The 72,089-nt window shown below is 38.3% G+C and overlaps 1 pseudogene; it reads left to right on the top strand.

Moving 5' to 3' along the window:
- The first annotated feature begins 23,089 nt into the window (after positions 1-23,089).
- On the top strand, positions 23,090-47,230 carry LOC141522650 (peroxiredoxin-6 pseudogene; annotated as a pseudogene).
- The last annotated feature ends 24,859 nt before the right edge of the window (positions 47,231-72,089 follow it).

Below are 72,089 nucleotides of genomic sequence, written 5' to 3'. Positions count from 1 at the left end.
GATTCCTGTGTCCAGATAGCTAGAGGAAGCTGAGTCAAATCATTATCAGCAGGAGGAACTGAAGATTTGGTTCATCTCCTCATTAGAAAATCTACCTACTCATTAATAGTTAATCAATTAGGGTTGATTTTCACCTGTCAAGGGCAGGTCCTTTTCCAAAAGTATTCAAGTAAGTATTCAGGGATTTACCAAGAGAAACCATTGATTGATTATCAATTTATTGGTGATTTATTAGTCTAGTTAATAAATTGATCGTTAATTACCAAGAAACTGTCTCTCAGACTGTTTATTTATCTCATCAGAGATACTGAAATGGATGGTCATTTTCTTCTCTAGCTCATTTTACGGAGGAGAAAACTGAGGCAAAGAGGGTTAAGTCACTTGTTCAGGTTCCTGCAGGTAGTAAGTATCTGAGGTCAGATTGGAACTCAGGAAGAGTTTATCTGATTCCAGGCCCGGTACTCTATCCACTGAGTCATCTAGCTGCTTCAAGTGTACAGAACACTAAATATATTATCTCATTTAATGTTTACAACAACCTTGTGAAGAGGGTATTATTCTTATTATGAATATTTTATAAATAGGCTGAAACTGAGAAGGGTTAATTGATTTTCCAGAGGTCACACAAATGTCTGAAGAAGGATTTGAACTCAGGTTCTCCTTACCTCAAGTTCAACAATCTACCTATTGTTCCACTATAAAGCCAATACAAGGATGTAGAAAAGAGGATTAAAAAATAATCAGAGAGTTGGCAATGGAACCAAGAGAGGAGAGAACATTCGGGAGGACAGGTCAGAGAAAAGGTTTTAAGACCTTTGAAAAAATAAATTAAGAGATTGTTGACAACCTTGAAGACCAAGCGGTTCCAATTGAATCCTGAGCTCAGAAACCAGATAGCAAGGAATGAGAAGTGAGTGGGAGGAGAGAAAGTAGGGGCAAGGAATGTAGATAGATTTTTCTAGGACTTCCCCTGTGAAAGGGAGCAGAGATAGAGAATGATAGCTTGAAGGGAGGTAAGGTCAAGTGAACGTTTTCTTTTTTTTTTTTTTAAGGATGGAGGAGATGTGGATACATTTGTAGGCAGCAGAGAAGGAGCCAGTAGATAGAGAGAGATAGAAGATTAAAAAGAGAGAAATGAGGTAAGCTCTGGGAGGAGGCCAAAGGGGATAAGATCAAGGACAGGAGGAAAGGGGCAGGCCTCAGAGAGGAGAAAGTCTGCCTCTTTGTCAAAGATAAGAGCAAAAAATAAAAGAATGGGGAATGATGGAGAGAGGGGTTTTGAGGTATTGAAATAAGGATAAGAGGGAACTCACCATGGATGATGGCTTCTATTTTTTCCTCTATTCTTGATTTTAAAAAGAGGGGGGAGGGGTGAAGTTCTTTGCTAAGAGGAAGGGGGAAGGGCTAAAAACGCAGAGGATTTATGGGAAATGATTTAAAGGATTGGCCTGTCACAGGGAACAGACCATGCATTTGAATGGTACACAGGCAGCACAATTCTGTGACTTCTTCCAAATGACTTGATGGTTGGGAAAAACAGAAGTGGGACTAGGCAAGGCCCAAGCAGCCGCATTCAAGGGGAAGAGGGATCTCAGAGGAGCAGACAGTGCAGAGATGAATTGGTTAACAAAAAGTTTGAAATTATAAAAGGAAGGAAGTGAACTTAGAGTAGGAACTGGGGATTGCTCTAGACCACCCAGGTGGCATGTGGAGGAGCTAGCCACAGGTGGCCAATGTCAACTCAGCCCCTTTCACTCTGAAGTCAATGCCCCCCCCCCCAACACTATGCAGCCTGTAATCTCTGGTTTCAAGGATTTGGAAAAGTTGTCTTGTGTCCGACTTTCTGTGATTTCATTTGAGGTTTTCTTGGCAAAGATACTAGGTGGTTTGCCATTTCCTTTTCCAGTTCATTCTGCAGATGAGGAAACCGAGGTAAATAGGGTTAGGTGACTTATCTGAGATCACACAGCTAGTGTCTGAGACCACATTTGAATTCAGGTCTTCTTGACTTCAAGTCTGGCACTCTAATAAAAGTTGCTCCTTTAGGGGAGGCTGAGTAGTGGATAGAGCACCGGGCCCTGGAGTCAGGAGTACCTGAGTTCAAATCCAGCCTCAGACACTTAATAATGACCTAGCTGTGTGGCCTTGGGCAAGCCACTTAACACTACTGCCTTGCAAAAAAAAACATACCTAAAAAAAGTTGCCCCTTTAAAAAATTAACAAAGAGATAAAATAAATATATGGACTACTCTCAGATAAGATGGAGAAAGGGTGAAGGGTGTAGCTAGCCAAATAAATAAAAGTGAGAAATTTTGAGAAGGGAGAGATCCCTAAAATCTGTAGAGATCAGGGTGGGCTTCATAGAGCAGCTGGCAATCCATTTGGGCCTGGAAGGCAAGCTCAAATTTGACAGAGATAAACATGAAGTATATCACCCAGATTGAAATAATCAATGTCACAAATACAGGATGAGGGAGGGGTGCTAAGATAACAAGGTTTTTCTTTCCTGAAAAACTATCTGGATGTTTAGTGGAACTCAAGCTTAATATTAGCAATACTGCTATATGGCAGCCCCAAATGCTCCTTCTGCCTCATGCTAGGTGAAGAGAGGGATTGCTACCAGGAATGAGGAGGTGAGAGTTGATCCCTTCATACTAGGGAAAGCAAAAAAGGGCCAGAGAAAGAGAGTCTTCTGATCTTCCTCCCAGATATTAGAACCATGGTGCCTTTATCCCTTGAAAGCTCTTACATATTTGGGAGTCTGGAAAACCCTCCATTTGCCAAAGAGAAACCCTTTTCTTCACATCCAGGAGGCATTGATAAAAGTTGAAACTGAAACTTTTTAGAAGGTGGGATAACCACTGGACCACCCTGCCCCTCTCTTGATCCATCTCCATAGAGGTTCTGAACACATTTCTGTCTACTCTCCCTTGGAGACTTGGCTCCTCTATCTTGGACCTTATATGTTCATAGATTTAGAACTTATCGATTCCAACACTCCCATTTTACAGATGGAGATACTGAAGCTCAAGCAATGCTTAAAGTCACATGGGCAGAAAGTGGCCGATATAGGATTTGAACTCAAATCCTATGAATCTGAATTCCATGCCTTTATCTTCTCCTGCTCTATATCCTCTTTCCTCATCTCTAAGATCCCCTCAGTTTCTCATTGGAATCCCTTGATTGCCAGCTGTTTTGCCCCACAGGTACACCTATTGCCCTCCAAGACCTCAGTCTCCTACCCCAACTGAGGGTCTCACCTACTCTACCATGCTACCTGGAAACAGTAGCTTGGAGATGGACTTCTGGCTGAACCCATATCATCTCAGCTCACATTCCAGACCCCAGCCTTCTTCTGAAGAACAAACACTGGTCCTGGGTCTGCCAGGAAGCCAGATTAGATGAAGGGGATCAGCTCAGACTTAGAGAAATAAAGGGAAACCATCTGCTTGCCAGACCATGGGCTTTATTTATTTATTAATTTATTTATTTTGCTTGAAGTCAATCCAGGAAATGTTTGCACTCTAACAGTGCACTACCATCTTTCACTACTATCTCAACCTTCCTGATGGTTGAACCTGCCCTCCCTAAAGGCACTAAGTGTCCTGGACCTTCTGGCCTCTTGAATTCAGAGATCTAAGAGATTCAGCTGCCATTTATCTTCTGTCTTCTTTCTTCAAGGCTATCCTGGTTGAGAATTTGTATCTTCTGCCTCTGCTACCTCCCCCCCCACCCCCGCCTGCACCCAACCTCCACATCATAGAAATGCCTTATTTACAAGGAAAAAGAGAATGTACAAATTGAGAAACAACATTCCTGAGATAGGAAATTAGAGGTACATATAAAAGGAATCTGCCCTGCCTCAGACTAGGCAACCCTAACTATGGTCATAGTTCTCAAAGCCTAGTCTGGATCATTCTTATCTTTTCCATCCTAGAGTGACTGAACTCTTATGGGCTCCAGATGATGGTTGTCTTCTCTCCCAGAATGCATCAGTGCCAATTTTGGAAATCACCTCCCTGGGTCTGTTGAACTGACTTCATTTACTTGTTCTATTATTTTCAGCTCATGACCTGAGAAAAGTGCCCTGTACATCTGAAAGGCCCAGATTAGTCTGAGTTATTATTAGTACTTTCAGTTGTAAACCTTTTCTTCAGAACAACCCTGGGGGTCAGGTAGTATAAGATGAGTATCTTTTTAAAGATAAGTAAATCAAAGTTGAGAAAAGCAAAGAGACTTGTGGACAACAGCTACTAAATGAGAAAGCACGGATTCCAATCTAGATTCTCCAAATCCCAATCCATTGTTCTTTCCTCTATGTGATGTTTTCATTTTTCTGCCTCTCTTTCAAGCTGTCCTCTTTTCTGTAGAGGGCAAAATCATCTTCTCTATTTCTCTGAAACCCATATGTTCTGTTAACTGAATTCTAATTCTTTAGGAGTCTGTAAAAGGTCAGTCTCATTGTCTATGGGGAGGGGCTATCTTATTTGCAATTCTGTACCAATTCAATACTTTGCTACTTGGTTTAAGAGAGAGACCTGGTTTGTGAGTAATCATGTTCTGGAATGAGGCCTTCAGCTGTATTTGCCTAATCATGATCACCCTCCAAACACTGAACTAGAAAACTATCTTTATTTTTTTAAGTAAGGCAATGGGGTTAAGTGACTTACCTAAGGTCACACCGTCAGGCAATCATTAAGTGTCTGAGGCTGAATTTGAACTCAGGACCTCCTGACTCCAGCATCAGTGTGCTTATTCACTGCACCATGAAGCTGCCCCCCAAACACTGAACTTGAAGTGTAAATAGATGACTGAAATGTTGGACTCTGGGGAAAATGGAACTTGGTTTACTATTCACTTTTTAATTAAAAAAAAATCTGATGTTGCTTGTATTCCTTTGGGGTTTTGTACTCTATTGAGATCCCCAGGTCTTTTCCTTGACTCGAATCACATGGTGAATGATTCCTAACTTTTCTATTCTGTTTTTGGATTTTTTTTCCCCTAAAGGATAGAAATATGAAAGATGGTTCCTTGCAAAGGCAGGAAGCTGGACATCTCCCCCCCCCCTTTTAAAGATTTTATTTATTTTGAGTTTTACAATTTTTCCCCTAATCTTACTTCCCTCCCCCACCCCCACAGAAGGCAATTTGCCAGTCTTTACATTGTTTCCCATGGTATACATTGATCCAAACTGAATGTGATGAGAAAGAAATCACATCCTTAAGGAAGAAAAATAAAGTATAAGGATAGCAAGATTACATAAGATACCAGGTTTTTTTTTTCTAAATTAAAGGTAATAGTCCTTGGTCTTTGTTCAAACTCCACAATTCTTTCTCTGGATACAGATGGTATTCTCCATCACAGATAGCCCCAAATTATCTCTGGTTGTTGTACTGATGGAATGAGCAAGTCCATCAAGGTTGATCATCACCCCCATGTTGTTGTTAGGGTGTACAATGTTTTTCTAATTCTGCTCATCTCAGTTCATGCAAATCCCTCCAGGAGGAAACTGGACATCTTAACCAGAAGATGGGTGAGCTATCAATATCACAGCTATAATAGTGGTAATAATGTTAGCTACTGTTTATATAATGCTTACTATGTGTAAAGGCAGCTAGGTATGGTACTGACCATAGAGTCAGGAGGACCTGAGTTCAAAACCATTCTCAGACACTTGATATTTCCTAGCTGTGTGACCTTGAACAAGTCACTTAACCCTCATTGCCTCCCCTCCAAGGTCATCTCCAGTCATCCTGATCTATATCTGGTCTCTGAACCCAGATGACTCTGGAGAAGAAAGTGAGACTGGTGGCTTAGCAGAGCAGCCCCCTCACTCAAATCAATTTATTTATTTGTTTATTTATTTTTTTAAATTTATTTATATTAAAGATATTATTTGAGTTTTATATTTTTCCCCCAATCTTGCCCCCCCCCCACAGAAAGCACTCTGTCAGTCTTTACTTTGTTTCCATGTTGTACCTTGATCCAAATTGGGTGTGATGAGAGAGAAATCATATCCTTAAAGAGAAGTCTAAGAGGTAACCAGATCAGACAATAAGATATCTGTTTTTTTTTTCCAAATTAAAGGGAATAGTCCTTGAACTTTGTTCAAACTCCACAGCTCCTTATCTGGATACAGATGGTACTCTCCTTGGCAGACAGCCCAAAATTGTTCCTGATTGTTGCACTGATGGAATGAGCAACTCCATCAAGGTTGAACATCACTCCCATGTTGCTGTTAGGGTGTACAGTGTTTTTCTGGTTCTGCTTATCTCACTCAGCATCAGTTCATGCAAATCCCTCCAGGTTTCCCTGAAATCCCGTCCCTCCTGGTTTCTAATAGAACAATAGTGTTCCATGACATACATATACCACAGTTTGCTAAGCCATTCCCCAATTGAAGGACATTTACTGGATTTCCAATTCTTTGCCACCACAAACAGGGCTGCTATAAATATTTTTGTACATGTTTTTACCCTTTTTCCTCATCTCTTCAGGGTATAGACCCAGTAGTGGTATTGCTGGGTCAAAGGGTATGCACATTTTTGTTGCCCTTTGGGCATAGTTCCAAATAGCTCTCCAGAAGGGTTGGATGAGTTCACAGCTTCACCAACAGTGTAATAGTGTCCCAGGACACATCCCTTCCAACAATGATCATTATCCTTCCTGGTCATACTGGCCAATCTGAGAGGTGTGAGGTGGTACCTCAGAGAAGCTTTAATTTGCATTTCTCTAATAATTAATGATTTAGAGCATCAAATCAATTTATGTGCTTGTGATGGCATCACCTCCCTGATGTCATGGTTTTCAAGAATGAAGAAAAAACATCATCATCATCACCATGTACAAGATATTGTGCTAAGGGCTTTATAAATATTATCTACCTGGGATAGTATCCTGGGAATTAAGTATTATTCTTAACCCCATTTTACAGTTTAGGAAATTGAGACGAACAGAGGTTAAATGATTTGCTCAGGATCACATAGCTAATAAGAATTGGAAATCATATTTGAATTCAGGCATTTAGGTGGTACAATAGATATGACCCTGGACCTACAGTCAGGAAAACTCCCCTTTCTGAGAATGAATATGACTTTAGACACTTTCTATGTGATCCCCAGCAAGTCACTTAGCCCCATTTGTTCAGTTACCCATCTATAAAATGAGCTGGAGAAGAAATGGAAAAACCACTCCAGTACCTTTGCCAAAAAACAAAAACAAAAACAAACACCAACCTCATCCTAGGAGGGGTCATGAAGAGTATGATATTCCTGAAAAACAACTCAATAACAAATTTCTTGATTCAAGGCCCAGTGCTAGCATTTATCTGTTCAATATAATTTTAATAAAACTCCTTATGGGCTCAGCTCTGTGTAAGACTACACTGTGAGGAAGAGAAGAGGAGAAGACATGGACCTTGCCCTTATGGAGCTCCTTTATCACTTCTTCTAACTGAAGGTACCTTCCACTGGGTCCCATCTCTTGGGTCCCTTACTTGATGACATCATCAGCAACCATAGCATCAATGGTTACTGGACTCTGGTCCTGAATCACCAGTAGCCCTTGGACATCTCAAACTCAAAACGTTTAAAACAGAATTCATTATCCTCCCCAAACTTATCTCTCTTCTGAACCCTTGCACATCTCAAAATCAACATGCCTAAAACAGAATCCATTATCCTCCCCAAACCTACCTGTCTTCTGAACTTCACCATTTCTGTCAAGGGCAACTCATTTTAGTCACGCTTGACTCCTCATTTTCACTTAGTCCACATCGTCAATAAATGACTAAGGTAGGATCTTGAGTGACTCCTAGTTCTGTTGCAGTTGATCTGGTTCTCTACCCATTTAGTCCTTAATGGTGAGTTACATCACCTGATAGCTTAAACTGTAAAAGTTTTGGCCTGGGTAGGGGAAGCATTGTGAGAGGTATATAATCAGAAATTTTCCCTCAGTTCCTCCAACCAGAGGACCACTTCCTTGAATTCTTTATTTGGTGCCTGATGAAAGAGTGTTATATTGGAATATTCTTTTACATACTTTGAGTTTGTGTTGGGGGAGCAGAACCAAGATGGTGGGAACTTGGCTGAACTCTCCCAAATTTACTTCCAAACAATTATAAAATAATATCTCAATATGAATTCTGGAGCAGTAGAACCTTCAGAAGAATTGGGTGAAACAATTTTCCAGCCCAAGACAACTTAGATCAATAAAACCTAATGGTCAAAATCCATTATTCTAGCAGCAGGCCTCAGGGGCAACTGAATCTGTGACCTTTTAGAAATCTCATCCTACAGATGGTAAGGGGTCAAACAACTGGCCAGAAAGAGATTTTGGTGATCCTTTGCTGGCCTTAGATGCAGATGTATTGCCCATAAGTGGTTCTGTGTCACAGCCCCAGAGTAAGGAGGAGGGCTAAACAGAAACAGTGACCTTGGTAACAGTTCCAGGGTGGAAAAGAATTCTTGTGGTCACTCGCAGACCAGAGCACAGGCCAGGAAAGTACTGACCACAGCTCTCCTTAGATCATACCATTTTGGAAGAACTGAAACTTATAGACCTCCAGAACCAGCTTTGAACTTAACAGTGCACAAAACTTGACAGTGCTCCCTCCACCCCAGGAACAGAGTACAACTTTAACATAAAGTTAAAAGGAAAAGAAGAGAGAGACAGAGACAAACAGAGAGAGAGAGAGAGAGAGAGAGAGAGAGAGAGAGAGAGAGCAGTGATGCAGACAGAAAAATGGGGAAAGGAAATGAACATGATGCAAGAAAGAGTTAATAACTTCATAAAGGATATATATGTATATATATATAAAACAATGAAAAATAACATCTTAAAAAAAGCCAGAATAGACTAAATGCTAAAAGAGGCACAAAAATCCACTGAAGAGAAAACTTTTTAAAAAGATTTTATTTATTTTGAATTTTACAATTTCCCCCTAACCTTACTTCCTTCCCCTACCCCCCACAGAAGGCAATTTGCCAGTCTTTATATTGTTTCCATGGTATACATTGATCCAAATTGAATGTGATGAGAGAGAAATCATATCCTTAAGGAAGAAACATAAAGTATAAAAGATAGCAAGATCATACAATAAAATATCAGATTTTTTTTCTAAGTTAAAGGTAATAGTCCTTGGTCTTTGTTCAAACTCCACAATTCTTTCTTTGGATACAGATGGTATTCTCCATTGCAGACAGCCCCAAATTGTCCCTGATTCTTACATGGATGGAATGAATGAGTGAGTCCATCAAGGTTGATCGTCACCCCGCCCCCCATGTTGCTGTTAGGGTGTACAATGTTTTTCCTGATTCTGCTCATCTCAGCTTCAGTAAGAGAAAACTTAAAAATTCAGAATTGAGAGACTTCCTGGGTAGAGTCAAGATGGTGGAGAGAAATTAGGAAGCTCTTGAAGCTTTTCCCAGAATCCCACTGAAACAATTTTAAATGAAGCCTCTAGACAGATTCTAAAGCAACAGAACCCATAAAAAGACAGAGTGAAACAACTCTTCAACTAAAAATATCTTGAAGAAACTTTAGGAAAAGTCTGTCTCAATTGGGCAAAAGCAAACAGGGAATCCAGTGGGAGACTCATAGCTATAACACAGATCATTGCTCAGCAGTGGTAGTACAGTAAACCAGCAGTGAAGATCCCAGAGCCAGAGGGCATACTGTGATCAATGAAATGCTGATACAACAGGGTGAGGTTATATTAATATAGAGAAGAAGTCTAGAACCTGAGATCCCAGTATAGAAAACCAGTGTCCAAACTCCTGACCCCAGCACAAAAGAAGCTTGAAACTGTGATCCCTATCCTTCAGAGCTCAACTTTCAAAATGAACAAAAAACCAAAAAGAGTCCTAACCATTGAAAATTACTATGGTGATAGGAAAGATCAAAATGCCATATCAGAAGAAGAAGGCTGTGATAAGATGCCTATATGTGATGGTCAAATGGTTTTTTGTTTGTTTGTTTGTTGTTGTTTTTTTAGGTTTTTGCAAGGCGAATGGGGTTAAGTGGCTTGCCCAAGGCCACACAGCTAGGTGATTATTAAGTGTCTGAGACCAGATTTGAACCCAGGTACTCCTGACTCCAAGGCTGGTGCTTTATCCACTAAGCCACCTAGCCGCCCCTATGTGATGGTCAAATGGAAAAGGAAACACAAAAACTAACTGAAGAAAATTAATCCTCAAAAACTGCAATTGGGCAAGTGAAAACTGAGGACTCTATAAAACATCAAAAATCCATCAAACAAAACCAAAAGCAGGACTTTTAAGAAAATATATAGCATCTCATTGGGAAAACAACCAACCTGGAAAATAGATCCAGGGGAGATAATTTAAGAATAATTGGACTAACTTGAAAGCAATGATAAAAAAAAAAAAAGGCTAGACAATTTCTTTCAGGAGATTATCAAGGAAAACTGCCCTGGTGTCCTAGAACAAGAAGGTAAAATAATCCTTGAAAAAATCCACCAGTCACTTCCTGAGATTCCAAAATAAAAAGTTCAAGGAATATTATAGCCAAATTTCAGAATTATCAGCTAAATTAGAAAATACTGCAAGCAGTCAAAAAAAAAACAATTCAAATACCAAGGAGTTGAGAGGCAGCCCTGGGTGCAGTGGGCCAAGCTGGGGAGTGGTCCACCATGGGAGACGTGGAGAAGGGCAAGAATATATTCGTGCAGAAGTGTGCCCAGTGCTACATGGTGGAGAAAGGTGGCAAGCACAAGACCGGCCCCAACATGCACAGGCTCTTCAGCCCCAAGACCAGCCAGGCTGCCCTACACTGATGCCAACAAGAACAAAGGGATCACCTGGGAGAGGACACCTTGATGGAGTACCTGGAGAACCCCAAGAAGTACATCCCTGGGGACGAAGATGATCTTCTCGGGCATCAAGAAGAAGGAGGAGAGGGCTGACTTGATGGCCTACCTGAAGAAGAGTAATGCTTGCCCACCCTCTTATTTATTTTAAAAAGGAGGCAATGAGACTTCTTTTCCTTTTTTTACATGTACCATAATGACCCTATTTAAATTGGTTTCATGACCTGAGCATTTTGATCACGAATGGCTGTTCTAATAGAGAAATGCGTGTAGATTAGGTAGGCTTGGGGTTTAGATAAGAAATGATCCCTTCCCTCTGTTTTGGTCATAAGTCCAGTCACAACCAAGCTGTCACACTTGAATGTTTATTTTAAAAGATTTAGGCAACTTTTTTTTTTTAAACCAAGGGTTATGTGCCCCTGTCTTAGAAAAAGTTTTAATTAAATCTGGCTTCTTTCACTAAACTATGGGGAAAGCCTACTTAATAATTTCATATGACTTTTACCTATTATGGGTTTTTGGAGTGGGGGAATTGTTCTGGGGGGGAAGTTATGCCCCAACCTGTCCAAAGGCCAGTCCTATTGAATCCATCTTAAGTTCCCTAACTTTGTGCATAAATAACTTAATTACAATGATTTAATTAAATACTGCCTTTAACTTGTTGAAAGGCATTTCAGTATATTGTCTAAGGACTGAGTAAAGATCATCCCATCACTGGGAGATAGGATCTCCTGACTTGCTAAGTACCTCTTTTGAAGACCTGTTGAATTGAAAGATTACAGACATGTTCTTAGTATGTGAATAGCAGTGGTATATTCACTTGGAGAGTTCAGTTCTGGAGATGTACCATTAGTACTATATCTGTAGACATATTTAAAACTTAATGCACTTGAAGTATTCAGCTGTGTGGAGATGTGCCATTAGTGCATCCATGGTCACCCCCAAAACTTGATTCAGCAATTAAACATTTGTGAATATTAAAAAAAACAAGCAAACAAACAAAAAACAAATACCAAGGAGTCACAGTCATGATTATGTCGGACTTAACAGCTTCAACATTAAATCTGATCTTTACATACAAAGCTCAAGAGATAGGTAAAAAAGTAAATGGAATTAGAAAAAAACTGTTAGTCAATAAGACTAAATTGTTTATTTCCCTACACAGGAAGATAATACTAGTAACTCTTGAGAATTGTATTTCTACTAGGACAGTAGAAAGGAGTATACTTAGACAAAGAATGAGTATTAATTGATTATGGTGCAATGGTACTAGTAACTCTTGAGAACTGTATATTTATGAAGACAGTTGAAGGGAGAATATTTAGAGTGTTGGCATAAGCTGATTTATGATGTGATAACATTTAAAAAAGACATAAAACACAATTGTAAAGGGAGAAGTGGAGACAAAAGTGAGTAAATCACATCACATGAGGAAGCAAAAAGGACATTTTATAGTACAGGGAAAGAAGGGAGTGTTTGAGATCCTTGAGGACTACAGCTGTGAGATAACAAGGACAAAGGTCTCCAAGACCCTCTTGCCCCTCTGTCGTTTCACAACATCTTCATTCTCCTACTTTTGTGTTTGCCCAGGAAGTGGCTCATCCTGAGGTAACAGGATTATACCAAAACTGTAAAGATAAGGAAGTATGACAAGAATTTGGGCAAGCAACTTTATGATCTTTTTGTATGGTTGACTCCCATTGATTATCTCATGAGATATGTTTGTGCTGTCCAAGGGCATTGGGAAGATATATAGAGGTTAAGGATACTCAATAAAGTGGTCTTTTGGTCTTTTGTTCCTAGGAAAAGAGTCTCCTGTCTTTTGTCCTTTCACTGTAGCAGAGAACAAGTTCTTTGCTGGTCAAAGTACTCAAGGTTGGTGCCCCGTTTTATTTCAAGGGAGGATATGAGCATTGATTGAATTTTGCTCTCAATTGATTGAGCTCAAAGAGGGAATAACATCCACTCCCAAATGCATTTAGAAATTTATCTTATCTTACAGGAAAAAAGGAGGGGAGAAGAAATGGGAAGGAGGTACTGATGAAAGGGAGAGCAGATATAGAAGGGAAAAGGGGGAAGTAATAAGGGGAAAATGTTAAAAGGGAGGGTGGATTGAGGAGGAGGCAGTAAAAAATACTGATGAGGAGGGACAGCTTAAAAGAAGAGAAAAAACTATAAGTGGGGAAAATAAGGGAAATACAGAATTATACAGAATTAGTAATCATAATGATAAATGTGAATTGGATGAACTCTCCCATAAAAGGAAAGCAGGTAGTGTGAATTAAAATCAGAATCTTACACTTGAAGCAGAGAGATACACAGAGAGCTAAAAGTAAGACTGGAACAGAATATGTTATGCTTCAGCCAAAGTAAAAAAAAAGTTGGTTTAACAAAAAACAAAAATAGACCTAATTAGAAGAGAAAAGGAAGAAAACTGCATCTTGCTAAAATGCACCATAGATAATGAAATAATATCAATATTAAATATATTTGCACCAAGTAGTATAGTATCCAAATACTTGGAAGTTACAAGAGTTATAGAAATAGATAGTAAAACCATAGTAGTAGGGACCTCAAGCTCCCTCTCTCAGAATTAGATAACTAACTACACAATAAACAAGACAGAAGTTTAAGGAGGTAAACAGAATCTTAGAAAAGTTAGGTAGGAATAGAGATAGAAGGGAATATACTTTTTTCTCAGAAGTACATGACATGCACAAATTGATCATGCAAAAGGGCATAAAAACTTTATAATCAAATTCAGAAAAGCAAAAATATTAAATGCATCTTTCTCAGACTACCAAGCAATAAAAATTACATATAACAAAGGTCATAGAAAGATAGAATAAGAATTAATTGGACACTAAATGACTGAGGACAAGTTATTTAGTGCAATGGACAGAGCACCGGCTCTGGAGTCAGAAAGACCTGAATTCAAATTCAGCCTCAGAAACTTGATACCTACTAGCTGTGTGATGTTGGGCAAGTCACCCACCCCCATTGTCTTACAAAAAAACCAAAAAGGGAAAAAAAATAATCTAATCCTAAAGAATGAGTGGGTCAAACAACAAATCATAGAAATAATCATTTCATCCAGGAGAATGATAATAATGACACAACAAACCAAGATACAGCTAAAAAAATTTTTTTTTAGGTTTGCTAGGCAATGGGGCTAAGTGGCTTGCCCAAGGCCACACCGCTAGGTAATTATTAAGTGTCTGAGACCGGATTTGACCTCAGGTACTCCTGACTCCAGGGCCATTGCTCTATCCAGTGTGCCACCTAGCCACCCTAAGATACAGCTAAAGCTATTTTTAGGGAAATTTTATATCTCTAAATGCATACATGCATAAATTAAAGAGAGAGAAGATCAATGAATTGGCCATACAACTAAAAAAGCTAGAAAAAGAACAAATTGAAAACTCCTAATTAAAGACAAAATTGGAAGTCCTGAGAATTATATGAGAGATTTACAAAATTGAAAGACCACTATTGAACTAATAAATAAAACTAATTGACTTTATGAAACCAACAAAATAGATAAACTGTTGGTTAATCTCATTAAAAAAGAAGAAAACCAAATTAACAGTATCAAAAATGAAATGGTTGAACTTATTACCAATGAAGAAGAGATTAAAGCAATAATTGAAAACAATTTTGCCTAATTATATGTCAATAAATTTGATAATCTAAGATTAATGCATGAATATTTACAAAAACACATTGCCCAGGAGCAGCTAGGTGGCTTAGTAGATAGAGAACTGGCCTTGGAGTCAGGAGTACCTGGGTTCAAATCTGACCTCAGACACTTAATAATTACCTAGCTGTGTGGCCTTGGGCAAGCCACTTAACCCCATTTGCCTTGCAAAAAAACCTAAAAAAACAAACAAAAAAAAACATTGCTCAGATTAGCATGAGGAAATAAAAAAACTTGAAAATTCCATTTCTGATACAGAAATTAAGTAAACTATTGTTGAACTCCTTAAAAAAAATCTCAGGGGCCATGTGAATTCACAAGTGAATTTTCCTAAATATTTAAAGAACAATTAAATCCAATATTATTTAAATTATTTGGAAAAATAAGTAGAGTCCTACCAAATTTTTTTATGGCACAAATATGGTGCTGATACTTAAACCAGGAAGAGCTAAAACAGACAAAAAAATTATAGACCAATTTTCCTAATGAATATTAATGCAAAAATTTTAAATAAAATGTTATCAATGAAATTATAGCAAATTATCACTAGGTTAATAAACTATGACCACATGGAAATTTTACCAGGAATGAAATGCTGGTTAAATATTAGGAAAATTATCAAAATAAATGACAATCAATATTATCAATAACAAAAGTATCACAAATCATATGATTATCTTCATAGATGCTGAAAAAACTTTCAACAGGGAGCGGCTAGGTGGCACAGTGGATAAAGCACTGGCCCTGGAGTAAGGAGTACCTGAGTTCAAAACTGGTCTCAGACATTTACTAATTACCTAGCTGTGTGGCCTTGGGCAAGCCACTTAACCCCTTTTGCCTTGCCAAAAAAACCTAAAAAAAAACTTTCAACAAAATTCAGCACTCATTTCTGCTAAAAAAAAACACTAGAAAACATAGGAATAAATGGATTTTTCCTTAAAATTATAAGCAATACTTATCTAAAACCACCACCAAGTATCATACACAATAAGATCAGGAGTGAAACAAGGATGGCCATTATCACCACTATTATTCAATATTTCCTACTTTAGCAATAAGAAAAGAAAAAGAAATTAAAGGAATTTATGTAGTTCACATCCAGCAAAACAACTATGGAATCTGAATGCAGATCAAAGCATACTATCTTTTTTTTTTGCTCTTCCCTTTTCATACTTTTCCTTTTTTTTCTGATTATTCTTTCTCAGTGTGTTCTATATAGAAATATGTGTAACATGATTGTTCATGTATACCCAAATTAGATTACTTGCTATCCTTGGGTAGGGGGAGGGAAGGGTGGGAGGTTGAAAACTTAATAAAAATGAATGTTTAAAATTATCTCTACATATAATTGGAAAAATAAATAATAAAAAAACAGAATCAATCAAATGAAAAAAAGAAAAATTCACTGAAGAAAATAATGCCCTAAAAATTAGTTTGTGTGTTTTTAATATTTAATTATATGGATAGTTTTAAATTAGATTCTATGATTTACAAGTACCTTTTAAAAAACTTGAACTCGCTTACTAAGCCAAATTTAGGCTTAGTCTTTTTTTACTTCCATATTTCTCACATTAATTTCCTTCTCTCTACTCACACAACCTAATTTAGGCCAATGGTATACCTGTAAATACTGATTCTCCAAAATATGTGCATATGATACACTTTTAACTTTAATCTGTGTTATTAACCTTTTCTCTATCACTTAAGTCTAGGCAATTAGATAATGCAATACATCAAGCCCTGATTTGTGGTATTTCCTGATTCCTAAGGTATAAATGTTCTTATTGAAAATTTAACAATCAGTTCTCTCAAATCAAGTCTAGCTCATCACTGGTTCAGGCCCTCATCACCTCTTGAATGACCTGTTAATTTAATGGCATCCTAATTGTTCTTCTTTCTTCAAGTATCTCTCCTTTCCAATCTCCCCTTCCCATAGTAGCTCACCAATTTTTAAAACATATGGCCATTATTATGTCAATCTCTCATTTTGTACCCAACAAATCCAGTGAATTTCTATAATCAGAAAATTTCTCTATTTGAGTCAAGTCTCTTCACAATTTGACTTCTTCCTACCTTTCTAAATTTATTATTCTTCTTTGCATATTTCAAGACTCAGAAAAATTTCCCCTACAAATTGCCTTAGAGGCAATTGGGTGAGGCTGGACACAGTCCGGAAGACCTGGGTTCAAATCAGACCTCAGACACTTACTAGCTATATAAAATTGGGCAGGTCACTTAATTTTTCTGGGTCTCAATTTTCTTATATCTTTAAAAATAAGATATTACTAGTATCTGTCTTCCAGTATTGTTGTGAAGATCAAATGAGAAAATGAATAAAATACTTTACAAACTTTAAAAGACTAAATAATATATGCTATTTCCTCTATTGGAATGTAAGCTTCTTGAAGGCCAGGACTTTTGTTTTTGCTGGGTCCATAGAAGATAATTAATAAACATTTGAAATTAATTGATTAGGGAAACAAGATACACACAGGAGAGAGAATTCATCTGATCAGATTCAAAGATTAATTGAAAGTTAGTAAAGGGAGAGTTGTTATGGGCTTGAATAGCAGGCAAACCTTCACAGAATTGATTTCTTTGAATTGGATGCTGGAAGGTAGATTGAATTTGAATGGGAAAATCAAGAAGGATTGTCTCAGTCAGGGGACCAGCCTCAGCAAACGACAGAAATAGGAATGAGGATCCTGGCCTTTCTGGAGGGTCCAGTCAGTGTTTCAGAAAGAAGATATCTAAGTGTGTAGAGATCTTGGGTGCTGCAAATAGAATCCCTGGCCCAAAGTCTATTGGTATGGGACTCTGTTTATTGGTGGAGTTGAAGACCCTATCCTTCATGATAGGTGTGACAGAGTTGGGGAGAGGTGAGAACTTCAGTTTTCAGATAGTCCTCCTTTGGAGATTCATTCATCTTTCAGTTGCCCCTGTCTTCCTTCTTGGAGAGATATGGAAGAGGTCAACCTTACTTCAGATTGCTCAAGGAAAAGATCCTGGGAAGATCTGAAAGGAACCAGCAATTTCCTTTGTGTCCGTAGGGAGTATCCCCTTGAGTAAATTGTAGGACACTCTTAGTTGAGCTGGGTTATCTCCCATTGGGAGAGCTCCTTAATTTGGTATTGTCTGGTTTATGTTCTATATGCGGCTTCTCTGATTTCTGTTTTGTTGCGATTTGGACAAATGAACTTCTTTGCTATTCTCTATGTGTTCATTGTGGAGCTGGTATTAGATGAGAAAGGGGTCAGAAAGCCTTGGGTTTAGAACTGGGGGTTTTCTCCCCTCCCCTCCAGAAATGATGAAGCAATCCAAAGTTAGATGGAATCTAGCCATCTGCTAGATAAACAATATTTAAGGGAATAGACAGATATATTTTCTGTCCAGTAGCCCTCTCTGAGGAGAGGATAGTGGTGGCATCCAGACCCACCCTCCTTCTTCACCTCTTGGCAAAAATGAAAGTATCCTTAAGAGAAGGGGCGATTGAATCAGTGGCAGCCTTTTTAGTTTATAGATCTTAGTTCACAGATGGTAAGGGGGTCAGACAACGGGTCAGAAGGAGATTAGCATTGCCTATATTTGGACTAGGGTCATAATCCTGGATCTCAGTCCCAGTGTGAGGAGGAGTACTAGCGCATCAGAGTTTGTGGCCTTAAGGGAACTGAGACCCTGGACACAGAGTTCCAGAGTGGAAAGGGTACTTGCAGCCACTCACAGACCAGTGCCTGTTAAAGAAGAGTAGTAAACACACCTCTCCCTAGATCACACAACCTTGGAAGAACTGAAAACTTACAAGTCCCCAGAGTTACCTCTAGAAATAGATGCACCAAAAAACCTGAACAGTGTCCCTTCCACCTGGGAAGCAAAGTCCCATTTTAGCTGGATTATCACATTAGCAGAGCATCTTTTAGTTTTGAAATTAGTTGAAACAAATAACATCATAGAAACTAGCTCACATGATGAGCTAATTTTTTTAAAAAATGAAGTTTAAATGGTTCTTCTTTGGACAATATCCGTGCTGAGATCAGCAGCTATATATAGTCCTGTATTTTGTGCTAATTTTTAAAAGAAGTTATTCCCTAGAATACTGGCCAATACTTAAAGAAAAAGCAAATCAATCTGCTGTTCTTAGACTCCAAAGACTGACATTAGAGATTCTCTCTTTTATTCTTGATTTTGGCTAATCACATGGTACATAGAGATATTCCTTTAGTTTTTTTTCTCTCCCATCAGTGCAGCAGAAGAGTAAGTCTTACTGGTCAAATGCAAATAAATATAGAAAATAATTGTGAAATACTACATGGTAAACATAATTTGTTATAAGGGGAGACTACTTATCATCTCCTAAATAATCATAGCATGTTTGGTATACCTTCAGCCACATTATTCCTTGAAACTCAATAGTCTGTTAATTAAAAACTAAAATAATTTAAAGCATCTTTATTGTTGCCTACAAACAAGTTGCTGTTATGAATTCCCATTTTTTAAAAGTTTCTAGGGCCACAGTATCATCTGGTATTATAATAGTTTTTTTAAAAGGTTCAAACTTAGAAGTAATAGACTTTAATGGTTGAAGACTTGAAACACTTCCCTGTTCAGTTCTACAAGACCCCATTCAGATAGGGTTGTACCTTTTTGTTGAGGAATGGACAATGATTTTGTAAGGAATCAACATAAATAATTTACCATGTTCATAATATTAATTACATGAAGATATGCAATGGGTGCAGCTTTCTATATAAAATAAATGCATGGAACAAGAAAAAAAGAAATAGACTGCAAAATGATCACATAGCAGAAAAAGATCCAGACTATAAAAAGCTACTATGGTGACAGGGAAGATCAAAACATAAACTCAAAAGACAACAAAATCAAAACTCCTACATCTGAAGTCTCATTAAGAAATATGAATTAGGGGCGGCTAGGTGGTATAGTGGATAAAGCACCGGCCTTGGAGTCACGAGTACCTGGGTTCAAATCCAGTCTCAGACACTTAATAATTACCTAGCTGTGTGGCCTTGGGCAAGCCACTTAACCCCATTTGCCTTGCAAAAAAACCTAAAAAAAAAATATGAATTGACCTCAGTCCATGGAACAGTTCAAAAAGAATTTTAAAAGCCAAATAAGAGAGGAAAAAGAAAAAAAATGATAAAAAAATGAGAACAATGTAAGAAAATCATGAAAAAAGAACCCACAGCTTGGCAAAGGAGGCACACAAAAACTATTGAAGAAAGTAACACCTTAAAATACTGAATAGGTCAGACGGTATAAGAGGTACCAAAATTCAATGAAGAGATGAATGACTTGAAAAGCAGAATAGGCCAAATGGAAAAGAAGGTACAAAATGCCTTAAAAATAGCAGAATTGTCAGTTTTGTTTAATTATCTGGTCAGGGGAATTGTTTTCTTGAATAATGCCAGAAAATCACTAACAAATTCATTTTTGCTTGTTTGTTTTTTTTGGCAAGGCAGTGGGGTTAAGTGACTTGCTTAAGGTCACAGAGCTAGGTAAATATTAAGTGTCTGAGGCTGGATTTGAACTCAGGTACTTCTGACTCCAGGGTCAGTGCTCTACCACTGTGCCACCTAGCTGCCCCACTGACACATTCTTTTTTTCAGAATCATAAATGATAGACTTTAAAACAACTTTGAAATATCTGACCCAGTCATCTGCCTTCAAGAAGTGCACAAAGTTCTTGCTGTCCTCCATGTAATAAGGCAAGAGAACAAGTGAAGAGCAGTCATGTTAATTTTAACAGGCCTAAGCCCAGAACATTCACACATCACTTATTCAGAGGCAGACTGGAAAGAGTCCTGGCCTTGGAATTAGGAAGACCTGAATTCAAACTCTATCACTATCTTTGTTACAATAGTTATCCTACTTTCCAAACTGGTGATTTTCCAGTTGAAGGAAAAAGGGGAGTCCTGTATCTCCAAGGAATTGAAAAAAGAGAAGTACAAAGAGAATGGGAGACTAAGTACATAAACAAAGATTCTATTTCTGAATGAGAATTGTCAAATACAAGGGAACAGTTCACAGGAATTATTCCACTTGATGTCAAGCATAGTTTATCAAGCAAATAGGAAAACTTCACAAGAGAAACTCAAGAGAAATATTTTTCATAGGAGAAATATTTTATTCAACTTTTTTTGGCAAGGTAATGGCGTTAAGTGGCTTGCCCAAGGCCACACAGCTAGGTAATTATTAAGTGTCTGAGGTCACATTTGAACTCAGGTCCTCATGATTCCAGGGCTGGTGCCCTATCTACTGCACCACCTAGCTGCCCTGAGAGATATTTTAAGTAAATGAAATTTACCCTTAAGGGGCAGCTAGGTGGCGCAGCGGATAGAGCAGCAGCCCTGGAGTCAGGAGTACCTGAGTTCAAATCCGGCCTCAGACACTTAATAATTACCTATCTGTGTGGCCTTGGGCAAGCCACTTAACCCCATTTGCCTTGCAAAAAAAAACTATTAAAAAAAAAAGAAATTTACACTTAAGAAATAATCCAATGGGGAGAGAGACTATGAACATAATGAATATGAGAGAAATTTTCTGAACTCAATTCCTGAAAACTATTCAAGATTTCTATAGCAGAAAGGGCAGCTAGATGGTGCAGTGGATAGAGTGCCAGTGCTGGAGTCAAGAGGATCTGAGTTCAAATTTGACCTCAGACATCTAATAATTGCCTAGCTGTGTGACCTTGCGTAAGTTGCTTAACCCCATTGCCTTACAAAAACCAAAACCAAAAACAAAAATAAAAGATTTCTACAGGAAAGAGAACCTATAAAAGTTAACATCAGTGGGAAAAACTCCAAAAGAATCAGACCAAAATAAATGCCAGAAACTTTCCACATGGAAAGAAAATTTGTAAGTCTAATAAAAGTGGGAAAACCTTAATTCAGAGGTCATTCCACACTCTACATCAGATTATCCATACTGGAAAGAAACCCTTTAAATACATTGAATGTGGGAAGGCCTAAGAACTCCTTAATCAAAATCAAATTATCCATACTGCAGAGAGACTATAAATGAAACATATGTGAGAAAGTCTTAATTTATTCCTCATTCAACATCAGAGGAATCATACTGGAGAGAAGTCCTTTAAGGGTAATGCATGTGATAGAGTCTTCAGTCAAAGTGTATATACTACCAAGCATCAGAAAGTCCATTTGGGAGAGAAACCACATAAATGCATTGAATGTGGGAAAACCTTCTTTTGGAGCTTATCTCTCACCAAACATGAAAAATTTCATACTTGAGAAAAAGACTGAATGTAATATATATGGTAAAACCTTCCCATATCATTTACACTTTCTTCAACATCAGAGAATTCATAATGGAGAGAAACCTTATCATTGTAGTGAATGTGGGAAAGCATTTAATCAGCTTTCTTCCCTTATTCAACATCAGAGAATTCACACTGTAGAGAAGTCATACAAATAGAACAATTGTGGGAAAGCCTTCAGTCATAGTTAAATATTTACTCAACACTAGAGAATCACACAGAGAGAAATCTTGTCATTGTAATGAATGTGGGGAAGCTTTTAACTTGGATTACTTGTCTTACTGAAGACCAGAGGATTTATGCTGGTGAAAAGTCATTTATGAATGTGGGGCAGCTAGGTGGCGCAGTGGATAAAGCACTGGCCCTGGAGTCAGGAGTACTTGGGTTCAAATCCGGTCTCAGACACTTAATAATTACCTAGCCGTGTGGCCTTGGGCAAGCCACTTAAACCCAGTTTGCCTTGCAAAAAAAAAAAACCTAAAAAAAAAAGAATAATGAATGTAAGAAAGCTTTCTTAAAACAGTCAGCATTTACTCAACATCAGAGAATTCATATTGAAGAAAAACTATATAAAGCTTATCAATGTGGGAAGGTCTTCCGAGTACATGCCTCACTCAACATCAAAGAATTCATACTACAGAAAAATTCTCCAAATGAAAAGAATGTGGAAAGGCCTCCTGTCACAGTTTCTTGTTTTCTGAACATCAGAGAATTCATACTGGAGAGAAATCCTGTAAATGTAATGAATATGGCAAAGACTTTCACAAGCACTCACACCTTAGACAATATCTGAGAATTCAAATTGGTGAAAAACCTTATAAATGTAGCGAATGTGGGAAAGTTCAACTGTAGTTCAACCCTCATCAGACATCAGCAATTTCAGAGTAGAGCAATGAATATGGGGAGAGTTGTAACTAGAGCTATTACTTTTTTTTTGCAAGGCAAACGGGGTTAAGTGGCTTGCCCAAGTCCACACGGCTAGGTAACTATTATTAAGTGTCTGAGACAGGATTTGAACCCAGGTTCTCCTGACTCCAGGGCCAGTGCTTTATCTACTGCGGCACCTAGCCGCCCCAAGCATATCTTTTATAAATAATTTTAAGATCCTTCCAGTCAACAAAACTGCTCATCTTTTGACCATGAAACAGAATCATCTGTATAATTTCTCAGGTGGTCTTTGGCTTGATTTGCACTTCTGCAGCCTTAATTTCCCTGAACAGCAATATGAAATGGATCATGTTGGCTGGCCCAGGGCTGCTGCCCAGCTCACAGCATGACTGGGCCGGCCAAATGGGCCCATGGGCCCAGCCAGGAACTGGATGTGCTGCCCTGCCAGGAGCCCAGGTAACAGGTAAAGGTTTCTCCCATAATTTCTTTTTATTCTAAATACAATTTTAAGGCTGAGGGTTAGGTTCCTAAGACTAGACTACAGAAAAGCCTATTTAATGTATAGCAGCTTAAATATCATATATATATATATATGTATATATATACATATATATATATATACACACATATATATGTTGAGAAATATACAAAAATTTAAAATAATTAAGCAATTTTTTAAAAAAAGAAATTATCAAGAAATTTGATATTCTATAACCAGAGGGTAAAATAGAAATTAAAAGAATCACTGATCACCTCCTGAAAGAGATCCCCACATAAAAACTTCCAGGAATATTATAAACAAATTCCAGAGCTCTCAGGACAAGGAGAAAATATTGCAAGGAGCTAAAATTCAATTATTCAGTTCAAATATTGTAGAGTCACAGTAACAATAACACAAAATTCAGCAGTTTCTACATTATAAGATCAGAAGACTTGGAATAGGATATTACAGAGGGCAAGAGAGCTAGAATCACAATAAAGAATCATCTACCCAGCAAAAATGAGTCTTATCCTACAAGGGAAAAATTAGACATTCAATAAAATAGAGAACTTTCATATATTCCTGATGAAAAGATAATAGAATAGAATATAGATAATGAATAGAATAATGAATAGAAAAATTAATAGATAATGAATAGAAAATTTGACTTTTAATTATAAGACTCAAGAGAAGCCTAAAAAAAAACCCCAAGAGAAATCATAAGGGATTCAATAGGGTTAAATTTTTTGTATTTCTATAGGGGAAAATTATAATTTCCAAAAACTTTCTCATTATTAGAGTAGTGAGAAAGGAGTAAGTTTAGACAGAGGGCACAGGTATGAGTTGAATATGATGGGATAATTATGTTAAAAAATGAAATTAAAGGGTGAGAGAGGAATGTCCTGGGAGAAAGAGAAAAGGCTAAGTGGAATGAAGCAAATTATCTGATATAAAAGAAATGTGAACGAGATTTTATAGTGGAGAAGACAGAGGAAGATGGGGAGTGTGTGTGAACCTTACTCTCATTGGAATTGGCTCAAAGAGAGAATAATAATTCACATTCAGTTGGGTGTAAAAATCTATTTTACCATACAGAAAAGTTGGAGGGGAAAAGGATGGGCTGATACAAAGGAGGAAAGATGTAAAAGTCAGAGGTGAAATCCTTTTTTATGGTAAGGCAATAGGGTTAAGTGACTTGCCCAAGGTCACACAGTTATGTAATTATTATTAAGTTTCTGAGGTTGGATTTGAACTCAGCTACTCCTGACTCCAGGGCTGGTGCTCTATTCACTGTGCACCTAGCTGCCCCAATGAAACACTTTGAGAATGGACAAGGTGAAATGAGAGAGAGAAAGAGAGAAAGAGAATGATAAATGGGGAAAATAGAAATAGAATGGAAGCAAATACATTGGTTTTTTAAAGGTTTTTGCAAGGCAAATGGGGTTAAGTGGCTTGCCCAAGGCCACACAGCTAGGTAATTATTAAGTGTCTGAGGCCGGATTTGAACTCAGGTACTCCTGACTCCAAGACCGGTGCTCTATCCACTGCGCCACCTAGCTGCCCCAAGCAAATACATTGTTGATAATCATTACTATGAAACAAATGTTTGCTGAAAGTTTCTCAAATAAAGACTTCATTCTCAAATATGTAGAAAAGGGGGTCAAATTTATGGAAATAAAATCCATTCCTCCTTGACAAATGATCAAAGGATGTTAACAAGGTAGTTTTCAGACAAAGTATTCAAATCTATCTGTCATCATGAAAAAATGCTCTAAATCACCATTGATTAGAGAAGTGCAAATTTAAACAGCTCTGAGGAACCACCTCACAGCTATCAGATTGGCTGATATGAAAGGAAAGGAGAATGATAAATATTGGTGGGAATGTGGGAAAATTAAAACACTAATGCACTGTTGGAGAAGTTATATCCTGATTCAACCATTCCAGAAGACAATCTGGAACTCTGTCCAATGGGTTATCAAACCATGCATACCCTTTGACAAAGCAGTACCATTAGTAGGTATGTATCCCAAAAAGGCAAAAACCAAAAAGGAAAAGGATTCACATGTACAAAAATATTTGCAACAGCTCTTTTAGTGGTGGCAAAGAATTGGAAATTGAGGGGATATCCATCAATTAGAGAATGGTTGAACAAGTGTATGTGATTGTGATGGAATATTATTATCCTATAAGAAATGACAAACAGGATGCTCTCAGAGTACCTTTCCAGGGTATCTGGAAAGACTTACATGAAGTGAGCAGAAGCAGGAGGACATTGTACATAGTAATAACAATATTGCATGATGATCTACTATGAAAAATGGAGCTATTCTCAGTCATACAATGATTCAAGACAATTCCAAAGTACTTATGATGAAAGGTGCTGTCCTCTGGAGAAAGAACTGGTGGAGTCTGATGACAGATCAAAGATACTTCTTTAATTTCTTTCTTTTTCTTTTTCTTTCTTTTTTGTCTTTTTTCATAGCATGATTTCCATGGTAACGTGTTATACATGACTACACATATATAATCTATGTCAAATTTCCTTGCCTTTTCCATGAGAGATAGAAAATTTGAAATTCATTGTTTTTTTAAAAGAATGTTAAAATTGTTTTTACATGTAATTGGAAAACATGAAATATTAAATTATTTTAAAAAACAGCCAGTGGGAAGAGAAGAGGCTAAAGATGTCAGTTCTTCCTGTCACATAAGGACAAATCTTTAGCACAAAATGTGGAGCCTTATTTGAAACTTCACGCCTCTTTCTTACACAAAGAAAAAAGCCTTGAGGGGCAGCTAGGTGGGGCAGTGGATAAAGCACCAGCCCTGGAATCAGGAGTACCTGGGTTCAAATTTGATCTCAGACACTTAATAATTACCTAGTTGTGTGACCTTGGGCAAGCCACTTAACCCCATTTGCCTTACAAAAGCCTAAAAAAAAAAAGCCCTGAGTAAACAAGCAATTCAACCAACATGAGTTCAAATCTCAGTTTTTCCATTTCTTAGTTGTATGAACATGGGTAAGTTCACTTTGGGCTTCCCATTTCTCAGTTATCCAATGAAGAAATCGGAGGTGATTACCTCTATCATTCCTGATATTCTGTATCAAAGATCAAAGTCAGAGACAAAGTCAAAGACAGAGTCAAAGATCAGATGTTACAAATCAATCCCCCTTCCCACTGCCCCTCTGGAAGGCTCTTCCTTAGTTTGATGTCTTTCCAAAATACCAGTCCTAAATCCTTAGTTATAGTCAGCTTCCCCACCAACTCTTGGCCTGACCCCAATTCCTGGGTTTATGGGACCACCCCCTTTACCTTCTTCCCTCCAGAGAACCAAACTTGCTAACTGACCAATGGTCAGATTGTGATTCCCAGCAATTACGGACTTCAGATACACAACCTAGGATTCTTCCAGATGTTAGAAATGTCGGCATTGCCAGAGATAAGACCAATGTAAATAAATATTCCCTCTTGCCCACGTTCCCACACTCCCTACAGCATCAGTTTTAGACATAACAACTACCAACTACTGCTTCCAAACAAAGCTTGCTGGTCTGATTCACAAATTAGGCAAGGATTTTATCATTAATAGACAAAGAAACTAAAAGCTCAAAGACAGAAAGATGAGCACACCCACACAGTTAATATAAGGCAGAATTCAGAGACAAACCCGTAACCTTCCAGTCACAAGCTTAGTATCTGATGTCATGGTGGTACAGTATAAAATCTAGAAGACAGAACCAATGTTTCAGTGGCCCTCTGATAGTTGGGTAGGGAGTGTTTTGACCTCAATGAAGGTTGTTGAACAAAGTTGAATTAATATTGTCTTTATTTTTTTATGTATATCAAGGATCACAGTACTGGATTTTTCAAGGGACCTCAGAGGTCCCTCTAATGCATTTCCTGTATTTTATTATTGAGGAAACTAAGTCCAAGGGAGATAAAATGATTTGTCCAAAGCCACACAGGTATAAAGCATCAAAGATGGAACTTGAAACCAGGTCTTCTGACTCTGGAGCCTTTGCTACTTCCCCCACTACCATGGTGCCCCCCTTATATTTTTACAGATTATCTGGCTAACAGAACAGAAGTTTCTTATTTTTGACACAAAGAGAAATTTATTTTTGTCAAAGGTTTATTCTTTTTTTGCTTTTTTTTTTAATACTCTAATAGCTTTAATTTTTGTTGCATTTCATTTTCCAATTACATGTAAAGATAGTTTTCAGCATTCATTTTTTGTAAGATTTTGAGTTTCACATTTTTCTCTCTTCCTCCTTTCTCTTCTCTTCCCCAAGATAATAAGCCATCTGATAGACATTATTCATGTACAATTTTGTTAAACATATTTTTATATTAATCAAGTTGTGAAAGAAGAATCAGAGCAAAAGGGAAAAATTCATGTAAAAAACCAAAAAACAAATTTAAAATAGTGAAAATAGTATGTTTTGGTCTGCATTCAGACTAGAGTTCTTTCTCTGGATATGAATGGCATTTTCCATTACAAATTATTTGGAAATGTCTTTGATCACTGTATTGTTGAGAAGAACTAAGTCTGTCATAGCTGATCATCATACAATGTTGCTATCAATGTTCTCCTGGTTCTGCTCACTCTACTCAGCATCAATTTATGCAGATTTTTTTTTAGGTTTTTGCAAGGCAAATAGAGTTAAGTGGCTTGCCCAAGGCCACACAGCTAGGTCATTATTAAGTGTCTGAGACTGGATTTGAACCCAGGTACTCCTGACTCCAGGGCCAGTGCTCTATTCACTGTTCCACCTAGCTGCCCCAAATATGTATTTACAATCTTTTTTTTTTATTTTTTAAGGTTTTTTTTTTTTGCAAGGCAATGGGGTTAAGTGACTTGCCCAAGGCCACACAGTTAAGTAATTATTAAGTGTCTGAGACCGGATTTGCACCCAGGTACTCCTGACTCCAGGGCTGGTGCTTTATCCAAAGCACCACCTAGCCTCCCCAATTTATGCAGACTTTTGTAGGTTTTTCTGAAATCTGCCTGTTCCTGATTTCTTATAGAACAATAGTATTCCATCACATTCATATATCACAACTTGTTCAGCCCTTCCCCACTTGATGGACATCCCTTCAGTTTCCAATTCTTTGCCACTACAAAAAGAGCTGCCATAAATTTTTTTGTACATGTGAGTCTTCTCCCTTTTTTAAAAATGATCTCATTGGGATACAGACCCAGTAATGGTATTGCTGTGTCAAAGAATATTCACAATTTTATTGATTTTTCTGCTCTCCAGAATAGTTGTATTCATAACTCCATTAATTGTGTATTAGTGTTCCAGTTTTTCCACAACACATTCAACATTTATCATATTCTTTTTCTGTCATAAAAACCAATCTGAGAGTGAGGTGGTGACTTAGAGTTGATGTAATTTGCATTTCTATAATCAATGATCTGGAGCATTTTTTCACATGACAATAGCTTAAATTTTTTCTTCTGAACACTGCCTTTTCACATCCTTTGACCATTTATCAATTGGGGAATGAATTTCAAGTTTTTGAGGGCAAGAACCACCCACATTTTATTTTTTTTCCCTTGTATAGTGTCTGGTGCATTGTAGGTATTTAAAAATATTTGTTGATTGAATGAGTAAGTAGGCCAAAATCTAAGAAAGACTAAATAAGCAAACCACAGAATTTTCCTGTGTGGTTTGTATAACATTAACAGATAAAGGGGAGAAGAGAGAAGACTGAGGCTCTGATCATAAAGGACCTCATAGGTTATTAGGGAACTCCATTTCTGAGTTAGGTGACTATGGGTCAAGTCAACCCCTGAGCCTCACTTTCTTCATGTAGAAAATGAGGGAAATGGAGGTTTCCAAGGTACCTTTTCAACTCTCATGGAACATTTCTTTTTTTTTGTTGTTTGTTTTGTTTTTTTTTAAAATATAAGGCAATGGAGTTAAGTGGCTTGCCCAAGGTCACATAGCTAGGCAATTATTAAGTGTCTGAGGTCAGATTCGAAGTCAGGTATTCCTGACTCCAGGGTAGGTGCTCTATCCACTATGCCATCTAGCTGCCCCTACCTTTCAACTCTCAGTCTGTGATCTCATCTAAGAACATGGGTATATAATGAGCGAAATCCCAATTTGCAGATGACATAAACTTGGATTGATAATTTCTTGGTTGGATAACAGAGTCAGTAACCAGAAAGATCTTGACAGACAAGAATATTTGAGCTGAATCTAAGGTTGTAAAATTTAATAGGGAACAATGTAAAGTCTTACACTGGGGTTCAAAAAAAATCAAGGGAGGTATAGCTTGACACCAGTTTTTCTGAAAAAACTAGGTAGGGAAGAGGGAAACTTGATGAATAGCAAACTTCATATGAGTTAACAGTGGCACAAGGCAGCCAAGAGAGTTACTGTGATCTTAGGCTGTGTCAAGAAGGTTATAATTGATGTTTGTAAAGTGCTTCGCATACATTAATGTTCATATGAGCCTCACTAAAGATCTGTGAGGTAGATTCTAGAAGTGTTATTAACCCCATTTTGTGGATGAGGAAGCTCTGAGAGGTTAAGTGATTTGACCAAGGTGACACCATTAAGTTAATAAATGTTACAGGAAAGATTCATTCCCAAGTCTTTCTGACTCTTAAGTTCTGTGTTCTATGAATTAGGTTTGTTGTTGTTGAGTTGTTTCAGTTATGTCCCACTCTTCATGATACTATTTGGGGTTTTCTTGGTAGAGATACTAAGGTAGCTTGCCATTTCCTTCTCCAGTTGATTCTGCAGATGAGGAAACTCAGGTGAACAGGGTTAAGTGGCTTGCCCAGGGTCACAGAACTAGAAGCATCTGAGGTCATACTTGAACTCAGGTCTTCAACTCCAAGGCCAGTGCTCTATCCACTGTGCTACCAAGATGCCCCAGGAAAACTTTTCTAACTAGAGCTGCCCCAAAGTGGAACAGGATGGATTGCCTCAAGAGGTGGTGAGTTCCCCATCACCAAGGTCTTCAAACAAAAGCTAAATGATAAATTCTTGGTAGATGAGATTCTTGTTCATGTGGGGCTTGGACTAGGTCCCTCTGAAGTCTCATTCCCTCTGAGATTCTGATTTTGGGAAGTCCAAATGAGAAAGGAGATTCTGTTTGTCATGGCCTCCCCATGTGATATTTGTCAGCTGAGCTCTCTAAGAATTCCCTTGGGCCAGTTTCTTGCCAGAGCTAATCAGATAAAGCCTGTGCAGTAGAAGGTATCAGGAGACTTGAATTCTGATTTTAGCTCTCTAACTACCTCTGTGCATGGTCCTGGGTGAAAGCCATGTCTCCTCTCTGGACTGAAATTTCCTCATCTGTAAAATGAAGATGGAACTTGATGGTCCCTAAGGTCTCTTTGTAATTTGGGATTATCTTCTAACCTTGACTGCTAATTCTAGAGATGGCTAGCCAAGTCAGTATTCACTTTGTCCACAAGAAACCTGAGGTGCAGAGATATGAAATGACTTGTTCAGGGTGATGTCATAGGAAGTAGAACTGCTATTCAGTCACAGCTCTTTTGAATCTCAACCTATACTCTTTCTTCTTTTGATTGTCATTTAAGTCATGTTCAACTCTTCATGACCCCATTTTAGTATTTTCTTGGTAAAATACTGAAGTGATTGAGCATTTCCTTCTCCAGATGAGGAAACTGAGTCAAACAGCATTAAATGACTTGCTCAAAGTCTCACGGTTAGTAATCATCTGAGATCAGATTTGAACTTAGGTCTTTCTGACCCCAGGCCCAGAACCCTCTCCACTGTATCATTTAACTGCCCCGTGTCATGCCAGTTCCCATTTCATTGGCCATTTTGCTCTTTTATCAGAAGTTTCAATTAAATGGGACTTCCAGTGCTGAACCCCCCAAAAATGAAATTCTAATGGTGATATCCCATAATAGGGAGAGTGAGGAAAATTTGGTGGCAAGGCAGGGGGTGGGGGTGGGGGGATCACTGAAGGTGAGAAGAAGAGGCTTCCTACTTACAAGTGATGTGAGAAAGAGGAAAGTTCTAGACTTAGTTCCTGGAGAGACTTGAATATGAATCCTTCCTCTGGTGTTATCAGCTAAGTAAATTCTTTTAGCCCGGTACCAGGGTTGTCTATGTTTTAGGAACAAAGAGACTAGATAGGTAAGGTATTTTGCAAATCTTATGATGTCACATAAATGTTAACTAGGATTGTTCCTGGCTCACAATTAAATTCAACATTATTAATATGTAATGTGTGCAGAGCTATGTTGGTTGCTGAGGATTCCAAAAGCTTCATAGAACTCACAATCTAACCATGAAACAACTCACTGCCCCTCTGCCCCCTTTTCCCCTTGGTGAGCTCCTCCTTGGACTTCCATTTTGAAGAGGTCAGTTGGGTCATCTTTATTCTTCTCCAGACTTTACTTCTGACTCTTTGGATTTCACCATCCTGTACCCACAAAAGGACCTCTGCCTTCCCATTCACCCCCCATTTTCAGCTCCCTGTTATATATGTTTTCCCCTGTAAGAATGAAAGTCATTTAAGAGCATAGACTGTCTTTTTTGTCCTAATTTTTTTGGCACATAGTAAGAGCTTCATGTTTATTTACTGATTAACAGTGAACTGATAGCCATAATACACTATGCTATTCAATAAGTTCATTTGAGAGGTACAAAACAAATAATTGTAAGATGTTTGACTCAGGGGTGGCTAGCTGGTGCAGTGGATAGAGCACCAGCCCTGGAGTCAGGAGTACCTGAGTTCAAATCCCACATCAGACACTTAATAATTGCCTAGTTGTGCGGCCTTGGGTAAGTCACTTAACCCTGTTTGCCTTGTGAAATCCTAAAAAAAAAGATGTTTGACTTCCTTTTAGAAGTCAAACAAAAAGAGTTTGGGAATTAGAAGCTTCAGCTTCATAATTTGGTATTTTCTTTTTTAAAAATCTTATTTTTATTTAAGGCAATGGGGTTAAGTGACTTGCCCAAGGTCATACAACTAGGCAATTATTAAGTGTCTGGGGTCGGATTTAAGATCAGGTCATCCTGACTCGAGGACCAGTGCTCTATCCACTGTGCCACCTAGCTGCCCCCTCAGCTTCATAATTTGGACCAGATAATTAGTAGGTATGTGACTCTGGGCAAATCACTTAACTTTGTTCCTTCAGGCTGTAGTTAGAAAAGCTACTTTGATGACCTTATTTATGTCTCTATGTAGATATGAATTGTTATTCCTAAAAGAACCAAGGAAAACTTCTTGGAGGAGCTGGATCCCAAAACTAAGTGCTAGCATTTATATAGAGCTTTTAGGCTGGTAATGTTCTCTCATTAGATCCTCACAACCTCTTTGGGAGATAAGTGTTATTATCATCCCCATCTCAAAGGTGAATAATAATAATCTGGGCATAACAGTGCCAAGTACACAGCAGATGTTTAATAAATGTTTGTTTATCGAAAACTCCAGAAGAGGAAACAGGCTGATAGAAGTGGATTTTTGCTCAGTGTCTACTAAGGAAGGTTATGAACTAAGATTCCTCTGCTTCTGCTTCTAACCTCCATCCACTCTGCCACCTCACTATCTTGCTTCTCAAAGATGTTTAGGAATTCAGCTGCTGCTGGGGATGGTGGGGAGAGGATGCTAGAGAACAGGGCTAGCAAAAGGAATGAGGCACAGAAAACCTGGGGTATATGTAGGAAAGGCAAGTATAAGAGTTGGCTGTTGATGTTGATGGGTGTCATAAAGGTCAAGACTGGAGAGATAGATTAGTAGCAGATTGTGGAAAGCCTTGAATGATAGACTAAGGAGTTCACTTTGTAAGCGATAGAGTCATTGAAGGGTTTGGAGTAGCTGAAGGACATGGCTAACCCTATAAATAAGGAATATTGGTCTGGTAGTATTAGTATGGATAATTTGAAAGGGGAAGAGAATAGAAGGTCTAATAAAAGGATAGCATTCTCTCCAAGAGAGTAGTATTGAGGAACTTGTACCTTCAGAAACTGCTCTTCAGAGAAATGTTTAATTCCAGGATATTACCTGGAATCAGGGAAGAAGAAGAAGAGGATAAGGTGAACGAACTCAGGAATACTTAACACCTACAACTCTGAAACCCCCTGAAGGGAGTCATTGAGCAGAAGGTCTCTAGGATTAGTTGTTCTATTATAGCCCTCCCTTCCTTTTCTCATCAGAAGGCCTGGCCCAAAGAGTTGGGTGGGCACAAGCTTTGGATCCAAACCCCACTGAGGTCTTGTTCTTCATCCTTCATTTTCGAAAGGGACCAATGACTTCACAAAGTAATGGGTGATGTTTTGACTTGTTTTTTTTTTCTTTAGGTTTTTGCAAGGCAAATGGGATTAAGTGGCTTGTCCAAGGCCACCTAGCTAGGTAATTATTAAGTGTCTGAGGTCAGATTTGAACTCAGGGACTCCTGACTCCAGGGCCAGTACTTTATCCACTGGGCCACCTAGTCGCCCCCTTGACTTGTTCATGAATTGGATTAAGGCCTAAGTACGATGATAAAAAAAAAAAAACTCAAGAGAATTGTTGTTCCTAATTCTCAATGTTCTTTATTCACTTGACTGGTTTTTCCCCATCCAATGTCTGTTTTAGAGCCAATTAATTAAGGAGAGGCAGTAGAGAAACATGCTAGAGTACTGAAAAAGGTAGCTAGGTGGCCCAGTGGATAGAGCACTGACCTGGAGTCAGAAAGATGTCAGTTCAGATTTGACCTTAGATGCTTACTAGCTATGTGACCCTGTACAAATGACTTCACTTATGTTTGCCTCAGTCTGTTGATCTATAAAATGGAGATAACAATAGACCCTACCTTCCAGGTTGTGGTGAAGATCAAATGAGAAAATATTTGTAAAATGCTTGTCATGTCATAAAATAATTAATGCTTGCTCCTTCCCATTTCCCCTTCCTGGGCCTGTTTCCTCATCTATAAAAATGACGGGGTTGGACTAGGTGGTTTCAAATTTTAAAGGCTATTATCCTATGAACTTCAAGAAGGTTGGAACTGATGAATGCTCTCCTCTACAGGCATCTTCTAAGATCCTACCTTCTCATTTCAGCAAGTGGTTTTGCATATCATTTGCATACCACTTTGTGGGCTTGGGGACTTCCAGGTGCTTCCTGTCTATAATGACATTTTTCTTGAAAGGACTGTGACCACCCTTTAGCACTCCGAACCACTAGCTCAATTCTCTCTCAGGTCCCCAGGGGAACTTCCTCTTCATTCAAACTGAAAGGGGGGGTCTTTACTTGTATCAAGACTTGCATCTTGCAGGGTGATTGCTGATGATATTATAAGTTCCAAAAGGAGAGTGATTTTTGACTTCTGTTACCCCAAATCCTAGTCAGCTTGAGGTAGAAGGGAGCTATAGTCCACCTTGTCCCTAAACAAAAATCTTTTGGGGGTAGGGAAGGGCTGCAAGTCAGAGGCTATGTACTTCCTAAGTAAGGAATACTTTCAGAAGTAACCAGCTTCTGTATAGTTCAGACCCTCCCCTTTCCTACCCAGGGCAGAGCAGGGTCTTGGTTCCAGCTTCTAGCCCAGTCTGAAGCCTAAAGAGGAATAGGTTTATCAGACCAAAAGGGAGCCCACAATTTTGTCATAGTTTGTTGCTCAGATTGAAACCAAGGTCAGAAACTTTAAGAGTTCTACTAAGGGGGGGGGGGGAATCTTTGTGTGTGTATGTGTGTGTGTGTGTGTGTGTGTGTGTGTGTGTGTGTGTGTGTTACAGTGAAATCTTGGGTTAATTTTTGTAGAACTTAATTATTAAGAATTAGAAACATAACAATGGGGCTGCTTTGTTGGAGCAGCAAATTATAAATAAAATATGAAAATGTTTAATTCTGGACCATTCTGAGAGCCCTTAAAGTTTACAGATCCCCAGCCTGAACTTCTCCTGAAATCCTGGAACAGCTCAATAATACTCCAAGAAAGAAATAGAAGGACCATACCAGTTCTCTCTTCCAGAAGTACACAGAGTCAGGGGCGGCTAGGTGGTGCAGTGGATAAAGCACCCGCCCTGGAGTCAGGAGGACCTGGGTTCAAATCTGGTCTCAGACACTTAATATTTACCTAGCTGTGTGGCCTTGGGCAAGCCACTTAACCTCATTTGCCTTGCAAAAACATAAAAAAAAAAAGTACACAGAGTCTGGTCCTAGGCTGAAGTCCAAAAATTAAGAAGTAGGCTGGAAGACTGAGCAAACAAACAAAAAAAGAATTCCACCATAAAAAGTTGTTATGGTGACAGGGACACTCAAGATACAATCTCCCCAAAAGAAAATGATTTAAACCATCTAAAAATAAAACCTCCAAGAAAAATACAGCTTGGTCACAAATTCACTTAGAATTCCTAGAAGAGATGAAAAGAACTTTTTCTTTTTGCAAGGCAATGGGACTTAAGTGGCTTGTCCAAGGCTACACAGCTTGTGTCTGAGGTTGGATTTGAACTCAGATCATCCTGACTCTTGGGCTGGTGCCCTATCCACTGCACCATCTAGCCACCCCTGAAACAAGAACTTTTAAAAGAGCTTTTTAAAGTGGAGCATTTAGGTGGTACAGTGGACGGAACACTGAGACTGGAGGACTTGAGTTCAAATTTGACCTTAGACACTTATTAGCTGTATGACCCTGGGAAAGTCACTTAACCCAGATTGCTTCAAAAATAAGAGTTTTCAAATGTTTTAATAAATAAAATGAGGGCATCAATAGAAAAAAGTGGAAAAGAAGCAAGAACTATGGAAGAAAAATTTGGAAAGAGAATTAATAGCTTGGTATTAGAGGTATAAAATGTTGTAAGAACAATAAACTCTCTGAAAATATAAATGGAACAAAGAGAAGCCAATGACAGTAATTGAAGAGAAATAATAAAACAAAGTAAGCAGACAACAAAGAAAGAAAGAAAAAGAAAGAAAGAGGGGGCGGCTAGGTGGCACAGTAGATGGAGCACCGGCCTTGGAGTCCAGAGTCCCTGAGTTCAAATCCAGCCTCAGACACTTAATAATTACCTAGCTGTGTGGCCTTGGCCAAGCCACTTAGCCCCATTTGCCTTGCAAAAACCTAAAAAATAAAATAAAATAAAGAAAGAAAATGTAAGATGTCTCGTAGCAAAAAAGAAAAATGGACCTGGGAAAAAAGCAAATTGGAAAAAATAAGGATCACTAGACTATCTGAAATCCATGAACAAAAAAAAAAGGAAAAAAGAATCTGGATTTTATGTTTCAAGGAATTTTAAAAGAAAACTTTCTAGATCTCTAAGACCCAGAGACTAGAGGAGAAGAGAGAGAATATTCCCATTACTTTCCTCAAGCTCCATCTCAGTTGGGAGTACACCCCAATTATTCAAGCACTAGCCAAAGATCCTAGCTCCCTTGTTACTCTCCTCTTTATAATATGTGGAACTAAACTGACTTGAAAGCACTTTAAAGGTCATTGATCCACATGATATATCATACACCATAATAGGTGATGATGTGAGAAGATGATACAAAACAATTTCATTTCACATTCCTTTGTTTGAGATTTATTTGTGGTCAGAACTGAACTCTAATTTCTGTTCTTCCATTTAATGGGTGAACTTGAGAAAGTCTGTTCCTAGGACTCAGTTTCCTGAGCTGTAAAGTGAGAGAACTGGACTAACTGATCTCTCAGATTTTTCCTGCTTCAAATCTTCCACTTTTCTAATCATGTCTCTCCTAGCAAACTTCTCTTTCAGTCTCCCCCAGTCCTGACTAGATCATGGTTAGAACCCAGGAGGTCTCAGTAAAGACTTGTTGGATGAGATTGCAGGAAAAAAGCATCTGCTCTGGAGTTGTGGAACTGAGTTTGAACCCCAGCTATGTCACTTGCTACCCATATCACCAGGATTAAGTCACTTCATCTCCATAAACCTCCATTTCCTTAACTATGAAAAGAAGGGTTGAGTTAGGGGATCTCTGAGGTCTCTTCCAGTTCTAAAAACCAATGCTCTCATGATTAACTGGCTGAATTTCACTCAACAGGTAGTCAGCTCCTATCATGTGGTAGGAGAGGGACTTCAAGACAAAAAGTGACTAAAGTGACTGATTCTGCCTCCAAGAAATTTATAATTCAGACTCAAGATTCTAGGGTGGAAATCTAGAGACTTGAATAGTTTTTCTTTTAAAATTTCTTGAACTGTAAAGTCCAGGTTCTTTTTCTTTTTTCTTTTTTTGGTCATGAATTTCAGGTAGTCTAGTGATCCTTAATTTTTTCCATTTTAGTTATCTAGACTCAAGGATATGATGCCATGGCATGCAAGTGAATTCATTTAAGTGAGGGGGGAGGGGAAGCCTTGCAAAGTCACCAGTTTTATTCCCTCTTCCAGAGCTGACTGATAGTACAAACAAAGGAAGGAATGATTTGGTGAAGGGTCATGTCAAAGTGCTGTGATCTGAGATTGAAGAAGAAACCAAGAGGAGCATCCTGAGAGGCTCTGTCCCCTCCCATCGGCTCCTATGATGGAGGTTAAGATTCCAATCCAAATTCAGGCATCCTCTGGGGGTTTTCAGTTTTCATTTCTAACTACTAGTTGTGGGACCTGACCTGGTTTGCTACAGTCCTCCAGGAAGGAAAAGGTCCTTTAAGTTACTCCTTAGTTTTCAAACCACAACTCATTCGCTAGTAAAAGTCGCTGTACATTTATCTACTCCCCCTTTCCTGAGTCTCTGAATCTGGTGCCTCCCTCAAGCCATCCTTGTGGGGGAAGAGATTCCCTCAGGACCCAGCCTCTTCCCTTCACTAGAGGCTCCCAGATGGCAAGGTCCCATCTCCTCAGGCTGGGAGCTCCCTGAGGGCAGAAGTGAAGTCTTAGTTTTCTTTTAGAAGTTTTAAGGAGAGAAAACTCACATCAGCAAAATTATCTAAAGAAGTACCTAAAGACAGACAAATCCTGGCAGAAAGAAGTGAGCAAAGAAGGAGTGCAGATTGTAAGGGCTAGAGATGGTCAGAGGAGGAGAAGTTGGTGGGTGAGCTGGCCTATGGACAAGTTAAACATGGTGGTTATGAAGGGTGTCCCAAGAGAGAGGAATAGCAGGGAATTCATTAATGATGAATCTGGGACTAAAACCTTGACAGCTGGGAGTTCTTAGGACTAAATCTAACTGGTGGTCCCAGGGCTGTCCCACAATAGAGAGAAAAGACTCAAAGGTATTGAGGAGTATAAGGTTACTACTCTCCTGGGAAGTCTCCAGATTTGCATTGTGACTCTCAATAATTTCTTCTTGGCCGATAACTCCAAGCAGCTATCAGAGACAGAGCAAAAGAAGGTACAACTGGGTTCCCAGCCTATGGACTTCATAGGGGAAGAAGGAGGGCATAGGGAGAGGATGGGAAGTGAAGGTAGAAAGGTTCAGGGCTAGAAATCAAACTCTTGGCTCTTATCTGGGAAAAGCAGAGGATCAAAAATAGAAAGACCATAAGCTTAGGAATCAGAGACCTGGATTCTAATACAACCTTGATTTCTAATTTTATATGTGACCTTGACCAAGTCATTTCTTTTCTTGTAGTCTCTCTATCTGTCCAAAAGACTTATTCTGCTAATTTCCTAGGGGTATTATTTTTTTATATTATTGAACAAGCTTTGTAAAGTTCTTTCACAAGCATCATCTCATTTGGCCCTGTGAGTTTATGAGGTAAGCAAAATAGGAAAATTTGGCTTCATTTTACTCATCTTCCACATCTCCATATCCATGGTGGCAAATGTGCATAAGTCTTCATAATTAGAAAACATGTATTTAAATTTCAGATTTGGCACTGTGGGATCTTAGACAAGATCTTTGGGTCTCAGTTTCTTAGTCTGTAAAAAAAAAAGAAGAGATTGGACTGAACTTTAAGGGTCTTTTTGGTTCATGCTATGATCTTTTCCTTCATCTACAAACATGCCCAGTCCACCCTTATTCTTAAAAAAACTTCACTTGACTTTGCCTACCCTTCAATTTAGCACCAAATAGCTCTTCTCTCCTTTATTGTTGAGTTACTGAAGACAATATCCTTCCCTGTTTCTTCTACCCTTTCTTTCACCTCTGCCTCCTTTCTCATTTCCTTGGAATTTATCTTCTGATGACTGAATTTACTCTCTTGTCATATCTCTGGCCTCATTGGCCTGTTGCTCTGTCTCCTATTCCCAGAATGGGTTTTCAGACTATATTTATAGTCTGGATTTTAGTACTGTCTCTTACAGCACCTCATAGTGTGACCTTGGGCATGCTGGACTTTTAGGCTTTAATTTCCTCTTTTTAAAAACAGAGGGGATCTCTCTCAAGTTCAATGTTTTACGATTATATGGTAAAAATGATGTCAAGGACAAGGAAAGGGACTTAGGAAGTGTCTGCTAACCCCAAAGTGCTACAAAAATAGGAGGTATTCTTCTAGAGGTCCTGGGAATGAAAGGACAAAAGGATCAACCGCCTCCATGACTTCTTATTTCCTCACTTCTTGACAATGACCCATTAATAACCTTTCCCAAAGGTGTGTTCTTCATTTTCTCTCCCCATGAATGTAGGAATCCTTTTTGTGTTAGAAGGAAAACAATCTAACTGTAATTCTCCTTGCATTCAGTTCCAATTCATTCATCAAAGGTTCAAAGTCGGTCCTGTTTATCAAGAGGTAGACTTGCCTGCCTCACTGCTCTTGGACAATGCATTCTACCTGGTCTCTTTCCTCTCTCCTCCAACACATACAAACCCTCCTTATACACACACACACACACCCTACATTGTTCCCCCCTCATTTCACTCACACATAAATCTTCCAAATAACAAACATATTTCTCTCTCAACTTTTATTCTCATTTTTAGAGAAGTTAGGCAAGGGAGGGGAAAGTGTGAGGAGTTATAAGGATGGTTCTACAATGCAAGGCTCAGAATCATGTAGTGACTAGGGCTTTGGGTGGGTGATAGGGAATTCATGATCACAGATCTGGGTCTTGAAGAGAGTTCAGAGGCCTTTTAGTTCAATTGCTGTATTTTACAGATAAGGAAACGGAGGAACAGAGAAGTGAACATATTTGCTCAAAGCCTCAACTGGTAGCAAGTGTATTTTGTCCCAAGAGGCAAAGGAATTGAAACAGGTAGCAAGTATTAGAGTTGGGTCTTGAAATAAGGTCCTACTTGAGATGGTGGCCTTTCAGATAAACTTCAGGTGCCCCCATAAGGCAGTAGGTGATTCTCCCATGTGAAGTTGGACTGGAGACTGGAACTGTCTAAGAGATAGGTAAGTATTAGCTCATCTGGAGGGGAGAATACTCTCTGGCCTCAGGAAGAGTAAAGTCTGGTTGGGAAGAGATTATTTATTCACATAGAAGAATAAAGAGAGATGAAGTTTAAAACAGAATATAACACTAGATTGTTCAATCTAATAAGCATTTATTAAGCACCTTTTGTATGCAGAGCACTGCTAAACTATGATACTACTAGGACTTTAAATATATCAAAGAAAGAGATCAGACAATAAGATATCTGTTTTTTTTTCTAAATTAAAGGGAATAGTCCTTGAACTTTGTTCAAACTCCACAGCTCCTTATCTGGATACAGATGTCACTCTCCTTTGCAGACAGCCCAAAATTGTTCCTGATTGTTGGACTGACGGAATGAGCGAGTCCTTCAAGGTTGAACATCACTCCCATGTTGCTGTTAGGGTGTACAGTGTTTTTCTAGTTCTGCTCATCTCACTCAGCATCAGTTCATGCAAATCCCTCCAGGCTTGCCTGAAATCCTGTCCCTCCTGGTTTCTAATAGAACAATAGTGTTCCATGACATATATATACTACAGTTTGCTAAGCCATCCCCCAATTGAAGGGCATTTACTTGATTTCCAATTCTTTGCCACCACAAACAGGGCTGCTATAAATATTTTTGTACAAGTAATGTTTTTACCCTTTTTCCTCATCTCTTCAGGGTATAGACCCAGTAGTGGTATTGCTGGGTCAAAGGGTATGCACATTTTTGTTGCCCTTTGGGCATAGTTCCAAATAGCTCTCCAGAAGGGTTGGATGAATTCACAGCTCCACTAACACTGTAATAGTGTACCAGATTTACCACAACCCTTCCAACAATGTATATCAAAGAAAGAGGGAAAGAACTATATTTACAAAAATATTGACACCCTCTTTTTATGTTGGTAAAGACCTAGAAACTAAATGGAAACTAAATGGGGAATGACTAAATAAATTATTGAATCTGAATGTGACAGAATACTATCGTACTCTAAGAAATGATGAAAGGAATGAGCTTCAGAGAAACCTGAAAAGTCTTACATGAACTAATGCAGAATGAAGTGAGCAGAATCAGGAGAATACTTGTAAAATAGAAACAACAGTGTAAAGACAACATTGGAAAACTTAAGATTTCCTACCAACAACATGACTGGCTATGATTCCAGAAAACTGATGACAATCCTTGCTCACCTCCTGAAAGAGGGATTTTAGACACTAAATGAGACATAACTTGGACTTGACCCATGTGGGAATTTGTTTTGTTCTACTGTGCATACAGGTTACAAAGGTTTTCTTCTTCTTTTCTTTTAAATCACAGGGTGAGAGGAAGTGAAAAAAATGCATGTTAATTGAAAAGCAAATAAAATTAAAACACAACTGGTAGAATCAAGATGGTAGGGAGAAGCTTGGAAGCTTCCAGAGCTTTTTGCATTTTCCCTCTGAAACAAACTTTAAAAGAAGCTTCTAAACAGACACTAAAGTGACAGAACCCACAAAAAAGACAGAATTAAAAAACTTTTTAGTTCAAGATATCCTAGAGAAACTTCAGAAAAGATCTGTCTCCCCTGTGTAAAAGGGGAATGCAGCCCAGCATAGTCAGGGGGAACTGGGAAGCCAGCGGAAGGCTATTAGCCACAATGCAGTTTAGTAATCAAGAAAACTGGGGTCCCAGTTCAGCAGGCCAGCACTACAACAGACCAGTAGTGAGGAACCCAGGCCCAGTGTGGAGGACATACTTTGAGCCCCAGTACACCAGAGCAACAAGCGGGACTGGGTCAGGCTGCCCTAATTCTAGATCCCAGTGCAGAAAGCCAGGGAGCAGATCCCTAGCCCCCAGCACAAAAAGCTTGGGATTCTATCCCCTGTTTCCCAGGAGCAAAGTTCAACTTTAAAAATGAACCAAAAAAACCCAAAAAGAGCCCTAACCATAGTAAGCTACTATGTTGACAGGGAAGATCAAAATGCCATCTCAAAAAAGGAAAATAATGACAAAATGCCTTCAATGTGAAGCCTCAAAGAGAATTAAGAATAAGTCTCATATCCAAAGAGTTCACTTGAAAGAGATCAAAAAGATTTAAAAAAACAAACAAGAGAGGAAGAAGAAAAATTGAGAAAGGAAATGAGTCATGAAGACTCTCATGAAAAATTGGAAAAAGAAATACAAAACTAACTACAGAAAAGAATACCTTTAAAAGGAGAGTCAGTCAAATGGAAAAGAAAAACCAACTCCTTTAAAAGTAGAATTGACCAACTGGAAAAGTAAATACAACAACAAACTGAATAAAAATCCTTAGAAATTAGAATTGGGCAAGTGGAAACTAATGACTTTATGAGACATCAAGAAATCATCAAATAGGGGGCAGCTAGGTGGCACAGTGGATAGAGCATGGGCCCTGGAGTCAGGAGGACTTGAGTTCAAAACTGGCCTCAGACACTTAATAATTACCTAGCTGTGTGACCTTGTACAAGGCACTCTTAACCCTATTGCCTTAAATAAATAAAAAATTTAAAAAATCCAGGAAGAATCCATCAAATAAAACCAAAAAGACTGGAAAAATAGAAGAAAATGTAAAGTACCTCTTAGGAAAATTGACTGACCCAGAAAATAAATCCAGGAAAGATAATTTATGTATTATTGGTCTACCTGAAAGCCATGATCAAAAAAAAAAAAGAGCCTGGACAATATCTTTCAGGAAATTATCAAGGAAAACTGCTCAAATATCACAATAAGAAGGGAAACAAACCTTATTTTTTTCAATTTTTAAAAGTTGTCTTATGTGTTATTTTTTCTCTCTAATGTTTTTTCCCCATTTTGATTTGATTCTTCTTCTACAACATGCTAATATGAATTTATGGTTAACATAGTTATACATATATAACCTATATTAGATTAGATAGGTATCTGTCAGGATAGTGGGAAGGAAAGGAAGGGAGAGAGAAAAATGTGGAACTCAATGCAGAAGAAAATGATTGTTGAAAGTTATGTGTAGTTTGAAAAATAAATAAATATTTTTGAAAACCAAACAAAAAAAAGAACAAGAAGGTAAAAATAGCCCTTGAAAAAATCCACCATCACCTCCAGAAAGAGATCTCAAAATAAAAACTCCAAGGAATATTGTAGCCAAATTTCAGAATTATCAGCTAAAGGAGAAAATACTGCAAGCAGCTGAAAAGAAACAATTTAAATATGGAGGAACTACAGTCAGGATTATGCAGGACTTAGCAGATTCACATTAAAGGATTGGAGGACCTGGAAAATGATGTTTCAGAGGGCAAAGGAACTTGGATTACAACTAAGAATCAACTACTTGCAAAATTCAGCATAACTTACCTGATTAAAATATCAGAACTAAACAGAAAATTTGATCTTCAAATACAAGATTAAAGAGATATGTAAAAAGGTAAATGGAAAGAAAATAAATGTTAGTCAATGAGACTAAACTGCTAGCATTCCTACACAGGAAGATAATATTTGAAACTCTTGAGAATTTTATTTCCATTAGGAGAGTTGAAAGAAGCATACTTAGATGGAGGATGTGGCTATAAAACTGGAATATAACAGTTAAGATGTGGAAAAAAAAGGATTATGCTGTGAGAAGAAGGGGGGAGGAAGAAGAGGACAAATAACATCATATGAAGAGGCCTAAAGTCCTATAAAAGTATTGGAAAAGAAGGGTTTCACATTGAGTGAAGTATTGAGTGAAACTTACTCTCAACAGATTTAGCTCAGAAAAACATACAATCTCAATAGGATTTAGAAATTTATCCTACCTTACAGGGAATTAGTAGGGAAAACAGGAGAGGGAAAATAAGAACTGATAGAAGGAAGGGAGATTGAGAGAAGAAGTGTTTAGAAGCAAAACACTATGGAGGAGGAAAAAGGTGAAAACAGAGAAAGTTACAAAAAAGGGAAGATAGAATAGAGGGTAATACAGAGTTAGTAATTTTAACTGTGAATGTGAATGAGATGCACTTTCCCATAAATTGGAAGGGGATATCAGAGTGGATTAAAAACTAGAATCCCACAATATGTTGTTTACAATAAATACATAGAGAAATACACACAGAGTAAAAATGAAATTATGCTTCAGCTAAAGTAAAAAAATTAGGAGTAGCCATCTTGATCTTAGAAGGAGCAAAAGCAAAAGTAAAAGAGATAAGGGAGAAAACTATGTCTTCCTAAAATGTATCATAGACTATGAAGTAATATAATATAATTAATATATATATATATATACACATGCCCCAAGAGCTATAGAATCTGAATTCTTTGAGGAGAAAGTAACAGGAAGACATAGATAGCAAAATTATACTAGTGGGATTACACTGTTGGTGGAGCTGTGAACTCATCCAACCTTTCTGGAGAGCTATTTGGAACTACACCCAAAGGGCAACAAAAATGTGCATACTCTTTGACCCAGCAATAGCACTACTGGGTCTATACCCTGAAGAGATTATGAAAAAAGGGTAAAAACATCACTTGTACAAAAATATTTATAACAGCCCTGTTTGTGGTGGCAAAGAATTAGAAATCAAGTAAATGTCCTTCAATTGGGGAGTGGCTTAACAAACTGTGGTATATGTATGTCATGGAACACTATTGTTCTATTAGAAACCAGGAGGGACAGGATTTCAGGCAAGCCTGGAGGGATTTGCATGAACTGATGCTGAGTGAGATGAGCAGAACCAGAAAAACACTGTATAGCCTAACAGCAACGTAGGAGTGATGTTCAACCTTGAAGGACTTGCTTATTCCATCAGTACAACAGTCAGAAACAATTTTGGGCTGTCTGCAAAGGAGAGTGCCATCTGTATCCAGAGAAAGAGCTGTGGAGTTTGAACAAAGTTCAAGGACTATTCCCTTTAATTTAGAAAAAAACAGATATCTTATTGTCTGATCTTGTTACCTCTTAGACTTCTCATCTCTTCTTTAAGGATATGATTTCTCTCTCATCACACCTAATTTGGATCAAGGTACAACATGGAAACAAAGTAAAGATTGACAGATTGCTTTCCATGGTGGGGGGGGAAGTAAGATTGGGGGGAAAATTGTAAAACTCAAATAATATCTTTAATAAAAATAAATTTTAAAAAAACGGTACTAGTGGGGGACCTCAGCCTCCCTCTATCAGACTCTCACCACAAAATAAACAAGAAAGAAGTTAAGGAGGTGAATACAATTTTAGAAAAGTTAGATATGGTACACCATAAATAGATATGATATGAATGGGGAAAGAAAGGAATATACCTTTTTCTCAACAGTACATGGCACCTACACAAAAATTACTATGTATTAGGGAATAAAAACCTCATAATCAAATGCAGAAAGGCAGAAATATTGAATACATACTTTTCAAGTCATAATCCAATAAAAATTACATGTAACAAAGGACCATGGAAAAATATACTAAAAATTAAGTGGAAACAAAATAACCTAATTTTAAAGAATGAGGGGATCAAACAATACATCTCAGAAATAATCCTTAATTTCATCCATGACAATGACAATAATGAGACATCATATGAAAACTTGTGGAATGCAACCAAAACAGTTATTAGAGGAAAATATCTCTAAATATTTACATTTATAAAATATAGAAAGAGATGGATGAATTAGGCATACAAGTGAAAAAACTAGAAAAAGAATAAATTAAAAATCTGAAATTAAATTCCAAACTAGAAATTTTGAAAATCAAAGGGTTATTAATAAAATTGAAAGTAAGAAAACTATTGAATTAATATATTAGGCTAAGTGTTGATTTCACACTCACATGAAAAACCCCAATAAAATAGAAAATTTGATTAATTTTGGTTAAGTTGGTTAATTTTATTAAAAAAAACAAATTGTAAGTATCAAAAATGAAAAGGATAAATTCACCAACAATGAGGAGAAAATTAAAGTAATAATTTGGAGCTATCTGCCTAATATATATGCCAATATATCTGGCAATCTAAGTAAAATTGATGAATATTTGTAAACAATATAAATCGCCTAGATGAGCAGAAGAGAAAAAAAATACTTAAATAATCTCATTTCAGAAAAAAAAATTGAACAAGCCATTAATGAACTCCCTAAGAAATAAATCTCGTTTTTTTTTCTGCCGGCGGGACAGCGGGCGCCGGCACCCGCGAGCGGGCACGTCGGCCCAGGCTTCTCCCGCCCCCCGGGAGGGCTGCTGCTCGGAGAGGAGGCCCCCAATGTCAAGGCCGACCCCACCTCCGGCCGCATCCGCTTCCACGACTTCCTCGGGGCCTCATGGGGCATTCTCTTCTCCCACCCTCGGGACTTCACTCCGGTGTGCGCAACAGAGCTGGGCCGAGCTGCCAAACTGGCCCCAGAATTTGCCAAGCGGAATGTTAAGATGATCGCTCTTTCTGTTGACTCTGTCCAAGACCCTTTTGCGTGGAGTAAGGATATCAGCGCATACACTGGTGATGAGCCCTCGGACAAGCTGCCTTTCCCCATCATTGATGATCACAAGCAGGACCTTGCCATCAAGTTGGGCATGTTAGACCCAGATGAGCGGGATGCGCAGGGCATGGCCAGTGGCAGCTCGAGTGGTATTTATTTTTGGCCCAGATGAGACGTTGAAGCTATCTATCCTCTACCCTCCAACTACTGGCAGGAACTTTGATGAGATCCTCAGAGTGGTTGATTCCCTTCACTTGACAGCATACAAGAAGGTTGCTACTCCTGTTGATTGGAAATGTGGAGATAGTGTAATGGTTATTCCAACTATCTCTGAAGAGGAGGCTAAACAACTGTTTCCAAAGGGGTCTTCACCAAGGAGCTCCCTTCAGGCTAGAAATACCTACAGTACACCCCTCAGCCTTAGCTCACTCCAGCAGGACCTGCTGGGGCTCCCTTGAAGATCTCTCCCAGAGGGGATGCCAGCCTGCCAATCAAATCTTCTACAGTAATTGATTTAAACATCTTGGAGTGATGGAAAGTCAGGAGTCTTTGGGCTGCTCTACTAATGTGTGGCTTGTTAAATGAAAAGGGCACTAAAAGTTACCTGTGATTCCTCTCCTTGGGCCTTTACCAGCACTTCACTTGGGTCATTGAACTCCCTTGTCGTTCTGCTGACTTTCTCTGGGACTTAAACTGTGAGCTTTGTTGCAAGCTCCATCATCAGCCACAGTATCATTGGTATTTGGGAAAGGGGGTTACCTCGGAGCATTGCAAGAGTAGAATTTCTTTATCTGCCCTAGTAGACAAATCATTTCTTTTTCTAATTATCTACTTGAGGGAGGAGGCAGTTTAACATGTCTGGTTGTCTGATTTTGAGTTTCACCTCCCTAACTTTATGACCATTAATTTGTAATCATTTAACTATTTGTTCCCCTCAATTGTTGAGTGTTCTAAACATAGTTAGAAAAAAACTTGGAGATTATTATCTTTCTAACAGATAGGAGGAAAGCAGGATACAGTTAAAATATTTTTATTAGATTGAGCAAAAGAGCTTTCTAATTATGTTACAGCCTATGGTTGAGACTATGGAGAAAGAAACTGCACTGGTGGACAGTCATAATTAATGGGTGCCTTTTTAAACAAGTCGTGTGTTGGACATGGAAAACTGCTCTTAATTGTCATAATAAGATGAAAGTATGTATACTAGCAGGAAAGAAAGGGATAAAGATACTATTTCTTTATTACAAAATGATGTATCTGCAGTGGATAATTTTCTGTTTTCTGATATTTTGCCTTTAGGGGAGCCACCAATAAAAGCTTTTTGAAACTAAAAAAAAAAAAAGAAAGAAATCTCAAGGACCAGATGAATTTAAAAGTGAATTCTACCAAACATTTAAAGAATAGTTAATTCCAATTCTATTTAAACTATTTGGGGAAAAAAAGGAGTTCTGCTAAATTTCTTTTATGACACCAATATGGTACTGATACTTAAAAAAGAGTCAAAACAAAAAAAAATTATAGACCAGTTTCCCTAATGAATATTGTTACAAAAATTTAAATAAAATATTAGCAACAAGATTAAAACAATTTATCACTAGCATAATATACTATGAGCAGGTAGGATTTAAACCAGAAATGCAAGAATGATTCAGTATTAGGAAATCAATCAGCATAACTGATCATATTAATAACAATATTAACAGAAATTGATTATTTCTATAGATGCTGAAAAAGTTTTTGACAGAATACAGCACCTATTCCTATTAAAAACACTAGAGAGCAGAAGAATAAATGGAGTTTTCCTAAAAATGATAAGCAGTATCTTTCTAAAATCATCAGTAAGCATTATGTGTACTGGGGATAAGCTAGATGCATTCTCAATAAGATCAGAGGTGAAATAAGGATTACTTCCCATTATCACCATTTTTATTCAATATTGTATTAGAAATGTAGGCTTTAGCAATAAGAAAAGAAAATGAAATTGAATAAATTAGAATAGGCAATGAGGAAAGAAAATTCTCATTCTTTGCAGAAGATATGATGGTATACTTAGAGAATGCTAGAAAATCAACTAAAAAGCTTCTTAGCAGAGTTGCAAGATAAAAAAATAAACCCATATAAATTATCAGCATTTCTGTACATTACCAACAAAGCCCAGCATTACTGAAAGCAACAAAACAAATCACTGGAAAAACATCAATTGCTCTTGGGTAGGCCAAGCTAATGTAATTAAAATAACAATTCTACCTAAATTAAATTACTTATTCAATGCCATACCTATCAAATTATGAAAAAAATTATTTTATAGGGCTAGAAAAATAGTAACAAAATTCATCTGGAGGTCAACAATATCAAGGGAATTAATGAAAAAAAATGAAAAGGAAGGTGATCTAATTGTACCAAATCTAAAACTATGTTATAACATAGCATTCATCAAAACTATTTGGTACTGACTGAGTTCTAGAGTGATGGATCGGTAGAATAGATTAGATACAACAGGAAACAGTAGTAAATGACTATAGTAGTCTACTGTTTGATAAATCTAAAGATTCCAGCATCTGTAATAAGAATTCAGTATTTGACAAAAACTGTTAGAAAGGCTGAAAAAAGAGTATGGCTTCATAGACCAACATCTCACACTTTATACAAATATAGGCTAAAATGGGTACATGATTTAAATATAAAGGGTGATACCATAAGTCAATTAGGAGAACAAGGAATAGTTTATCTCTCAGATCAATGGAGAAGGAAAGAGCTGATAACCTAAAGAAGATAGAAAACATTATAAAATGCAAAATGGATAATTTTGATTACATTAAATTAAAATGGTTTTGCACAGATCAAACCAATATAATCTACATTAGCACAGAAAGTTGTACAACAATTTTTGTAGTTAGTGTCTCTGATAAAGAGTTCATTTCCTTTTTTTAGGTTTTTGCAAGGTAAAGGGGGTTAAGTGGCTTACCCAAGGGCACACAGCTAGGTAATTATTAAGTGTCTGAGATCAAATTTGAACCCAGGTACTCTTGACTCCAGGGCCGGTACTTTATCCACTACGCCACCTAGCCGTCCTAAAGAGTTCATTTCTAAAATATATAGAGGACTGAATCAAGTTTAAATGGATACAAGTGGTTCTCCAATTGATAAATGGTTAAAGAATATGAACAGGCAGTTTTCAGATGAAAAAATTAAAGCTATCTATATTCATATGAAAAATACCCTAAATCATTATTGATTAGAGAAATACAAATTAAAACAACTCTGAAGTTCCATTTCATACTTATCAGTTTGTCTAAAATGACAAAAAAGGAAAATGATCAAAGTTAGAGAGATGTGGGAAACAGGGACACTAAAGCACTGTTGGTGGAATTGTGAACTGATCCAATCATTCTGCAAAGTAATTAGGAACTATGCCCAAAGGTCAATAGAACAATTTGTACCCTTACTAGGTCTGTATCCCAAAGAGATCAGAAAAAAGGTGAAAAGACCCACAAGAACAAAAATGTTTAAAACTGTTCTTTTTTGTATTGGCAAAAAATTGGAAGTTGAGGGGATACCCAACAACTAGTTAATGGCTGAACAAATTGTTAAATATTAATGTAATAGAATACTATTGTTTTGTAAGAAATCATGAGCAGCTGGACTTCAGAAAATCCTGAAAAGGCTTGTATGAACTGATGCTGAGCAGAACCAGGAGAACATTGTTCACATTAACAGAAACATTGTGAGATGATCAGTTATGATGGATTTAGTTCCTCTCACAGTTCAGTGATCCAGTACAATTCTAAAAGTCTTATAGTGGAAAATAACAAAGTAACATTCACATCTCGGGGGGCGGCTATGGAGTCAGAATGCGGAGCAAAGCACACTGTGTTCACTTTAAAAAGTTTATTTTTTTGTCCTTTCTCGTGTTTTTTTTCTGCCTTTAGTCCTGATTCTTCTTTCAGAACTTGACTAAAATAGAAAAGTGTTAAATATGATTGAACATGTATAAACTCTACAGATTATATAAAGATTATATAACAGTATAACAAATTTCTTACTGTCATAGGTAGGGTAAAGGTAAGGAGAATGTTAGAAAAATGTGAAACAACTTAGAAGGTGAATGTTGGAAGTTATCTTTGCTTGTAATTGGAAAAAACAAAATAATATAACATTTTCAAAAAAGAATCTAATACTACTATCAGCAACTGGGCTATAATAATAATAATAATAGTTGTCCTTCAGTATTAAAGAGATGGAATGACTTATATAAATTCATTTATTAAAATGAGGGATATGCTATACAAGTCCTCCTCCTCACTTACTTTTTCTAGAACCATTATTGGTGGTGGTCTGGATTTTGCAGAATTCTCTTGGCCTTTGAATTGGTTTCTCTTCCTCCAGTATCAGCAAGGATCCTCAGCACACCATAAAGACTAAGCAAATACCAGTATGTGATATGATGTCTCGTGATCAAATTTGACAGCCCAGTATCCAAACCTGTCTCTTGATGAACTAATTGTCAGTACAGCCTTTCTTCTCAGGCCTTCCACCTTCAACCATATTCCCCCAGGAACCCAAAGACTGGTTTCCCTGAAGCTATCTCTTGGGTCATGGGAATAATGCTGCTGGATCGCTAGTCAGCATTGTTTATGATCTGAAGTAGGAAGTATCTGATTGACTTTGAACCTCCAACATTCATTCTTGATTAATGAAAACATTCTTGTCAAATGCTATCTATCTGCTCTGTCTTATTCCAGTCCAAAAATTTCACCTCTAGTGGTACAGTGTGAATGCCCCCTGGCCATCCCTCTTAATCATGGCTCCAGTTCAGGAAAAGCAATAAACTAGAACCAGGGTCCTATTGCATTATTCCTAACTGGAGGATTCAAGGTGACTCAGATCTGAACTAAGTCTTGGAGTTAGATACAAAGGAAAGAAATATTCCTATTTTTAGGAGTTTACATTCCGAGTATAGACTATATGCCTACAGAGCAAATGGAAGATAATCATCCTGGAATTCTTAACCTTTTATGTGTTTTGGGTCCTTTAGCAGTCTTGTGAAGTTTATGGATCTTTTCTCAAAATTGGGTTTTAAATGTATTAAATAAGATTACAAAGATTAAAAATTATTTCAAGGGTTGAATTGGCAGTACTCGAATATGACAAGGATTTGGAAGATTCAAGATTTTTTTTTTTTTGGTTTTTGCAAGATAATGAGTTTAAGTGTCTTGTCTGAAGTTGGATTTGAATTCAGGTCCTCCTGACTCCAGGGCCAGTGCTCTATCCACTGCACCACCTAGCTGTCCCTTAAGATTCAAGTGTTTAAATATGGGAAATGGACCATATAATAGTGCCAGTGGCAAAAAATGATGAAGTCAGAAAGGAGAGGTATTGGGGAAAAGATAATAAATAGATTTGGCATCTTATTGAATTTAAGGGGCCAGTGAGCCATCTAAATGGAGATATCTAATAAGTAAATGGAGGTGGAGGCCTGGAGTTTAGGAGAAAAATTAGGGGTAGAAATCCAGACAGAGAAGTCATCTGCTTGGACCTGAAGCCATAGGAAAGGGAAAGAGTGAAGAAAAGATAACAAAGGGTCAAAGACAGAACCTTAAAAAGACAACCACCTTCAAGTATTGGGAAGAACAGTCAAAGATGCAAGAAGAGAACCAGAAAAATGCAATGTCCTGTGGTAATTCAGGGAAGCCTGGAGGGATTTGCATGAACTGATGCTGAGTGAGATGAGCAGAACCAGAAAAACACTGTACATCCTAACAACAACATGGGGGTGATGATCAACCTTGATGGACTTGTTCATTCCATCAGTACAACAACCAGGGACAATTTTGGGCTGCTTTTGGTGGAGAATAACCATCTATATCCAGAGAAAGAACTATGGAGTTTGAACAAAGACCAAGGACTATTACCTTTAATTTAGAAAAAAAAAAACCTGATATCTTATTGCCTGATCTCGCTATCTCTTATACTTTGTTTCTTCTTTAAGCATATGATTTCTCTCTCATCACATTCAATTTGGATCAATGTATACCATGGAAACAATGTAAAGACTAGCAAATTGCGTTCTGTGGGGGGTAGGGGAGGGCAGTAAGATTAGGGGAAAAAAATTGTAAAACAAAATAAATTTAAAAAAAGAAGGCAATGTCCTGGAAGCCAAAGGAAGAGAGAGAGCATGGAGGAGAATGGAGTGGTTAACACTATCAAATGCTGTAGAGAAGTAAGGGGAATGAGGAGTGGGTTGGGGTTACCACTGAATCTGTCAATTAGGATTAGAAATTAGAAACTTTTAGAATAGCTTTAGTAAAGTGGTGGAAATAGAAGTCAGATTGTAAAATTTAGGTGGGCTCAATTCAAAGGGTTAAGAAGGTGAACAGGTACTTTTGTTCAACCCTCAACATTTAGCAGGTAATGTCCCCTAAATAAGTAGTTATGTAGCATCACCTTTTTACCACTAAAACATGAAAGCAAAACCCAGCTTACAATTTAGATATTTCAGTGAGGGGCGGCTAGGTGGCACAGTGGACAGAGCACTGACCCTGGAATCAGGAGTACCTGAGTTCAAATGAGGCCTCAGACAACTTAATTACCTAGCCGTGTGGCCTTGGGCAAGCCACTTAACCCCATTGCCTTGCAAAAGCCTTTAAAAAAAAAGATATTTCAGTGAGATTTATTGAAGTTGGGTTATTATTAACATAAAGAACAGGAAATCCTGTTCTTGCCTAAAGCCTCCTGATTGCTTCCATAAGAAGGAAATACTTCTCCAAGTTTGTATTTGCAATGCCCATATATATATGAAGGTCACAGAAAGAGTCTTCAGCATCAATGTGATTTTTTTTTTTAGGGTTTTGCAAGGCAAACAGGGTTAAGTGGCTTGCCCAAGGCCACACGGCTAGGTAATTATTAAGTGTCTGAGGTCGGATTTGAACCCAGGTACTCCTGACTCCAGGGCCGGTGCTTTATCCACTATGCCACCTAGCCACCCAGGCACCCATCAATGTGATTTGAATTTGGATTTCTTCTACTTACATAATGAGGATTGATCATGATGTCAGTCCTTATCCCCAAGATATCCCTGACCCCCATGTAGTTTCTCTTGAAGATTTACAAGCACTAATTGGTCACGGATCAACAACCTGAGTTCATGGACAGCCTTTCCTGAGTGTCAATTGGCCGGGGCACATTGACTTAACTGTAGGTGGCCTTTTTCTCACTAGTGATTGATTTTCAGCTTTGGCACCTATTCAAGACCTTCAGCAGCGTTGAATATTGTCTAAGGGAAACCTGTGATGGGTTGGTTCTCATAATGACTTAAAAATGATATATTGTTGGCAACATTGGGAGGTGGGGGTTATCTTAAAATGGACAGTATACTCAACTTAGATACTAATAAATCTCCTGGGAATGACCTTAAAAGAAGTTCCTTTATCTTAAATTGTGCATGTAGGGTGGGGATGGAGGTCAAGGGGGGGGGGGGAATAGCTTTTTCAGAAGTTGGAAATAAAGTGGGGAACGACATGGCATTTTTGACAAGCAAATTTATGAGGCTATTCCAGCTATGCTTCAAAAAAGAAACCTATTAACTCATCATGAAAATACAATGGATTACCATAAACCATACTTAATATAGAAGCTCCTTATTAGGGAAGGCATCTGTAAAAATAGGACTTGAACTCACAGTTTCAGTTCATAAGTAATGACAATGACCATGTTGGATCAATCCATCACTTGACCTTCCTTGTACAAATGGGAATTCATCCATCAATAGCACCTCAAACTCTGGGCAGGCTCACAACAGTCAAAATAAGGCACTGGTTGATTTTTCTCAAAAAACTACTTAAGACCTTGATGAAGTGTAGACACCAGATCTTAACAAATTTTTCAAGAAGTTTATTTGTTTTAAAGGCAGGAGAGAGGTAGGATAGTTCCTCCAAGTGTCAAGGGAAGGGTTTTTGTTCCTTTGTTTTTAGGACTGGGAGGCTTGAGCAAGTCTGAAAGATCCAGGGCAGTGGGAGAGAAACAATGCCCAACAGGGAGGGAGCTGGAAGCTAGAAGCAAGGTCATGGAGCGAAGTGGGAGAAATGAGCCCAAGGCCACTATGAGATCATACAAAAGAGAAAGAATAGATAATGGTCCTGAAAAATCTGGAGGAATAGAATTAGGGATTAAAGGAGATTGACTGTTGGATGACCTTAGTCTTACCCAGGGAACCTGGATGACCTGCTCAGTGTATGTTTGGAAGGAGGTAAAATGCAGATACATATCCAAGAATTTGAGGAGCCTAGATCTAGACCTGGGAGGCTCTATATTATAGGCTACCAAGTTCAATCTCCTCATTTTACAGATTAGGAAACAAGTCCAGGAAGGTGAGTGACCCAAAGTCATACAGGAGTATAAGAGGTGAGATTTAAACCTGGCTCCTCTAGTTCCAGAATTGGCATGCTTCTTCTAGAAGAAAAATTTGCAACATATGCTGAGGAAAATCTTAGGATATATATATTTAAAGAAAGGAAGCCCCTTGGCCAAAATAAGGTAGTCTTGCTTTGTTCTGCTCTGGGTGAATTGTGGAGTTTTCACCATCTTGTCACATTTTCTGACAAAATAGGTAATGAAACAGAGAAGGGGAACCTGCTAATAAATTTATACACATTTAGAATTGGAAAGACTTTTAGTACAATCCCCTAATTTTACAGAAAAGTTTTTCAGAAAAATGTTTACAGAAAAGATTAGGAAGACAAGAAGAAAGTGTTGAAAGTAGAAAGGAAGGGAGAGGGGAGGGAAGAAGGAAAGAAGGAAGAAAAAAGAAGGGAAAGTAGGGATGGAGGAGGAAAGGAGAGAAAGAAGGAAGGAGGACAAAAGGAAGAGAGGAGGGAAGGAGGAAAGAAAGGAGAGAAAGAAAGCAGGAAAGGAGATTTAAAGATACAGATTAAGAGACCTGAGCAATTTCACACAGCAGAGTCAAGACTGAAAAGCAATTACAGCAGGAAAGGTATAATATAATAATAAAAACTGTCATTTATATAATGCCTACTGCTAAGTTTTTCACAAATACTCCCATTTGATCCTCATAATAACCTTGTGAAATAGGTTCTATTATCCTTATTTTACAGACAAGGAAACTGAGATAAACAAGATAAGTGGTTTGCCTAGGATCACACAACTAGAAAGTGTCTGAGGCCAGATTTGAAGTTGGGTTTTTGTGACCTCAGGCCTGGCACTCTATATACCATGCTACCCAGCTGCCTCTATTTGGGGACATACAAATGCAAGATGTATTATATTTCAGGTAGCATCAGGAAGATATAGGTTTAGACCTCAGACTTAGAACAATGGGGATTCAAAGTCTGATTCTGCTCCATACTGGCTGTAAAATCACGGGCAAAGGACTTAACCCCTAAGTGCCACCCCCCCAACAACTCCCTAAGATTACAAGTTATAGTCTGTTGAGGATCACTAGAGTGGGGTGGGGGATTTGCCTAGGAATTTCCCATCTATACATAACCACAAATCCCCAGAAACTAATGGTAGGAAATCTTAGTGTAGGGGCTGTTTCCCATACTGGCCAGTTCTGTCTGGGAGAGTAGTTGTGCTCCTGGATCTCAGACAGAGGCAAAAATAGCAATAGCAAGAAGTTACATTTAGACTGTGCTTTTATCACTATGTTGTATGAGTACAATTACATCATGGTTCCCAAATACTTGATCCTGTGACCAGTCTGAGAGGCAGCTGATTCAAGAATTATCACTGGGGTGGCTAGGTGGTGCAGTGGATAGAGCACCGGCCATGGAGTCAGGAGTACCTGAGTTCAAATCTGACCTCAGACACTTAATAATTACCTAGCTGTGGGGCCTTGGGCAAGCCACTTAACCCTGTTTGCCTTGCAAAAATCTTAAAAAAAATTATCACCTCCAATTTTTATTTATTTTTAAAGGAAAATTTTATTTATTTTGAGTTTTACAATTTTCCCCCCCATTTTTGCTTCCCCTCCCCCCACCCCCCCCCACAGAAGGCATTCTGTTAGTCTTTACATTGATTCCATGTTATACATTGATCTCAGTTGAATGTGATGACAGAGAAATCATATCCTTAAGGAAGAAAAATAAAGTAGGAGATAGTAAAATTACATAATAATATAACCCCCCCCCCCAATTTGATGCTAATAGTCTTTGGTCTTTGTTCAAAGTCCATAATTCTTTCTCTGGATACAGATGGTATTCTCCTTTGCAGATAGCTCAAAATTGTCCCTGGTTGTTGCACTGAAGAGATGAGCAAGTCCATCAGGGTTGATCATCACCCTCATGTTGCTCCAATTTTTAGATGATGAAAGTAAGGTCTAGTGAGTGACTCAGCCAAGGTGATACATACTTTAAATGAGGAGAAGAACTAGGATTCTAACCTAGGTCTTTGCATTCCAGGTTCAGCCCTCTTTTCACCACCTGCAGTCTAGTTTCTAGGAATGAATTTGTCCTTGGTGATGCAATAACCATCCCCAATTTTTCTTTCTGGATCTCCAGGATTTCTTAAATTCCATATCAACAGCAGGAACCACTCTGTTAATATTTTCCTTTCTCCCACTCTGTTAATATTTTCCTTTCTCCCTTCTACCTTTCTTTCCCTCTTTACTCCCCTCATTACCTCCTTTCTTCCCTCCCTTTTTTCTTTCCTTTCTTCCCAAAGTCCTTCTTTCCCTTTTCTCCTACTTTCCCTCCTACCCCTTTTTTCTTTCCTTTCTCTCTTCCTTTGAACTTTCCCTTTTTCCACCTCCTTTTTTTCTTCCCTCCTTCCCTTCCTTCCTTCTCTTCTTTCCCTCCTTCTTTCCCTTTCTTCTTCTTTGCCCTTCTTTTCTCTCTCTCTCCCTCCTCCCTTCCTTTTTTCTTTCACCTCCTTCCTTCCCTCCTTTTGTTCCACCTTCCTTCTCTTTTTCCTTTCTTTTCTTTCTTTTTTTTTTCTTTTAGTTTTTGCAAGGCAATGGGGTTAAGTGGCTTGCCCAAGGCCACACAGCTAGGTAATTATTAAGTGTCTGAGGCCAGGTTTGAACTCAGGTACTCCTGACTCCAGGGTCGGTGCTCTATCCACTGTGCCACCTAACCGCCCCCTTTCTTTCCTTTCTTGACATCTCCTATATGCCAGATTCTATGATAGGTGATCTATAGGAGACAAAGCTAAGGAAGACACCTTCAGAGAATCTCAAAAGAATTTTAGAATTGAAAGATCTCAATGTCTCACACAAACCTGAACAAGGATTGGCACACTTGGCAACTGACCATTTGTTTGAAATCAATCCTCAAGTGAGAGAGAACCCAAGATCTCATCCCATTCCCCTTTTGCACAACCACGATTGTTAGAACTTTTTCCCCTATATGGAACCAAGATGTGCCAGTCTTCAACTTGCATCCACAGTTCCTACTCCTGAACTCTGGGGTCAACCATGCATCATCTCACTTCTAAATATAAACCTTTTCAGATAATTGAAGGCAGCTATCATCTATCTCCCAAATCTCTGGGTTAAACACACTCAGCTCTTTCAACTGGACTACATATAGCTTCATCTTGAATCCCTCCACCATCTCTGGATGATCTCCATGTCTCTTCTAAAACTGTCTCCAGGTCTGGACACATAGACAAACACCTGCCTTTTCTGCCTGTTATATCACACTGCTGACTAATATAGAACTTGGAGTCTGCTAAAACCCTCAGTTCCCCCCGCCCCCACCAATAAATAGCTGTCTAGCCAGGCCTCTCACAACCTAGACTTATGAAATTGAATTTTGGAGTTTGAATGTAAGACCTCACATCTCTGCTTATTAAGTTCCATCCTATTGGATTCAGCCCAAATCTCTAGCTTGTCAAGATCTTGTATTCTAACCCTGTCACCCAATATGCTAGCAATATCTTTTAACTTTAATTCATCTGCAAATTAGATTAACATTCCATTTAGACCTTTGTTCAAGTTGCTGATAAGTATATTGAAAAACACAGTCTGGTGGAGACTCCCTTCCATGGTTACTAACCAGCCATTAGAGACTATTTTTTAGCTCTGAATATTCAGTCAGTTCTAATTCACCTAACTTTATTATCCTCTAGCCCACATCTTTCTATTCTGCTGATAAGAAGGACTTGAGATAGAGCACCAGCCCTGGAGTCAGGAGTACCTGGGTTCAAATGCGGCCTCAGACACTTAATCATTAACTAGCTGTGTGGCCTTGGGCAAGCCACTTAGGCCCACTGCCTTGCAAATACTAAAAAAAAAAACAAACCTAAATAAAAAGGACATGAGAGACTTTTTCAAGTACTTTGCTAAAAATTCTAGATGGCATCAATATTACTCACTTCATCTGCCAATCTTACAAAACTAAGTTTTTAATAAAGGTAATGTATTTCCTGACCAAAGTGGGATGTAAGAGAAGTGTATGAGATACTAGAAATAGGTTCATTCCAAAACCATCTAGGAAAACTAGATTGTAAACACATCATCATTCAAAGCCTGATAGATTGAGAGAGCTGGAAGGATCCTTTAGAAAACAACTAATTAATGTTAATTAATAATAATCAAATATTTCATAGTAAATATTAATCATTTTATAAATGAGGAAAGAGATAAAATGACTTTCCCACACTGACATGGGGTTAAATCAAATGGCCTTTAACATCCCATCCAATTCTGCCATTTTGTGCTTCTGGGACAGAGGTTTATTCATCTTTGTTTCACTTAACCTCACTCATAGAGTAGCTTAACATGTAGCATACCTCAGTAAGTGAATGAATTCATGGATGAATGAATATTAGAGAATCAATCAATTAACAACAATTTAGAACTCTCCTCTTTTTCATGGCTACACTTCTTCAGATGACCACCTCTTTGTTGTCTGCCTTCTGACTTATTCAATTGAAAGCTCTCTCTAAAGTCACTTGGGATCTCTTAACTGTCAAATCTAATGGCCTTTTCTCAGTCCTCATCCTTTGTGACCTCTCTACGGCCTTTGATACTATTGATCATCCTTTTCTGGCTTTCTACGACATTGCTTTAACCCAGTTCTCCCAATATGACAAGACACCTAGACCTTACATGTCCAAAACTTGATTTGTTATCTCTCCCCCCAATCCCTCCCTCCCTTCCTAATTTCCCTATTACTGTTGAGGACACCATCAAAGGTGGTGGTCCCCCAATGTGGGGATGGAGGATGAGAATTACAGAGAGGTAGACTGAGGTTTGATGAAAAAAAAAGACCTTTTGAATAAGGAGAGCTCTCCCAAAGTAGAATGGGTTTTCTCTGAAGGGCATGAACTCCTCAGTACCATATGTCCTCAGAGGCTTAATAACCCCATGTTTGGAATGTTATTGAATGAATTTCTGTATAGACTGGACTAGATAGTGTCTGGGTATTAATGACCCAGTTCCAGGCTCCCAGTACCCCTTCTTATTAACTCTATTGAATTCAACCAATTCAATTCCATTCAACAAGTATTTTCTTTAAACATCTGGTATATTCAAGCCATTATGTTGGAGGCTTGGGGTTTATTTATTTATTCATTACTTTATTTATTTGCTTGTATGCTTATTTATTTATCTTTTCCTCACCTCTCTTGTTCAGTCATTTATCGTGCCAATACTGTTCATGGGTCTTTTGGCAAGGCTACTGAAGCTGGTTTGCAATTCCTTTTCCAGAGGCAAACAGTTAATCAACTAGACCAAGGTTCCACAACTATCAAGAATTTAAACTCAAATTTTCTTGAATCCAAGCCCAGGACTCTATCCACTGGACCACCTAACTTCCCCTTAAGAATATAGGTAGAACTAAACAAAATGAAGGTTTCCATGCCTTCTCAGGATAGGGAGGAAGCCTATTTATCAAACTGGGGGTAGAAGTTCCCTTATCAAGCTGATTAAGGTCAATCAACCTTCCTGTTACCTTTGACCTTTCCTTGTCAGACCACTAGTCCTTATCTGATAACGCCTCCTGAATGGGAATAAAACAGATTGCGAGCTTTTTTGACTACAAGCTTTGCATGCTGTTGGACATGCTTTTCCCCCTTCTTTCCAAGGCTGAAGACTCTATCCTGATCTTTTTCTCATTGCTTTGTTCTCAGAGAGACACACATAGAGGAGAGAGAGACCCATATTCTTGCCTGTAGAAATGAACAATATTAAAAAGGAGAGGTCATATTTGTTTAAGAGGGTGTCCCTTTTAGATTTCAACAAAATTGAAAGGTGGGAGGGGTATAGCTTCCTTTTTTTTTTTTTTACCATATTTCCTGGGTATTCTTGATAGGGGATCTCACCCCGACTTATGTGACCAACCAATATATTTCACACATCCTTCACTCTAATGGGAAAAAGGGAGAGAGGTGTCTGAACTCTGTTACCTTTTCCTTTGTAATGGAGGCTCAAAGCCACCAATTTCATACAAGGTGTAGAATGTGGTAATTCCACATGAAAGGCCTCACCCCCACATCTCTCAGTTTTTGCCTCTTAGCAACAACAATAGCAACACCTTACCACCTTTAGCTTTCCTGTGGCCACACCCTTATACTGACATAACCTTATGGTCTACCAAGCCCTGACAGCTTGGTGTGAGAGGTGCTATTCTCCCCATTTTAGAGATGAGGTGCCTGAGACCCAGTGTTTTCCTCAAGATGAGAGACCCAAGACTATTACTATTCTTGTCTCCCATTTCCTAAAAGTTCTGTGTTCTACTCTCTACCACGTGAGGTAGGCAAAGGAAGTAAAATAAAGTCCAGAGCAAGTAGATAACTTGTTGATCATCACAAAGGAAGCCAACACCACAGCACACACCAATCAGGACTTTGTTTTTTGATTTTTTTTAAACTTCTGACTTCCTTAACAACCTGTAGGGTTGACAGAACAAATATTATTATATTCATTTTACACATGATTATAACCAATAAGGGAATCCATCTCTCAATCCATCATTGTTGACTAATTTTATCACTCAACCTATTCCTCACCAGTCTTCTCCTGTTGTCTCAAAGACATAGAGATGACAACTAGTCCATAAAGATGTATGACATACTGCTGTTGTTTGGACCTGTAGCCAAGGGCTCTTTGACAGAAATTTGAGCCCTAGAAAGTGGGTGGTTCTGGACAGGGCAGCTCCTTTGAAGGTCTTCTCTGAAGGGGCTGATAGGTTGTGTTCAGTCCCTTCTATATGAGGTGGGCAGGAAGAAGGCTCTTAGTCTCTCTGAAATGTGACTGAGGAGCCCTTTGCGGGAGGTGGGGGATGGGAAGGAAGCAGTGAAAAGAAGTCATTAGAAAGGGGAGAAGGACAGAAATTAGGAAATTTCAAAGACTTCAAAATTTAGCTGAGAACTGAGCCCAGGGCCCGGCTGAGTGCAATGGAGGGACAGAACAGGTGGGGGGAGGGTGACCACCAGGACACTAGAAACCTGGCTTGGGGCCAGCTCCCAGTGTCCTAACAAAGAAAGCTCAAGACCTCAGGTTTCACTCTAATCTGGGCACCTTCAAGCTGAGTTGTCAAGCTGACAAACTGATAATAAGACCTAGGGGAAGCTTCCAGCCACCTACCTGGCTTTGGAATGCACTCCCACCTCCTCTCAGGCTGCTAGAACCCTACCATCCTTTAGGTCCTAGCACAGGCTTGCCTCTTTCAGGAAGCCTCTTCTGATTATTCTAATCTACTCTGAACTCCTGGGGATCTTGGGGAAGGATTAGGCCTTATTACCTCCTTTGTCAGAATTTTTGAAAATTCTTTTAAATTAAAATGTTATTTTTTTAAACCTCATAGTTCTATCCAAATTACATACTTCTTTAATCCCCTCTCTAGTGAACTCTTCTAACAATGAAAATCAAGAAAGCAAAACTAACTCACTCTATGGGAGCAGATTCTCTTAACCCTTCAAGGAAAAGGAGGTGTATTTCTTCATCCCTTCCCCCAAACCAAGATTGGCCATTATAGTCACACAGAATCGAAATTCAAAAGTCAAAATAATTTAACTTGACACAGAAAATCAAAATTTAAACAGAACAAGAAGAAGATGAAATCATATTTGATCCTCGAGTCAGGTGCCTGACATGATTAGACTTACATTTTAGGAAAATCCCTTTGGCCACTGTGAAGAGGAAGATTGGAGGGGGACAAGAGTTGTGGTAAGGATAACAATTTGGAGGCAATGAGAAAGTCCATGGGGGTGGGGTGGGGGAGATGGGGGAGGGGGGAATGATGAGGACCTGAACTGGGGGCTGGTAGCTATGGGAAGAGATTGAAGGGGATGAAATCAAAAAGATTGGATTGCAAAAGATTGGATATGTGGGGGGAGGGGAAATGAACAGTCGAAGATGATGTGAAGGTTGTCAGAACCTGGGGGACTGGAAAGATGTTGGTCGCCTTGACAACAGGGAATTAGAGAAGAGCATCAGGTCTAGGGGGAAAGAGAATGTAATGAGATCTGTAATCACAATCCATCCATGGCTGCTCATCCTGTGTGATTCACTCTGTCCCACCCCAAATAAAAAGGGGGGAGCTGGGGCTCTTACTCATTGGTCACTGACTCTTCCCCCACCAATCAGAGCAGTAGTCATGAGGTCATCTATAAGGATGGAATTTTCCCAATGGCAACAGTACAATGGATATTGTGGATGCTGTTAGGTTATAACTATCCTGAGAGGCAGAAGGGGAGGGGGAGCTGTGGGAGTTGGCGCAGCACAAAAAGGCTAGAGTGTATATAAGTAGATATATATATGAATATAAGGATAAATGTAGTGCATTGGATTCCCAAGCCCCATGATTGACTATAGCTGCAAGGCTGGGAAATGACCCCATCTTCCTATTCTCTGACTGGCTGATTGAATATCTCATGGGGTCAGACCAGGAAGGTCTCAGCCTCCACAATGGTCTTATCAATAGAGAATTAGAAGAACAGTACCTCTGACCTCCTTCTTTGCCCAAAGGAGTCCATTTCCTGACTCTGTACCTTTTGATTGGCAGACCACTTCCTTACTCAATAAACTCTAGTGGCTCCCTGTCACCTCCAGGATCAGATATAAAATCTTGTGCTTGGCTTTTAAAACTCTTCATAATCTGACACCTTCCTACCTTCCACATACAATACTACCATTCAGTCCCATTGGTCTCCTTACTGTTCCCTCAAATAAAATACCCCATTTTTTTCTTACTGTCTATTTTTTTTTTTTACTGATTATCCCTTATTTTCCCATGCCTGGAAAGCCACCTTCTTCATTTTTACCTCCTGACATCCCTTAAATCAACAAAGGCCTTTCTTTCCTAGTTCATCCCTTTCCTTCTGAGATGACCTTTACTTCGTAAGTATCTTATATGTGCATAGTTGTTGGTTTGTTGTCTCTTCCATTAAAATATGAGCTTGGTGAGGGCAGGGACTTTGACCTTTCTTTAATCCCTTCAGTGCTTAGCACACATTGATAGTGATCAATGTCTGTTGACTAACTAGCTGAGAAAAATGATCTCAGAGACTACAAGTCCTGGGTTCAAGTCCTAGGTCTGACCCAGGAGATTTCCAGATTCTCAGCCCTTCCCCTCCATCCCCAAATATACACACACACATATACATTTCTCTAAGACTAGAAATTGCAGAGAAGATGACAATTTGCATTTTTAAAGGTCCCAGGTTGTAGGCATTTGGAGGATAGGCTATATTTGGGTTTGTCTTTATATATCCAGATCTAATAAAGGGCCATGAGTACAATAGACCCTTAATAAATGGTTGCTTAATTGAATTGAAGTGTGTCAAATTTTTGGTAGTCTGTCTCTCCCTCTTAGGGTTGTAAAGAAGGAAGTCAAATGATTCAGGAATGTGGGTTATATTTTTTCTCTCTAGACTTTAGGCAGAGCACACCTACATGTGGTTCATTTGTGGGGGGAAAAAAAAGCCAGTCTTTCAGCTAAGCCCCTCATGGTCTCAGATAGACTCAGCTAGGTTGGCCTCTGGCTGTTTCCCAGAACCCACCTCCTGTGGTTGAGTGGTTTTAACTCCTGGCTCCTGGCTGGAGCTGTCCCTGCCAGTCTGCAGGAGGGCAGAGAGATTGAGTTGCCAGCCCTTGGACTCCACTCCCCACACATCTCTTTCTTTCCAAAGTACCTCTGTTTGGTAACAGCCTCTTACTGGTTGTCACATCTGGAGCTAAATGACCTGACCCCCTAGGGAGTTCAATCGAAACTTGGGATCTGGCCCTCAGATAAAGGTCAAGAGCAAAGGGGGCAGAGGTCAGGGAAATGTAAACAGAAGGAAGGCCAACTCTTCCTTCCAGAGCCAAACCCAGCACACCTGACCCTAAAGACAGGAATGAATCCAGATCCAGAGAACTACATGCCTGGCTGATTTGCTAATATTCAAGCTTGGTTTCTCTGTCTACTTTTCTCCTATCCTACTCAGAATGGAGATAGCAGGGGCAGCTGTGCTGTGGATAGAGTAATGGCCCTGGAGTCAGGAGGACCAGAATTCAAATCAGACCTCAGATATATATATATATTTTTTTAGGTTTTTGCAAGGCAATGGGGTTAAGTGGATTGCCCACGGCCACACAGCTAGGTAATTATTAAGTGTCTGAGACCAGATTTGAACCCAGGTACTCCTGACTCCAGGGCCAGTGCTTTATCCACTGCACCACCTAGCCTCCCCAGACCTCAGATATTTAATAATTACTTAGCCGTTTGACCTTGGGCAAGTCACTTAACCCCATTGCCTTGCCAAAAAAAAAAAAGAATGGAGATAGTAGATCTGGAAGTTGTCTTGAGAGAGAGAGGACGCAAAAAGAAGGAAAGAGGGGCAACTAGGTGGTGCAAGGGATAGAGCACTGGCCCTGAAATCAGGAGGACCTGAGTTCAAAGCTGGCCTTTAGATGCTTAACAATTACCTAGCTGTGTGACCTTGGGTAAGTTACTTAACCCCATGCCCTTCAAAAAATAAAAATTTTTATAAACAAAAGGAAAAAAGGTAAGGAATTGCAGAACTGGACAGGTTTCCAAATCATTTAGAGCCCTAGGAGTTTATTTTCTTTTAACTAAATATAAAAATTATAAGCAGTTTCCATCAACAAGAACAAAATGAAATTGTATCCAAAGCCATAAACTAATCTTAACTTCTTCAAAATAATAATGATGTGTTGAAGCCTGTGTCCAATATCAGATTTCATTATTGTTAAAAAAAAAAAAAAAAGGAAAGTCACCTGCTTTACAGGGGACAAATATCTCTAAGACATGGAGATAACAGAGTTGCTTTTATCTGTTTCCCATTTTTAAGAACCCACAGTTTGTTTAGATAGATTTGGATTAGAGCTGTGGTTTTTATAATTTTGTTGGTTTCTTTGTTAATTCTGACCTTTGATCTACCTCCATTGATGGCCAGAGTACTGGATTCTTTGGAAAGCTGGAAATGAATTCCACACATAGACTCTTGACTCAGAGGCATAAGGACATGAAAGTTTATTGCATGTTATTGGGACTTAAAAGTAACAACTAAACTAAGAAATTAAGCAGTAATAAGGATTAGATCTCTTAAGGAAATCTAGCAAAACTAAAAGGGAATATTAGATCTTTTAAGGAAAAAGAAGAGATTTTTTGGTTTATTCTTCAGAGGAGTTTTGGAGAAGAAGTTGAGGTAATTCCTATTATTTTGGTAGGTTTACATCTCAGTATCTATTTTTGAGAGGATAGTCTTTGGGGGGAGTTAGAGAAAGGGTATTTATATCTCAATACCCCTTTTATAGCCTTTGCCATTCCAACTTCATCTGAATATCAAAATACAAAAGATGGGAGCACCAATCTCCCCTTCTAGTAAGACAGTTTTTGATGTATAGGTTCCAGGAGGTCCACAATGAGAGTTATTTATTTAGGTAACAATGGGATGGATATGCAAGAAGGAAGGAAATGATAGTTGACATAACAATTTTCTCTAATATTTTGTCAAAGTAAAGTCACTGTTTATAGCCAACTCTTTGTTGTGGAAATAGAATCCACAATAGTTTTGGTCAAATTTCTGCTGGTCATCTCCAGTGCCTACCAACTCTCTTCTTCAAGAAAGTATTCAGGACAGAAAGTATAAGAATGCTAAGAAGTCTATAATCCTTCAGTTTTTTTGTTTTGTTTTGTTTTGTTTTTAGGTTCTTGCAAGGCAAACAGGGTTAAGTGGCTTGCCCAAGGCCACACAGCTAGGTAATTATTAAGTGTCTGAGACCGGATTTGAACCCTGACTCCAAGGCTGGTGCTTTATCCACTGCACCACTTAGCCACCCCAATCCTTAAGTTTTTAAAGTTTTTGAATCCTGAAATAATTTTCCCCACACTTCTCTCATTTTCATTCTATCCTATTTCATTCCATTCATTAAGGATTTGTTTAAAATACACTGTTCTGGGTCCTGAGAAAACAAAATAATTCCTCTCTGTGAATAGTTTACATTCTGCCACAGCAGTAAGGGATGTTACATATACATGAAGAAAGATCTCCAAAATATTACAAAGTAATTTCAAGATCAAAGAAGTCCAGAGTAGAGCCTGGAGTGGAATGTGTTTTTGTAACTCAAAAAGTTACATTTGTGACTTTGAAAATGCATTTGTAGGAGGCAGCTAGGTGACAAAATGGATAGAACTACTGGACCCGAGTCAGAAAAACCAGAGTTCAAATGTAATCTCACACACTTAGCTGTGTGACCCTGGGCAAGTCACTTAACCCCTGCCTGCATAAAACTGGAGCAGGAAATGGCAAATCACTCCAGTATCTTTGCCCAGAAAATCCCAAGGGCAGTAGGGTACAAGGGATCACAAAGTGTCAGGAATAACTGAATAGCAAACAACAAACAATAATGTTGTAAATGGGGGCGGCTAAGTGGCGCAGTGGATAAAGCACCTGCCTGGAGTCAGGAGTACCTGGGTTCAAATTCGGTCTCAGACACTTAATAATTACCTAGGGCAAGACACTTAACCCCGTGTGTGTGTGTGTGTGTGTGTGTGTGTGTGTGTGTGTGTGTGTGTGTGTGTGTGTGTGTAATTGTAAATGAGATAAGGAACAAACAGCCTTAACTGAATGTGAATTCTTTATTGGATGATTTAGGGCCTGGAGACTGGCTCTGCACAATTAAGTGATAATCAGAAATTTGGACCTTGAGCAAACTCAACAGTGTCACCATGTGTTTCACATGAAGCTTCTTAGGAATTCTTAGCCCCCTACAAAGAGAGATGGGCTCCCAAGGTCCAGGCAACACAAAGACAAATTGTTTCACAGATTCTAGCCAAGACCATGAGAGTAAATTCCTAGTTCCAGAGAAGAGGCCCAAAATGGTCCTAAACCAGCCAAAGAGTAAGTCCCACACTCTCCTCCCCTTTCCCCTACCCCCTTTTTTCCTCCCCACCTTTTTCCACTCCCTCAACCAATTACAATATTCCAAGATCTTAAAGTTTAGGTCCAGAAGTGCAGATAATAATAAACACCTCGTTTTCCAGAAGAGGAAATAATGAGCAATACCTTGCCTTCCCATCAATCACTGCCCTAAGAAATTGAGGAAAATCATAAAGGATCACTAATGGAAGTCAAAGTTGAGATCTTTTCCAGATTAAAAACAGAAACCTGGGAAGCTATTTTTAGTGCTACTACTCTCTTCCTGCCCCCCATCCCAGTTGGCCTAATAGAGACGTGACAATTTGCAGCATTTTCTACCTTCCATCTTCCTGAAGCTCCAGTTACTCTATTAAACTCAGTTACTCTGCATTATTCTCAGTTATAATATTCCATAAAGGATAACCCTGAGAGAATAGTCTTCTGTAAATTTCATTTGGTGTATAAAATTCACACATGGACTCTCTTTTTCCTTTCCTTGTGTGGATGCTGATTTGTTAGTGACTAACCAGTTACTTAGATAAGCATTTTCCATGAGGGATGTACAATAACATAGAGAGGAGAGATTGTCATTCCCTTCCCCATTTCATTTTAAGAAAAATCATATGAACCTAGAAACAACACAAATTCCTCTGACAGTGAGAATTCCTAGTTACAGCTCTATGGATCTCATCTATTGATTTCAATTTTTAAAAGAAATGTAAAGACCAGTAATAGAAGAGATAGACAAGATCAGACTGATTCTGTAAGTATAGCTTCACAAAGGCTAAAATTCAGAATGAGCAGAAACTGGTAATGAATGCAGTGGACAACATAAAAGACTTTTTTGTTTTTGCTTGTTAATCAACAACACTGAATTTTGTGACCAAGAAAAGGCCAAATTATTTAGTTGCAATTTTGTTTTATTTTCTCTGCCAAGAAGAGATTGATTGGGAATTGAATGCAAATTTATTTAGCCAACTATATCTAACCAGCCCCCAAACTGTTGTAATTGAAATTAAGGTAAACTGAGGTACAAAGTTCTGAGCACATTCTGACTCAGTAATTACCAAATGGCTCTCTTATCTCCTCAGTCAATCAAAAGATCATATAAGGTGGGGCTTACTAGCCTTCATACAGTTTTGGGAAGTTCAAGAGAATAAAAACAGGAAGCATCATAGATGTAAAACTGTATCATTGGTTGCAAAGTCTTAAGTTTCATAGACTGTGAAAACAATATGATTGCCTGGACTTTTGGGGCAGGCAACAAGCCCTCTTTTCATCCTTCCGTTGGGAGAGATTGATTGATAGAGTCCATGTACTCCTTAGTTGAACAGAGATAACAGATTTTTTTGGTGTCCACCCACATTCTAGAAGGCCTGTAAATGTGATAACAGATCTCTCTTAAATTTACATAAGTATGCAAGGCCATACAGAGATAACATATTTGAATTAAGGTGATTTATAAGACAACTGGATATTTAACAGGGAAAACTGAACTTTTGGACTCATGAACTTCTGAACTTAGAGACAAAGAAACATGGGTCAGTTAAAGAATGGAATCAGTTACAGAATAGAATCAAATAGAAAAATCAATATTTGATTTTCCCAAAACCATGCTTCACATTTTACGTAGCCAACTTTTCAAGCCATCTTGCCATTTGACCTACCACTGAACTCATAAGACCCCTTTTTCCACTTCTTGGTCTAGGCACTGTAATGAGATTCTTCTGGAAATGGCACACAAATTGACTACCATATGAATGAACTCGACATCCTTATAACTCTTCTGGCCTAATTTTCTCACTATCCATACTCCCCTTTGTGTGTTGTCTCCTGATATTAAAATATAACCCCTTGAGGCCAAGGACTAGCCTATTTTTTGTATTTGTATCTTCAGCACTTAACATAGAGTCTGAAATGTAAGTACCTAGCAAATCTTTTTCATTCATTTAAAAATTTATTTTTTACATGAAAAAAAGATAAACTCAAAATTCTTAAAAGGAAATTGAAATTCAAGATAAATGAAGAAAGCAGAAGATGTCATTTTCCTTTCTCAATGAGTATGTCACTAGGCCTAAATCAACTACATTCTAAAGTTTTAAAAATAAAAAAAGAATGTCTGAAAATCAAGGAGAATGGGAAAGGCACCAAAGGATTAGGAGAGAGTAAATATTGTCATGATTTCCAACAAAAGAAAAGAAGACTTCAAACTACAGACTGATAAGCTTATCTTCATTTCCTAACAAACTTCTAGGACACACTTGGAATAATACCTTCTCTGGCATATTCCCTCAGTTTCCATTTGAACACAAAGGTTGGTTACCCAAAGAATGATTCGCTGCCATGAGTTCTATGGATAATCCTATGGGTAGTAACTCACCTACAAAGTCAAAGTCCTACTAATGGAGTTCATGAGCCCCCTCTAGTTTGCTTCCTAGTAACAATCAGATAATAGATATAATTAACCTTTAGCAAAGGCATTTACTAAGATGATCCAGTAAGAATTGGTACAAAATATTTCAAAAATATGAGACCCTTTCTCTCCCAATTACACAAAGCATCCATAGAAAGAATGTCAAACTTAGACTATAATTGTAGTGAATCACAGGTATAAAGAGCACATGTATGCCCAAGACAATTAACAAATAATGCTTCTTCTGGGCCTAGAAGTCCTTCCTCTCACCGTAGAGTTCTCACACAAATCACCTTGAGTCAGGGTTTCTGTTGATCAAACGACTTATCTGGGTTCCCAGATATTGCTCTTTTGTTGGATCTATAGCTTGAGTTATTCTCTGTGAGAGTCACACCCCTTGAGCCTATTCTTCCCTGGGTAACTACTTTTTCAGTATACCATAGTCATCTGCTTGGGTGGATATCTCTGCTCCTAGTTGGATGCATCATCTGCTACCAACAGTAGTTCCAACCACAGTGGGTATGTGAAGAAGAGAAAATCTCTTCTGACTAGAGAAATCTCTCCACAGAAGCATGCCTGAACCTACATTCCTCAACTGTTGAACTAACAAACTGCTGAAATGTTGCTCACTATTTGAAACCAACAGAAGACTCCTTTCTCAGTCAATCATATTATTCCTTTTCCAACCCCAAGATGTTTACACCTCATAAAGAAACCAGACATAGACAATCCTGTCTATACATTCAAATTTCATCATGTGGGGCAGCTAGGTGGTATGATAGAGTATCGACCCTGGAGTCAGGAGGACCTGAGTTCAAATCCAGTCTCAGACATTTAATAATTATCTAGCTGTGTGACCTTGGAAAAGTCACTTACCCATTGCCTTTCAAAAAATAAAAAAAAATTCATCATGTGTGAACTGATTACATTGTGGGTATTCCTGAAATGTAAAATTCTTTAATACTCTTTCCTTAGTTCTGTGATAGGAAGAAAACTCCCTCCTTTAGATATTAATAAAGGGATAGTTTATTTATGAAATTAATTTTTAAATTATAAAAGCATATGTTAAAATATAATAGCAAAAATGAATAAATTAAAGTTTGTAAGCATTTGGAAAAGTAATCAAGGATCACTAGGAGTCAAGTTAGTATGGCTTCCACCAGACTAAGCTCATTCCTTTATAGAGAAGATAACTTGGCTGGTATACCAGGAGAATGCACAGGTGTAGCTTTCATCCAGTCACTTGATAAAGTTTCTCATGGTATTTTTGTGAATAAGTTAGAGACATTGGAGTTAGATAACAGTAAAGCTAAGTAAATTTGGAACTATTTGAATGACTGGACTCAGGGAGTAGTCATTAGTGACTGATATTATATTGGAGAAAGCTCTCTAGTTGAGTATGTAGAAATCAATATTTGAGCCCTTCTCATTTGCCTTTTTTTTTTTTTATCAATAACTAAATATGCCTAAGGCAATTTACAAATATTTATCAGATTTTTAGATGACATGAAACTGAGGGGAATAGGGAGCAATTGGAAGACATAAT

Source organism: Macrotis lagotis, chromosome 4 (genome assembly GCF_037893015.1).
Source record: "Macrotis lagotis isolate mMagLag1 chromosome 4, bilby.v1.9.chrom.fasta, whole genome shotgun sequence".
Classification (NCBI taxonomy): domain Eukaryota; kingdom Metazoa; phylum Chordata; class Mammalia; order Peramelemorphia; family Peramelidae; genus Macrotis; species Macrotis lagotis.
The sequence above is the reverse complement of the archived record's forward strand: the minus strand, read 5'-3'. Positions and strand labels throughout refer to the sequence as shown.